Source organism: Miscanthus floridulus, chromosome 7 (assembly GCF_019320115.1).
Source record: "Miscanthus floridulus cultivar M001 chromosome 7, ASM1932011v1, whole genome shotgun sequence".
Taxonomy (NCBI): domain Eukaryota; kingdom Viridiplantae; phylum Streptophyta; class Magnoliopsida; order Poales; family Poaceae; genus Miscanthus; species Miscanthus floridulus.
Window position 1 is genome coordinate 102,683,678 of NC_089586.1, and position 58,633 is coordinate 102,742,310.

Here is a 58,633-nt window from a genome sequence, read left to right on the forward strand (position 1 = left end):
GATGCCAAAGCGATGGTGGAGCAGGCAGTCGTCCCATGCGCGCACAGCCGTGATGAGTCAACGGGACCAGTGCTGGGCATGACGATGGGTGGCATGTAGAGTGGCCAGAGTACCACACAACGCGACGGTGAGGCAGAGCCGCTAGAGCCTAGACGTAGCGCATCAGCCATGGCGATGTGAACCGCGCGCCAGCGCGTGGTAGCAAGCAACCAAGGCAGCAGCGCCAGAATCAAGCGCGCGACGTGCTAGCACAGGATGGCGGTGAGGACGCGGTTGGTGCTTCGACGCGCGCTGGGGCAAGCCTGCAGCGACACCAAGCCGAGCAGCAGTGGTGACCGCGGTCAGCACGGGCTTTGTCCGAAATAGGTGACGTGCACGGTTTTTAAAGCGGTCGCAAAACTCTACCCGAAGGTCCAAACGCCAAACTACTTCTTCAATACTCTAGTGGGTACATAGAGCTATCGACCTAGGGCACAATGTCACACCACTCCTTAAGCCGGTCTCTCTACAAAGCTTGCCAAATATGGCTTCGTCGACCCATTTTCAAACTTTGCGAAACGACTTAAACTTCGAACGGTTTCACGTCACCTCCAAATTCCTACCTACTTGATATACTAGCTAGCAAACCTCATCCTTGACCACACACATTCCATCGTCGACTACGAAGCATGTACTACAAACTTTATTAAAGTTCGCATAAATGTTCTAGTGCATTTTTATCTGATAAAAATCCGCTTAGAATACTAATGATGTAACGCGACATAAAATATAACATTTGTTTCGTGTTTCCGACGAATGTTTCCAAGTTATGTATGTTACTATATTACACACATCCACAGACAAGTATGATGCTCATGCAGTGTTTTAGCAAAAAACAGTATAATGTAACACCGAGGGTGTTACAAATCTATCCCCCTAAAACAAAATCTTGACCCGAGATTTCATGTGCCTAGTGTGAGAAAGAGGTAGGGAATACATTTTGGCGCAGCAACTAACTATCAGAGCCAGCGAGATGGTGGGGGTAATGCTACAATAGGTAACTCTCTTGTTCCCAGGTGGCTTCATCCTTTGAATGGTTTTGTCACTGCACCTTGTAGAATTTTACCACTCTGTTCCTGGTCACTTTTTCTTTCTCATCCAGGATTTTTATAGGGTGCTCCACATAAGTCAAATCTGGCTGGAGGGGAAGCTCTTCAATTTCCACAACTTCTTTAGGAGCACGCAGACATTTCTTCAATTGTGATACATGAAATACATTATGTACCACAGATAAAATATCAGGAAGCTGGAGACGATAAGCAACGGGGTTACACTGTTGCCACACTTGGTACAGGCCCACATACCGAGGGGCTAGCTTGCCATGGACACCAAAATGATGCACCCCTCTCATAGGAGACACCTTGAGGTACACATAGTCCCCAGCTGCAAACTCCAAAGGCCTCCTTCGCTTGTCTACGTAAGACTTTTGTCGGCTTTGAGCTGCCTTCAAGTGGCTTCGAATAATGTTTACTTTATCTCGAGCCTCTTTTATGAAATCAGGCCCAAAGTACCCATGGTCCCCCACTTCAACCCAGTTTAGTGGCGTGCTACACTTCTGCCTGTATAGAGCCTCAAATGGTGCCATGCGGATGCTCTCTTGGTAGCTGTTATTGTAAGAAAATTCAACTAACTTCAAGCACTTATCCCACTACTCAGGAAAAGAGATGGCATAGGCCCTCAACATATCCTCGAGCACCTAGTTCACCCTTTCAGTTTGACCATCAGTTTGTGGGTGGTATGCTGAGCTTCTAAGAAGATGAGTCCCCAAACAGTGCTGCAGTTGCTCCTAGAAATGAGAGACAAAGATTGACCCTTTATCATAGACGATAGTCAGGGGAACTCCATGAAGGGTCACAATCCGATCGAAATATATCTCATCATACTTCTTGGTTGTATATCTAGTGTCCACCGGGGGAAAATGAGCAGACTTGGTGAGACGGTCCACAATGACCCAAATAGAATCAAAGCCCGTGGAGGTGCGGGGTAAACCCACAATGAAATCCATGGAAATATCGTCCCATTTCCAAACAGGAATGGGCAAGGGCTGCAAATATCATAGGGTACGCATATGATTTGCTTTAACCCTACCACAATGTCGCACTCCGCGACACACCGGGTGATGTCCTGCTTCATGTTAGACCACCAGTACAAGTGGCGCAGATCATGATACATCTTGTTACTGTCAGGATGAATAGACAGTTTTGAATGGTGAGCTTCATTCAAAATCTTTCTTTTCAGCTCTTCATTGGATGGAACCACCAGTCTATCCTTATATCTCACCACTCCATGTTCATCAACACTAAAGTGAGGGCCACGCTCTTCAGTCATCAACTTCCTGATGTGAGGAATCTCTTCGGGGTCTTCCTTTTGCTCCCGAATAATCTGCTCCAGCAATTCTAAGGTCAATGCAATGTGAGCCAACACTTTAGCATGGTCGAGAGACAATGTTGTTTCCTCAACCTGATGTGACTTTTGGCTCAACACATCGGCCACTACATTGGCCTTTCCTAGGTGATAATGGACTTCTAGGTTATAATCCTTTATCAATTCTAACCATCTCCGTTGCCTCATGTTTAGCTCAGACTAGGTGAAAATATACTTGAGGCTCTTGTGATCGGTAAAGATATGCACTTTGTTGCCCAACAGATAGTGCCTCCAAATCTTCAGAGCGTGGACCACAGCAGCTAGCTCTAAGTCATGGGTGGGATAATTCACCTCATGCTTTTTTAGTTGGCACGAAGCATAAGCTATCACACGCCCATCTTGCATAAGCACACACCCCAACCCCGTCTTCAAGGCATCACAGTATACATCAAAGGGCCTATCAATATTTGGTTGGGCCAACATAGGAGCAGTGTCAGGAATGTCTTCAGAGTTTGGAAAGCTTCTTCACAGGCTGGGCCCTAGTCAAACTTAGCTTCTTTTTGGAGCAGCTTGGTCATTGGCTGGGCTATCTTGGAGAAATCAGGAATGAAACGCTAATAGTATCCAGCCAGACCAAGGAATTGATGAATCTGATGCACAGACTTGGGAGACTTCCAATCCAATACATCTTGCACCTTGCTGGGATCTACAGAAATGCCTTCAGGTGTCAACACATGCCCTAAAAACTGCACTCGATCTAACCAAAATTCGCACTTACTGAATTTAGCATACAACTTGTGCTCCGTTAGTCGAGTTAGTACTATCCGAAGGTGTCGGGCATGCTCTTCATCATTCTTGGAATAGATCAAGATGTCATCAATGAAAACTATCACAAACTTATCTAGCTCTGGCATGAAAACTAAATTCATCAGGTACATGAAGAAGACAGGAGCATTGGTAAGACCAAAAGACACACTAGGTACTCATATAGCCCATACCTAGTAGATAAAGCTCTCTTTGGTATATCATGTGGCCTGATCTTGATCTGATAATAGCCTGATCGGAGGTCAATCTTCAAGAACACCTTGGCGCCAGCTAGCTGATCGAACAAAGTGTCTATGCGAGGAAAAGGATACTTGTTCTTAACTGTTATTGCATTAAGAGGGCGGTAATCCACACACATCCGCAAAGTACCATCTTCTTCTTCACGAAAATAGCCGGGCAACCCCATGGTGAAGAACTAGGACGGATGAAACCCTTGTCCATCAACTCTTCCAGCTGCTTCTTCATTTCAGCTAGTTCCCTTGGAGCCATACGGTACGGGCATCTGGAGATAGGGGCAGTACCAGGCTCAAGCTTAGTGGAGAATTCTACCTCTCGATCTGGTGGCAACCTAGGAAGATCTTCGGGAAAAGCATCCGGGAACTCACATACTACCAGAATGAAGGTAAGATCAGGAGAGGCTTCAGCATGGGCAACAACAGGCAAGACTGGATCTGAGGGTACAATAAAAGACATCCTATCCTCAGAATAAGGAAGCCATAACTCCACACTTCTCCTCTTCATATCCAATACTACCCCATACACCCACAACCAGTTCATTCCAAGAATAACATCAATGCCTTGCCCAGGCATGACCATGAACTGTAAGCGGTAAGTGTGGGTGGCTAATACCAAACTTACTGTATCCGTGTGGGTATTGATGAACAATTATGAACCCACAGTACGGATCTTATAGGCATACGGTATAGCCATAAGTGGTAAGTTGTGCCACTCTACAAACCCCATGCTCATAAAGGAATGTGATGCACCAGAATCGAACAACACCAAAGCTGGATGGGAGTCGATGGTAAACATACCAGCCATCACCGGTTCCTGCTACAAAATCTGCTCAGCATCTATGAAATGCACCTGGCTAGATCTGCTGGGCACTTTCTTCTTGATTATGGTCCTCTTGACAAGCCTAGAGTTTGCTGATGGTTGAGCGGACTGAGCTGGCTGGTTCTAGGAACAAGCTCGGGCATAGTTGTTATCTTTGCCACACTTGAAGCAAGCACCTGGCTTGTTCCCAAACCCTTGACGAGGTGGGACCTGCTGTCCCTGAGACTGCTAGGGCTGCACCTGCTACGGGGGTGCATGGTATTGTGTGGAGGAAGTTTGCGAAGTCTATGGGGGCTGCCGGAACGAAGGCTGTAACAGAACCGACCAATTATATGAGATTAAGTAAGAAAATCATCCGCCAGAGCAGATGATTTAGCAAACTTAAGCCCGTATAACCCGGTAGTCCGTGAAATCACGAAGGATTTCAAACCAACTTACATCCTAGCCCAGATCGTAATAAGTTTAGCGGTCACCATCACATATTACATAAAAGTTCGCACCACTCCTTAAGCTGGTCGCTCTACAAAGCGTGTCAAACATGGCTTCGTCGACCCGTTTTCAAACTTTGCGAAACGACTTAAACTTCGAACGGTTTCGCGTCACCTCCCAATTCCTACCTACTTGATATACTAGCTAGCTAACCTCGTCCTTGACCGCACACATTCCATAATCGACTACGAAGCGTGTGCTACAAACTTTATTAAAGTTCGCATAAATGTTCCACCGCATTTTTATCTGATAAAAATTTGCTTAGAATACTAATGATGTAACGTGACATAAAATATAACATTTGTTTCATGTTTTCAACAAACATTTCCAAGTTATGTACGTTACTATATTACACACATCCACATACAAGTATGATGCTCATGCAGTGTTTTAGCAAAAACAGTGCAATGTAACACCGAGGGTGTTACAGGAACTCCCGACCGTCGGAACTCCCGACCGTCGGAACTCCCGACTCACGTCGGAACTCCTGACCCTCAGTATATTTGAAAACCATGTAACTGAGTTAAAGTATGTGAGGTGTCGGAACTCCTGACTCATGCTGGAACTTCTGACCATCGGAACTCCCGACTCTCGAGGCATTTGAAAACTAGTCGTTGGCCTCTGGTCGTCCATACCGGACATGTCCGGTATGAGTACCGGACACGTCCGGTATGACCACCACAGTGAACTCTCTGAGTCAGTTAAAGCGCGAGACATCGGAACTCCTGACCATTGCCGGAACTCTCGACCGTCGAAACTCCCGACTTATGTTGGAACTCCCGACGAACCAACCCAAGAACAACAATTTTACCATTGTTGGGCAAATACCGGACACGTCCGGTATGAATTCCGGACACGTCTGGTATTGCAAGACCAGCAAGAAACATTATCTATCAACATGATGCATCCCTCTTAATAGCACGGCATACCTATTAACCTCAAGATAAAAGGAAAAACAAATTTATACCGTTTGAGTTGACCTCTTTTGAATTAATGCCATCTCTTTCAATCTTTATCAAGTAAGGGTGCCAATATGTTGATATTGATCTTGTCACTTGAGCATAGCCATCTTGAGCACATGACTTGATTCCATTCATCAAATATGAATAACTCCAAATGCATCAAGTCACTTCAAACACTTTGTCCAATATAGATTTGATCCTCCACATCAATATGACCATCGTAGCTTGATTAGTACCTCAACTAAATGCAAGTACTTCCTTCTTCACCCTAGCTAGGTTCTTCGGCCGCCAAGCCGTCGCTTGCCCTTCACCCTTGCTTAGTACCTCGAAGCCTTTCCTTGCTATCTTCACCATCTTAAGCCATCAAGTCACATCTTGTGTTGAATCAACCATTCATTTGTATTGTTATCTTTTTCATTTCAATTTAGCAAGCTTCAAATATGAGACCATTCCATATGCAATCCCTCATGTCTCATTAATTAATTCTTACGAGCTTGCTTTCACACGGTACATGGAAATCCCACAATAAATAAGCCTTTGCATGAATTCCATTTGCATTATTGTCTTGTGCTTGAACTAAATTATTTTATACAACAACGCATCATTTTGGCTTTCATTAAGTATCTGTGAGATAACCTATTACCTGTCCATACTTAGCAAACGGGTTAAACCTTTAATCACGTTGTCATTCAACCATCCAAAACCCACTAAAGGGCTAGATGCACTTTCAATCTCTCCCTTTTTGGTGATTGATGACAACTTGATTAAAGCTTACAAAAGAATATAAATATTTAAACTTTTGGGTTCAATGATTTATGAGAGGCTCCCCCTTAATATGTGTTTATGATTAGAATTCATGAATTGACCTCAAATGTCAATTGCACATACTAAAACATATAGGAGACTCGCCCTAAATCATTGCATCCGTGGAGTGTATGTGTGTGTGACAAAGTAAAACCGTGATGCGTATGTCAAGATATATCTCACAAGAATAAATATAAAGACATCACATCAAATATTTTCATTCTAGCATGCATAGTCCTTATGAAAATAAATATAACACATGTATGTCACACATAGCACTCATTACACATTTTCTCAAGTCCACAAGCCACTAATATAATATAAATAAAGATCATGTCTCAAGAGATACAAAGATAAAACATAAGTAAGTCTTATCTCTCACATGATACAATCTATTTCAAACTCAAGATATACATCAATGAAGCTCACAAACTATAGCCTCCAGTACATATCTTCAGGTGCAAAGAAAAGCAAAAAAAGACAAATATCCTGAAGCTTTAATCAGGCTCTCTCCCCCTTTGTCATCTATCACCACAAAGGTCCAACAATGACATACTAAGGACAAAGGGGCTGCAAGCTATCTCTGATAGCTATCATCACTCATCATCATCTTCATCTCTACCAGCATCCTCATCATCTGAGCGTGTGGCACCGACTGGACGAGAACCACCCGCACCAGACGGGTCATAGAAACTACTCATGAGGTCACTCCACCAGTCTAAAGCATACTCATCTACAGCACTAGGACATGGCTAAGAGTGAGTAGGCACCCGAGCCTATAGTGGTAAAGTGTCAGGGTGCTCTAGAGCCTGCTGCTACTACTGTCGCTGAAGGAACTCAGCAAACTCTATGTCGTACCTGCCCTACTGCTGCTCCTTAGTCTCAGGCTCACTAGCTGCCTCATCCGATAGTGGAGACCTAGGAGGATCAAGCTCAAGTCTAGAAGCAATCTGCTTCAAAGTCCGAGTATCCTTCCTCCTAGCCTCCCTCTCCTTCTGCTGATAGGTCCATATGTCCTTGCACATCCCAAAGATAGCACTGAACATCTTGCGAATAGGAGAAGGAGGACTGTGGTGACGTGGAGAAGAACGTGAAGGAGCATGTGGTAGAGGAGAAGCTCGTCCTGCTGCACCACCACCTATAGGTGCATCTGCCTCTAGTGCTGCTGTTGCTCCTCCTGGTCCTGCTGGAGGTACCCCAACCTTAGTCAAATCTGCAACAATCTTCAGGGCCTTATGTACCTTGTCATACTCAAAGGTATGCCCTATGACCTGCTCAATCATGTGCATGATGTAGGGAGCAAAACCATAGCCCTTGAGGGGCCTCTCGCCGACACTCCTAATCTCACACCATATAAAATCAAAGACACTAAAAGGTCATGCATAAGGTGCCATCCTATGGAGCAGGTTCCTAGAGTAATCTGCAATGTTTCCCTTATCTCCACCCTTGCAATCAATAGTCTTCCTGAACATCCTGTCCAGGTATCTGTAAGTAGGGTGAAGACCTAGAACCTTCTCCACTACTTCTCTCTCACTCCCTGGTGGGTACATGTAGGCAAGCTGCTCTAGAGGCAACACCTGCTCTGTGTGGATCCTATCTTTCTAAAGATCATCATTTGAGAAGCCAAGTAGAGCTGCAAAAGCATCATAATCAACACTGTACCACTGGCCCTCAAGCATCCAGTGCATACGCCTCTCATCCTCCTCAACATACAGGGTGGCATAGAACTGAGCTACCACCTCTGTGTTCCAGTCATGCTGGAACTTCGTAATCTCATACACACTTGTATGCTCACAAATGGCAATAGCATGATCAATGGAGGCCTTCTGCAAATCTCTGATGTACTACTAGTCAATCCACTGAGACCTGGCAATCACTAGGTTCCTAGCGAGGATCACACTGGTGTAGAAGTCCATATGAAAGGCTGTCTAAAATTGATGATCAAATTGAATCCTTGACAAGCCCCTTGGATCAATTCTTCTTTCATCTCTGGCCCTTCTGGTCATGCCTTTCCCTCGATAGTCAACTCTAGAAACATAAGAGGGTACACTAGGTGGATGTGGCTCAAGTAAACCATAGTGCATACCCTAACCTGGCTGGTGCTGAGCTAGAGGTACTGCCTGCTCCTCCTCAATCTCTTGCTCATCATCTAAGCTGCCACCAACTGAACCTTTAGCAGTGCTCTTCCTCTTTCTTGTACTGGGCTCGACTCTATACTCCTCTGTATCTATGTCAGAGGAAGAACTATTTTCTCCCTCTTTATATTGTGGAGCACCTCTAGTAGCCCTAGAGAGTCCTCTGCTGCTCCCCTGCTCCTGCTGACTATATCTAGGATGCATTTCCTATTTTGCCTTCTTGTATTTCTCCAAAGTTAGATCATGCATATGCTTGGACCTAGGCTCCTGTCTTCCACTCATAGTTGTTGTCCTATATCCAAATATTTGCAAGGAATTTTAGATACATGCCCAAACGAGAGCTTATTTTAGTTGATATATAGAAATAAGAATAATTGTCCCATGCTTTGTAATCACCTCAACCAAACTAGGTCAAAAGGTTCAGAAAACACAATAGACAATTAAACTTAGTCCTAAGAATCAACCACTGAGAAGATTGAAATAAGGGAGCAAAATTTGCTCTGCTGTCCCGTCCGGTATGAGCGGACAGCAACCCTAGCCGGGGTCCTTGGCTCAATCTTCAACCAATCCAATCTAAATTCTGGGCATTGCTTCTAGACAGGTAATGTAGCATCTCTACCAAAGGAATTTCAAAATCATGCCCTAACCGCTTAGATCAGATGAGGTCCGGGATTAGGGTACCTTGTGAGAGTGAATGAAGATACGATTGGAAATCCAAGTCCTGGAGTCTTCGATCTTGATGCAAATCTCCTCCGATCCAATCTTCCTCGCTTCCTTTTCATGGTGGAAACTTGAAATCGCCAATGAAGATCGAGGAGAGGTGGCTGGGTTGGCTGGAAGATGAATAACCTAACTTGGTCGAAAGGGTACCGGCTGTTTTTATAATCCCGCTCATATCGGACATGTTCGGTAGGCATACCGGACACATCCAGTATTTGCGGGCTGGCGGATCTTTTTCCAAATTTCATTCACTTAATTCCAATCCCCTTCTCTATCATTTCTTGATCCAAAAACATGTATGTCCTTGATCCAAATAAGGTGTAAATACTTTTCTTATCCAAATACCATGAGTATCACTTCTCTTTTCCAATTATTTGGCATATATAGATTTTGGTTACTTGAGAGAGATATTGTGAGACATAGTAGATTGTGGACATAAGAAAGTCATGTCATGTATAATTAGCCAATCAAACAATCAAGGGGAGCTATAATTATCACATGACAAGGCTAGGTCACAAAGACCAAGATTCAAATAGTTTTTCAAATTCACACCACCTACACATGCTAGTTATGGGTTTTGAAAAACATCTCTCCTATGTCACACAAATGCACATTCTAATATATAAAGGGTCTTAGATGCACTTGCAATGCATGTATGTAAAGACATACCTTTGCCTTGAGCCCACAAGAATACCAGTAAGAAGATACATAGCATGATAATCTTTATGTTGACCTTAATTGCCAAATAATCATGCTAGATACATTTTCATTCGAAGGACTACAAAGAATGCTAGATAAATTTGTTAGTCCATAAAGGTGCAAAATAGAAACTGAGCTCCCCCTAAATAAGTGCTTTAAGTAATTTGAATGACTTTCAACAAGCACTTTATTCTATTAAGAACATGGGAGTCAATTTTCTATTTTGAACCATAACCAAATAATTTGCCATATTTAAATTTGAGTTCAAGAGATGCTCATAATCCAGTTAGATTTGATAAACCACAAGCTTCTGAGTAAATTGAGGATATATGAAAATATATGGATCAAAGACTCAGTTGTAATCCTATTAGTGTTCTGGTTCATGCAATACCGGACACGCCCAATAGGTATACCGGACACATCCAGAATACGCAAAACAGAAACACTTGCTTTCTGTCCCTGTCCATACCGGACACGTCTGATAGTAATACCAGACACGTTCGATAGGTGCAGGATAGAAGCAAATAACTCATTGCTTATGATTCTTTATTTTAGCGATAGTATTTATTTTATGCCCTGCATCTTAACAAATAAATTGCTCCACTAGAGAGCCATTAAAAGCATCATATGGCAAAATAAAATACTTTTTAATTAGCCACTTTCAATATTTCACAAATATGCCTATTTGTGAACTATTGAACACAAAACGAGCAAGGTGGCTATCCTATAAGGTTTAGGTACTTGTTACCAATGGTGAGGATGAAATATATGATATATTCATTGAATTATCTTTGGGTCAACCATATAAGAGATTATGACAAGAATTGGTTGATAGACCGAGTGAATATTATCAAATTGCTTGCTCAACCACCCCGAAGCCTTCATCTCATCACCAAGTACCTACATCATTAACCTAAGCACACTTTGGTACCCAACTCTTGTTGGGTCCTTTTCGGTTAGTCAACAAGTGCTTAGGCACCCAAATGGCTTTAGCATTAGTTTGTGGTGAACACATCACCTTGCTAGTGCTAACTCCATTTGTGGTCTTCCTAAGCTTATCATTATAAACAAATGTGTTTGGCTTAGGAGCATTACCATTTGGGCATTCATAGCTTAGATGCCCCTTTCTTCTACAAGCATAGCATATGCGGCCTTTATTTGCTCTATGCTTGTTTTGCTTGTATGGACATCTATCAACCTTGTGGCCCATCTCATTGCATCCATAGCATCTTCTTGTTGCAACTTGGGCTTCCTTTCTTGCCTCTTTGTACATTGGGCATTTCTTGGTAGGATGCCCCAATTTCTTGCTCATGAGACAAGCGCTTTGTCCATCACTTTTCTTTTGGTTGGCCAACTTGTTTGAGGCCTTTTGTTCGGCCACTTCACACTTTTCGGACCAACTCTTATGTGGACACATTGCCCACTCATGTCCATATAATCCACAACCATAGCATAACCTTTTTCCATGTTTCTTGCTCTTGGTTGTGTTGGCCTTACTTGAAATGTGATTCTTTTGTTGGGCTTTGGAGGAAGCAAGGTTTGAACCCTTCTCAAGCTTCTTCACCATGTTATCATGGTTATCTTGAGAAGGTTGTGCATTCTCCCTACCCTTCAACCGAATCACATCTTTCTTTAACCTTTTCGCCTCTTCTTTGAGCTCTATGTTTTCTATAAGATTTAGCTCAATCGAAGATTGGCTTGCTTGAGGAGCACACTCATTAATACAAGAAATATTTAATTGAGATGGTGTACTAGTGAGTGAATGCGTGAGAGGTTGAGAAAATTTTACCGATGTGATCACAACCTCATGAGCTACCTCAAGCATGATGCTTGATTCTACTACTTCATCATGAGAGCACTTTAGATGAACATAGTTTGCTTGTAGCACATTATACTTGCTTGATAGTTCATCTAGCCTTGCCTTGAGCTCAAAGTTTTCCTTCTCTAGTTGTGAAACACTAGAAGAGGAGTTAGTAACTAAAGTATGTTCAATTGACAATTTTTCATACCTTTCACTTAGAGCCTTTAGTTGTTCCATCTTGGAGATGAGAAACAATTCTTGCTTTTGAAGTGATTGCTCTTGCTTCTCAATCTCTTCTTCAAGCTCATCATTCTTTTCAACTATCTTCATGATGATGAACTTGTCTTTGCGGTTGAGATGATCAAGGTTGTAGTTGTCTTCAACTTCAACATCACTCTCATCTTGATCATCTACTTGTGCTTTCTCCTTTTCTTGATCTTTTTTTTACTCTTTTTCTTGCTTTTCTTGCTCATGAGACACAAGTGATGAGTATCATGAGATACTAAGGTTGACTCATCACTTGGTCGCCATCGGGCTTGAGCATCATTGCAAACAGCTGCTTGTTGTTCTGCTGCCTCGACCATACAGGACACGTTTGGTATGTGCTGGCAGACAGCAAGTCATGCGCTGCTTGCACTTCTTGCTCCAGCTCGGTGCTCTTGAGGTCTTGTGAGGCCTCTTCGCTGCATGAAGACACAATAGACATACTTTCCATTGACTCGATCTCAAGTGCATCATCACATTTGGATTTTCCGTATAAATCAAAAAGTCTAGTCCAAATGAGATGAGCACTCTCCGGAGGTGGTTGTCCATTGAAGATTGCCTCATCTTGAACCTCTACACTTAATGTACTCAAAATGACATTAATAGCTTGAGCATTGAGTTGCACACATATCTCTTCCTCTTTTGACAAATTTTTATAGTTGCTCCAATCAACTATAGGAAGAGTTATGCTTGCATCCACAATATGCTCAACAAGAGGACTAATATCTCTAAAAGCATTGAGTACATGAATTGACTAAGGTAGAAAGTTTGAACCATCATTTTAGAGAAGCACTGGCTCCAACTCGATAGGCGTCGACATTCTTTTCTCATGGTGGTGAAGCTTTAGGTGAGAACCTTGCTCTGATACCAATTGAAAGGACCTAGGATGCTGCCTAGAGGGGGTGAATAGGCGTTTCTAAAAATTAACACCTTTAAATGCGGAAACAATTAGAAAAGGGAGTTTCCAAAATGGAAACTCCAAATTAAGAGTAATACCACCCCTCACAAATTAGCCACAGAGTAAACAAGGTATAAAAAATATATCTAGAAGCTACAACCCTGCAACACAAAGATAGAACAGAGATCAAATAGTATTCAGCACAGAGCTCTATTATCGGACGTGTCCGGTATACACGATTTCTATAGATTAGCCCCGAACTTGCTCCTTTCGATTTCTATCTTCAAACCAAACTGCAGGCACCTACTAGAGATGACAATATACACAGAGAACCTACACAAGAGCTGGAGCAGCACAAATATCAAATGAAATATGAATTGAGACATGATATTTGTTTTACCAAAGTTTGGACTCGTTCGAGTCCTACTCTCCGTTGAGGGGACTGTGGGCAACCCAGCGAAGGTCAGCCCTAGAGGGTACCACGAAGATCACTCTAGCTGAAGTCTTTTCCAACTCCTTTTCCTCCTTCCACTAGTTGATTCCGAGGCGGCGGAATCGACCGTTACAAACTTTTCGAGGCACACCATAATCTCTCGGGTGCTCTCTGGCGACGCCTAACCTTCTAGGACCGAAGAGTCCAAGAGTAACAAATGCGAATCACGAGATTGACAATATACACAAGTGCTCAAGTGGTTGGATTGCTCTCTTTTTGAATTTCACTCAACCCATAATTTGATTTCGCAAATTTGATCAAACACTCACTAAGAGAGGGTTGAGAGAGTTGGCAAAGCTCAAAAATATGCTAGAGGATCAACAGAATTAGCAGCCTCCAAAGGTAGAGGCTTGGGGGTATTTATAGCCCCCTTGGAAAAACTAGCCGTTGCCATACCGGACACATCTGGTATGCATACCGGCGGTATGACTTATACTGCCCCAACGGTAACTAAGTTTTAGTGACAATGTGAGGTGTCGAAACTCCCGATGAATGCCGGAACTCCCAACCGTCGGAACTCTCGACCCTCAGTATATTTGAAAACCATGTAACTGAGTTAAAGTATGTGAGGTGTCGGAACTCCTGACTCATGCCAAAACTTCTGACCGTCGGAACTTCCGACTTACGTCAAAACTCCCGACTCTCAAGGTATTCCGGTATGAGTACCGGACACGTCTGCTATGACCACCACAGTAAACTCTCCAAGTCAGTTAAAGCACAAGACGTCGGAACTCCCAATCGTCGGAACTCCCGACGAACCAACCCAAGAACAACAATTTTACCATTGCTGGACGAATACCGGACACGTCCGGTATCGCCAGACCAGCAAGAAATTAGTTAGCTCTTTTGTCTCTCAAATACTCAAAACTCACATGGGTTGGCTTAAGCACTTATGAAACATTATCTATCAACATGATGCATCCCTCTTAATAGCACAACATACCTATTAAACTCAAGATAAAAGGAAAAACAAATTTATACCGTTTGAGTTGACCTCTTTTGAATTAATGTTGTCTCTTTCAATCTTCATCAAGTAAGGGTGCCAATATGTTGATATTGATCTTGTCACTTGAGCATAGCCATCTTGAGCACATGACTTGATTCCATTCATCAAATATGAATAACTCCAAATGCATCAAGTCACTTCAAATACTTTGTCCAATATAGATTTGATCCTCCACATCAATATAACCATCGTAGCTTGATTAGTACCTCAACTAAATGCAAGTACTTCCTTCTTCACCCTAGCTAGGTTCTTCGACCGCCAAGCCCTCGCTTGCCCTTCACCCTTGCTTAGTACCTCGAAGCCTTTCCTTGCTATCTTCACCATCTCAAGCCATCAAGTCACATCTTGTGTTGAATCAACTATTCATTTGTATTGTTATCTTTTTCATTTCAATTTAGCAAGCTTCAAATATGAGACCATTCCATATGCAATCCCTCATGTCTCATTAATTAATTCTTACGAGCTTGCTTTCACACAGTACATGAAAATCCCACAATAAATAAGCCTTTGCATGAATTCCATTTGCATTGTTGTCTTGTGCTTGAACTAGATTATTTTATACAACAACGCATCATTTTGGCTTTCATTAAGTACCTATGAGATAACCTATTACCTGTCCATACTTAGCAAACGGGTTAGACCTTTAATCACATTGTCATTCAACCATCCAAAACCCACTAAAGGGCTAGATGCACTTTCAAGTGGAGGTTGCCTGTATCATCCAACGCTCGTCCGCCATCAACGACGCTGAAGCAGGTCTGCGCAATGCCATCACGGCGTTGGCGGTAGAGTCCACGCCCACCGTCGACATCGTAGATGCCACTCGCGCCTTAGCGGGCATCAACGGCATCCAAGATGGCTCCTTTACGGTGGTTTTGTTCTTCCCTAAGAACTTCTTGGTTACGTGTCGGAGCAGAGAGGTCCGTGACACCATGCTTGTTGTGTCCACAGTTCCAGCAGCAGGAACCAGCCTGGTGCTCCGCCCCTTGACTCGCCTGGCTCACGCTGAGGCTGCTTCCATGAATTTCAGGGCGACGTTGGAGCTCAAAGGCATTCCGCCTCATGCCTGGGGGGAAGACACCGTAGCAAAGATCCTCGCCCCTAGCTGTTGGGTGCACCAGGTTGACCCATCGTCGGCGTCCAAGGCAGACCTCTCCGTGTTCAAGCTTACTACTTGGACAAGCGACCCGAGGGCCATCCCAAAGGTTGTCTGGCTGCATGTCGCCGAGAACAAGAGCTTCATGACCGCCGGCGAGCAGCTGCTCTTCGATAGGTTGTAGCCATCCCTACGTCGCAAGAACGTCCTCACATACGGGGTAACTATCCACATTTGCAGCATTGCCGACTTCGTTCCTGCTGACCTCTCGCCGCCACCACCTCCGCCAACCACCGACAACGGCGACAGTGACCAGGACGGCAATCCAGATCGCCACCACTTCCAGCGCGGAATCAGGTCCTCGGCTCTAGGGATTCTAGTGCCAGAGGGGCGTCGTCGACTGGCTGAGGTTGGGACCCGCAAGAGCGACGGCGGCGGCGTTGGTGCCATGAAGGCACCGCATGTTGCAAGAAGGTGCCAAGGGGACGACGTCACCCAGCAACTCCACGCCGCCTGCCAACATTCTGAGTACGCCTGCGCAAAGCAAAAGCAAAAGTCAAAGCCGCAGCAGGATGCAGGCGAATCCTGCTTTTGCGACCAAACCGTTCCCAGGCGGGAGAAGGACCTGCCGGAGCCTTCCATGATGGCTGAACTAGGGGCCCTGCTCCCATTCGAATTTGGCCACATGCTAAACGATGGCTAGTGCACTAGAGTCGAGTCGGCCTCGGATCCAATGATCCTCGAGGCAGGACTCCTCAGTGACCCCACGACGCCAACAGCCATGCAAGTTGACAAGCCCAGCGAGCGCCGAAGAGGCAGGCACCGCTGAAGTGACCAACCCTCACGCCGTCCCTACAGACAACGCAGGTGGTGACCATGTGGCGGCCAATGTGGTTGCAACCTGTGAGCCCCTAAGCCACACAGCAACTACCAGGACCGGGGCGCCTGTCACCCCGCCGAACACCAAACCGCCGGCAGTTTCGCCATCGGCAACACAACCCATGTTAACATCAGATGATACCTCTGCTCCGGACGCCACCGCCACAAATGTGTGCGCCACGACGAGCGAAGCCACCCTGTCGCCGAATGAAGCCGCTCGACGGCTGGCATGCTTCACTGATGAGGTGATACAAAACACCAGATCACCACTGCTCAACACTCCGCCAGCCCAGCAAGCCCCGACGAAAAAGAGGGCCATGCCGTTACGTAGCAGCTGGATCGCCTCGCAACAGCTGGTGTATGTTCCAACATCCAAGCGTGGGGAAGTGCTTCTCATGAGGAAAATGGGGATTCTGTAGAACACGGCGCCACCATCACCAGGGGCCAAGCGGGCCTATGATGCCATTCTATCAGGGAACCTCACAACTTCACAAGTAGCTGCCCTAGATGAACTATTCCCAGCAACAAAAACATGAGCTGGTCGAGTAGTCCGCCGCGCCACGGTCCTGGCCAACTAGGCCTTGATCACCGTCTGCAGGACGTCGTATACATCAATGGATAACATCTCCATTTTATCGTGGAACGCCCGGGGTCTGAACTCCAGAGCGCGCCAAGACAACGTGCGGACGCCCGTGGCTGACATTAGGCCGGTGATCGTGACGCTAGGAGCAGGATAGAACACGGCGACAAACCGCGTCCGCAGATAGTTCTTAACGCCTATGTAATCCCCTTTAAGCTTCTGTTGCCGAGCCGGCGTATTTATAATTTAAACTCTCTTCCTTCTTAATACAAAAGATTCGCAATGCTCTTGCGTATTCGAGAAGAAAAAAAATCAGAACCACTAGATGTTTATCCAATGGATAGGGTGAGAGGGCTTAAGCGTAAAAAAAAGATCGGCGGGTGGGAGGCTTAAGCGCAAAAAAATCCAACCTCTCACCCCATCTATTGGATCAGCATCTAGTAGTCCTGATTAGTAGTTTTCAAGTTTACACATGTCGTTGGTTTGCATCCGATACGTTACTGGAATCTTAACTGGTCGGTGGCTAGCCAATTTAATGCAGATGCTAACCCAAGTCATTATAAACGAACGTGCGCCATCTTTCAATCTTTCATGCATCACCTTTCGTTATTCATTGCATTGCCCAACTAAAAGATTTTTGGTATCACGTCAATTCGCAGAGGGGTTAACACTGAAGCGTCACTGCTGGCGACATGGTTCCTTGTGGGGAATTGGAGTCCGAGTCGGATGCACGAGGGCGCAGCTGCCCACACGGATGCTGCTGCTAACGTTTTCGAGTCGCTCGCCACCACCTAACGCCCAACTGGCCACTGCCAAGACAGAAGCGAAGAACATGAGCTCTGGTGAGCATCGGTTATGAAAACTTGCATATTGTGAACAATTGGCAGCCATTGTATATGTACCCAATTGTATCTAATAACTGGAAGAAGAGTATCAAACAATATTATATGCACCCAATCGTCTTGGTTTGGTTCTCACTGCCTCAGCACTTGCTAGCCCATCTCGTGCTTCCCAAAGAAAGATGCCTGCATGATCAACAGGCACAAGCAGTCAGTACGTAGTAAGTAGTCAATAGTAGACTCTGAAATCCTTCACGCAGCATTCCAGATGTACTGATTCTTCAGTTACGAGCAGCATAGATGAATCTAACGACCAACGACAATATCAGCACCAATAGGAGCAGGACATGAAGTGTTGCAGTAATATGTCCATCCAGAACTTATATGAACAATGTTGTGTGTTCAACAAGAATATGATTGGCCAGGAAATATTACTACATTTGAACATCTGTTTGTTCTGTGGTAGTTCGGATAAGTATGGAGCATAGATGACTAAACAAGTGAAACTTGCAAAGATTCTTTGGCAATATCGTCTTAGTATACCTTATCATGATTACAAACCCCACATGTCCTGTAATAAAAACAGACGAATGCGATGCAGGGTTCAGTGTTTCCTCTTGTCACGTTGCAAACAAACCCACGCGACAAGAAGCAACAGCTTGCACTATACCAGCATATGGGTGCGGGGTTTACTAGGGAGGGCTCATGACTGCAACTGAAAGTCAAGGCTAGGCTGTACGACAAATTGGTGCAAGTGCAACTTGGCAGATCAGAAAAGAACTCAATGTGCAGTTCATCCCTCCTTTGCTCTGACACCTAAATGTGCATATGAAGGATATTCCCTTCTGATGTGCTTATATTAATACAAAGATTATATAAGACCCTAACAGCTTTAACATGGTGTTAAAACATGCCATCCTCGGTGAATGATTCATGAAAAGATACACAAATGTAAACATATGAAGACACCATGAACAGTTGGACACTTTGCAACTAAATAAAGAATAAAATGCAAACGGTGACCAGTTAGAGTGTTTACAGTAGGAAATTTTCATAGCTTAAAAGGAAAAAATGTAGATTTAAGAAAACAGGTGTGAAAGAAATGAACCGCCACTTGATTACCAACAATTTAAAAGAACATCAACAAGTGTCGTATACATTTGTATGAACCAAGCCAGAGAACCAATTTCTGACCTTAAGGAAAACAACACAAACTCATGAACACTACTTCAGCGAGATCAGCTGTAAACTTATAATCACCTGTATGTGCAACTGCCAGACTGGAAACTACATGAACCCCAGAGGGCTTTATTCCAATGTAGGGCCATTCCACCAATGGATCTACTATGTGAATATCGGGACCTTTGGGTGCACTTATGGAGACCACCACCTAATACAGCAGTGCTCTGTTCACATGTCACATGGAAGAACTGTAAAGATACTGTTCTTTATGACCATGACAAGTTCCTGTGCTAACCAACATAGCCTTCATTATTTACTTAGTATAAGACTCTAGATCACAGGTTGAACTTACATTGGACCACCAGTATCCAGTATACATATTATTTGCACTACTATGAATTCTTGCTACTCTGGACCACATAAAGCATAGAATTCTGTGCTGACTTGCATTTTTTAACCAAATTCTACATGCTACAACTGGTTCAGTTCTTGATAAATAGTTCTTCAGGCTAACACAGATAAATGTAGCCCAGCGGCAAGAATACAATTATACAAAGGAAGGTCAAAAGGAGAAGTAGAACTGTTGCCAAGGAAGCATTGAAGAATCTATGTTATTACATCTTAAGTGTGCACCAACAATACTACAAGTATATCTTATTACATCTTGAAACATGCTACTATTTGTTGATCCTACAATCATGTTCAAGCACGTATATATGGCTTGCACTTGATCCAGATCTGAACAAGCCAATATTAAAATATTTATAGAATCAGAAATGGTAGTTGATTCTAGAGACAACTTTCCCAGCCATCTGTGGAAGAATTCATCCCACACATAAGTTAGGCTTACCAAAAAAATGAGAACGGAACAATAACTCGGTTGGTAGTTCAGGCCCTAACCCAGGATGGAACCTAATAGGTTCAGAGGTGTCATCAGGTCATGTTTGTACCTCCCTAAATGGTTCGATATTTCCCTCTCATAAGACAGGATGTATTCTCCCATGATCAAGTTTTTTATTTAAGGTTTACCAAATGTTGTGTCAGGTCAGACATTTCGGGTAAACTTTGCTGTGCTCCTCTTTGAAGTGACGAGTACAGTAATACTATTTTTTTGTGATGTGTTCTATAGTCAATACCTTTCTCAGCAGAATAATACACTACATGAGCACGGCACATGAATCAGTGATGTTGTTCTTTGTGGTATTTTAGCTGGTGAATGGTGATATAAACGTTTTACCTTGAAATAGTGCTCGGTTTAAGTCAAAGCACTAGTTTTCTTAAAGCTCTATGAACCAGATTATAACTAGCAGAAGTCCCTACCAAGCACTTGAAAACAAGCATCCCCAGGGCAGTGAAATTGACAATTACATTTGATCATTATGTAAACATACAAGTGTTTTCCCTAGAAGGGAGACGTGTGAGTGTTGGGCTTATAGTACCAAAAGCCTTGTGTATTATCAATGAAAAACAGCATGCAAATATCTTTGCTGCTTCAAAAGATTGTAGTGGTGGTGGTAGGTTGTCCTACTTAACTTTGGATAGTTTTCTCAAGATTAATTTGTGTATGCATGTGCAAGTTCCACTAAGGATCCTCTATGAAGGATAGATCTGGGCACAGATCTGGGCACAGATCTATTCTATCCATGTGATTTATCAGAATCCATGTCTTCATGATCCATTGGAAGTGTTACATGTAATGCCTAGATCAGATGTAATGATCTATATTATGTTTGAGATTTGTTACAACCAAGGCAATAGTGTGCTAATGAAGTAGGACCCACTATGTGTAGCTTAGCGGATAATGGCACAATTTCTAGTAAAGTTGATGATTCTGAGAATATATTTTTTGTACCCACAATTTAGTAAGTGATACTACAGAATTATATGCTTGATTACGAAACTAGAACTTGAGTAGAGCCATAGAAGTAATAGTTACTCCTTACTAATAGCTTAAACAAGTGCTGGATGTAACCAGCTAAACTGCCAGTGATGATAATTTCATAGCTGGCTATACTTTCAATTGATGTATTAACAGTAGGCGGCAAATATTAGGAACCTCACTTAATGCCTCTGCTACCAGAGGCATAAATACTTGTTCCAGAATACTAGTACCATGCTAGAGCATTGAAACAATGTACCAAACAAGTCGTATGTGTTTGGAGGCAAATTGATGGATCTGGACAAAGAGGCACTTAAACAACAATACCTAATAACTACGACAACATTGAAGCACTGCTGTCGTTTTCTTTATCATTTGTAGTGAAATTATCTGGTGGCATATTGCTTATATGTATGGATTACGCTTGAGACCCATTTGTCTAAGATATGGTGAGTTGCCATCCTATTCATCAAGCAGGCAGCAAGTATTTTCAAATTACTTTTTACTGTAATGTACTCCACATCAAGTAAAAGTGCATAAGAGGCAATTAAAACTGACTTTAAAAGGACTGGCATAGGAAAACATTGGCACTACAAGCAACCAGTGCAAATTAGATCTCAGTTTCAGACATAAAAGATACTACTTGTGAGGTCATACTGCAATCCAGGCAATTATCTCCAATACAATGATGAGCAGTGGCGGATGCACGATGCGGGATAAGGGGGGCCTAAAACAATGGAGATGTTGATTTGCATGAAGATTTAATGGTGAAATCAAGCTTTTGCTACAGTGATTAGTGGTGAAATCAAGCCATTAGGGGGGGCTGGAGCCCCCCCTTTGGATCCGCCCCTGATGATGAGCAGCTGTCCTAAAGAAGGAAAACAAAATCAGGCAAAACTTCCACAATGAAACAAGTGCTGTGTATGTCACTCAATACCTGCATAAGTCAATTTTAAATGTCACGAAACAATATTCACGCAAGCAAACTTTAATGGGGTGTTTGGTTTGAGGAATGAGGTGCACCTTCGTACTGACATTTTTGTCTGATTTTGGAATGAAATCAGTTGATCCATCACCATGTTTCCCTCACAAAGTTTCATGGTTAGCTTAATAATGAGGAATGGTTTCATCCCATTAAAATTCATGGGATGAGATGACCCCATGATGGACCATTCCATTCTAGATGAGGTGATTCCTCAAACTAAACACCCCATAGACTATACATGTGTTGTCTGCAACATACACAGATATTCAAATAAGATGCTCAAGTGCTCAAAATATTAAATTATCTAAAATTTACTGACAATAGAATGCTAAAGCGTATCCAAATAGGCATTAAACAGTGGTGACATAAGCAGCATTTTTGTCACAATTCAACGGGCCTAGGTACCATTCCCTCACTGAGTTAATCGATGATTTCAGCAAATGATTTGAGCTATACACATAACAACCATTGCACAATATTTGTGCGGCATTTTCTTGAAATATATACATGGGCCTGCTATCCCCAAAATACAGAAACCAAGATTTTGCACAACCGAAAGAAGTGATTAAGTGAAGCGACAGAAAAAGAAACGCCACGGACCTTGGGAACAAGAAGGGTGACTAGCTACCAGGCGATGCGCGGTACTGGTCGAAGCGGCGGAGCACCTCGGGGTCGTGCATGGACAACACGAAGCGCGAGAGCGCCTCGAGGTACAGCGCCGCCTGGTACCCCCCGGCGGCGGCGACGAGGTCCGAGAGTACGCCCCGACGGAGCCGGTTGGCCTCGAGTGCAACGCCCTTGAGATCCTCCAAGAAAGCCTCCACGTCGGCGGCGCCGGTAGCCTCGGTGGCCACGAAGGCTTCCTGGGCCCGGCGGAGGCGGTCGGAGACGGCAGGGACGGCGGCGCGGATCCGGCGGTCGACGCGGTCGACGGCGGCGAGGAGTCGCGGCGAGGGCGAGAGCGTGCGGAGGAGCGAGGTAAGGAGGGAGGGGTGGACGTCGCCAAGCCACAGGAAGGGGAGCTCGAGCGGGGACCGCCAGTCCCCCGCGGCGATGACCCGCGCCGGGTCCTGGCGTGCGGCGGCGTCGAGCGCGGACCAGTGCGCCTGGAAGTGAGCCTCGACGGCCGCGGCGACGGAGGAGAGCGGGTCGTCCCAGGAGCCGGACGAGGAGGAGGAGGAGAGCGCGCGGCGGAGCAGCGGGAGGAGCGGGGAGCGGAGGGTGGCGAGCCAAGCGGCGAAGAAGTCCCAGATCGGCCGCCTGGCGCCCGGGGTCCCGCGGCCCGGCGGCTGGGGCCGCGGCATGCCTGCGGTTGCGGCGGGGAGGCCGCCGCGGCGGTGATTGCTGTCGGCGGTTGGGGGCTTTTTGGAATTCGACCGTTAGGGGAAGCGAGCTTTGTCAAAATGCCAATTGGGGCTTTGCCAGATCGCTATTACGAAAGATGGCGACCATGTCAAAATGTCAGAGCTTTCGAACTTTTTTTCTTCCTCTTCTGCATCTGCCCCTTTTCTTTTTGTTTCACAGGATGCTGGTCGGACGGAACGGAGGCGTCGCAAAACGGAACGAGCGCTCTTCTTCAACTAGCGTTCATCTTCTCCGAGCACGGCGAGCTCCCCACACCCACCCGCCTCCCCATGCCCCCACGCCGAGCACCCCCACGCCCAACGTCACCCGCCTGCCCCGCACGCCATGGCCGGCCCCTGCTCACCTTGGTGGCGCCGCTCGCGTGCGGGCACGCCATGGACGTCCTGGACAGGATGTTGAACTCCGTGCGGCGGGCATCGCCCTCCAGGGCGGTCGGGCCCGTGGCGCCCGTCCACGCGGCAAGGATGTTGACGCCCGGCGCGATGAAGTCCGGCTTGAGAATTTCCGGGACGAGCCTGTTGGGTCCACGCACCGAGAAGGAGGCCACCACAGGTGCCAGCTTGACGCCGACGACCGTGCCCCCGAAGCTAATTGTCGCCGTCGGGTTGGAGGCGTTTGCAGCATACGCTTTGACCGCGTCGCCCTCCTTCTCGCCCACCGCGCAAGCAGGGAGGACGTGGGCGTCAACCATCGCCGCGCCACCAGCTTCCTTGACGACCATTCCCTTGGCCACAAGTAGGCTGCTGCCGCGGTCGCAGACGACGATCTTGCCTTTCACCGGTGAAGGGTCGATGGAGTTCTCCATGCACAGCCAAGCGGAGAGCCCGCCAGTCCTCCCGGGGTAGTACAGAGGCAGAGATGAATTGGCCAGAGGCTTCCCGGAGTACAGGGACACACCTGACAAGCGTCTGCCGTCGCCCAGCACGATTTCAGCGGGGAAATTACGGTCGATGGTGCCGGCGGCAACGGTGGCTAGCCACGGGGCGAGGTTGGTCACTGACATGGAGGTCGGCCCTTCGTTTCCGGCAGAGGTGGCCACGAACACTCCCCGGGAGACTGCACCGTACGCGCCGATCGTGATCGGGTCGAGGTAGAACGGAGCCGTGACACCGCCGTCGCCGCCGATTGAAACAGAGATGACGTCGACGCCATCGGCGACGGCGTGGTCGAAGCCCGCGAGGATGTCGGAGTCCATGCCGCCGGCGCTCTTCCAGCAGACCCTGTCCTTTGGCGCGACGTCCTTGGCGACCCCGGACGCGTAGCCCTCCATGCTGGCGTCGTACGCGACGCTGCCCGCGGCGGTCAGGGCGGTGTGCGTGCCGTGGCCGTCCGCGTCACGGGGCGACATGAACTCGACGGAGCCGTTGGACGCGACGGCCGCGGCGCCGAAGTGCGCACCGTGGCCTTGCGAGAAGAACCGCGCATCGACCAGCTTCCTGTTGCAGGACGAGGCCGAGAACCCCGGCCCGCCGCGCCAGCGCGTGGGGACGGGCGGCAGGTTCCTGTCTGACAGGCTGCGCCGCTCGGGGCAGACGCTGGTGTCGGGCAAACAGAACGAGCGCTCTTCTTCAACTAGCGCTCATCTTCTCCGAGCACGGTGAGCTCCCCACACCCACCCGCCTCCCCATGCCCCCACGCCGAGCACCCCCACGCTCAGCGTCACCCCGCCTGCCCCGCACGCCATGGCCGGCCCCTGCTCACCTTGGCGGCGTGACTGCAACGCCTCTCCGTCGCCGTCCCCCACGCCGGCCATGGAGTACAGCACGACAGCGACGCACCCAAGGCCGGCCATGGAGAACAGCAGGTACTCAGTACCCCCAAGGCCAACCATGGAAGGCAGGGCGCGCGCACGCCTGGAGAGGACGACACGCAGAGGGGAGGAAGCGTGCGGAGAGAGGCGCGTCATGGGAGAGCTAGCCGTGGGAGAGGTGGGCCACCGTGGGAGAGGTGGGCCACCGTGGTAGAGCGCGCCCGCTGGCTCCTCACTCGACGCTCGGAGAAGCAGCAGCAGCCTGCTCGATGCGCCCCTCTGTTCCGTCCGTGCGAGCTCCGATGAAAGGGATAGGGGCAAAAGAGAAAGAAAATGGCTCCAAACTCATCGGATGGCATCCTAGCGAGTGGGTCGTGTTTTATAATGGCAAGCTGGTGAAGCGTCGTTGTGGGCTCATCGGATGGCATCTTAGCGAGTGGGTCGTGTTTTATAATGGCAAGCTGGTGAAGCGTCGTTGTGGGAATGGCAAATCACCGAAACCCACTTTTCATGATGGTCGAATTCAAAAAGCTCGCCGCTTGGAAGTCGGTGTTGGTTCTGTGGAGTTGGAGGGAAGGATGGGAGACAGCGGTGGGCTGAGACTGAGAGCCATCTAACTCGTGCAAGAAATTCTTGGCCCGGTCCAACTTTTTGGGCCTCGTGTGTGTCTTTCTCGTCGTTCTGTTTCTTCTGCCAAACAGAGTGAGGTGAATCCCCTCAGAAAAAAAAAGAGCGAGGTGAAAAAAAAAGAGTGAGGTGAAAACAGAAAACCTTACTTGGCACTTGCCCTAGACATCCAGGTGACAAGGTAGCAAACTGTGCCTCGTTAGTTTCACGACCAAATATGCAGTGCGCTGTGTTTATGAGGTAATTAGATTGCTAGGGTTTATTCTACAGTACTTCCTCTACTTTAAATTATAAGATGTTTTAGTATTTTTAAATACATAGATTTTGCTATGCATTTAGATATAAACTTATATCTACATACATACTCCCTCTGTCCACAAATGAATACAATTCTCGCTTTTCGAGAAGTCAAGCAAATTGAACTTTGACTGAATTTGCATTAAAAAATATTATTATTAATGATACAAAATAAGTACCATTAGATTAATTATAGAATATATATTTATAATAGATTTATTTAAATACATATATGTTAATATTATTTACTATAAATTTAGTCAAACTTTGGCGGTTCCCATAATTGCATTATTTTGCGGACAGAGGGAGTAGTAAAAATAATAGATCTAGAAAATTCAAAACATCTTATAATTTGAAATGGAGTAGTAAATTATAGTGGTGGACCATAAACTACCTTGTTATCCTCATCCAAGTTCTCAAACTACGAAACTACTAATTGGGTGGGAGGTTTAACATGGTATAGACCGCCCACCTATGGCAATGTTTTTTTTTCTTCTAACATTGGACTAGATTTTAGAAAATTTAATCGTATGACCTATCTAAGAAAAATGTTTGGATATTTTTTTATAAGTTGAACCATGAGCTATCAATGCAATCTAATTTATTATTTTCGTGACTAATCGAGGGCACATGTGTCTTTTGTATTATCTCTTAATCTGTCCTAAAATTTATAGAATAATATATATTATATTACAGGACGGAGAGAGCCGTGGTTAACCATTCTGAATTTACATGTTTCTCCGGTGCTGTTTGGTTCGGATGGCGGGTGTGGCAATGGAAACGTAATCAGTTGCCGGCGCTAGCTGTTACAGGCAACTGTTAACGCTATTTGTTTGGTTCGCGACTTGAAAGCTACCTGTTCTTCTCGACCACAGAGAAAGAGGATGCGGCTTGTTCTTCTTGGTTGGTGTGGGGGCAGATGCCTGGGCGAGCTTGGTCTCCGGCCGGGGTCGTCACCAGGGCCGCGACGAGCATCTTGGGCGGGCGTAGGGGGGCGCGGTCTCTGGCGCCTCGGCACGGTTACCACCTGGTCCATCCAAACACAAACCAACGTGACCTATTCACACCGTGAATCATTGACGGGCTCAAATGGTCGAACCAAACAGCTCCTTAGATTTAATATAATCAAATATGGTAATGAATCAATAATTGAGCCAGCTACTGGTACTGGTTTTACATGTACTACTTGAGTCCGAAAAAAGTAACTAACTGTTGTCTTCATAACAAATTTAGAATCTATTTGACATAGCTCCTGCGTAAGCACTAAAGCTTTTGCTAAGATGAACAGAGAATAGGTGGAACCGTGGCCGCGTAAACAATGCCAAACAAACCCAGTAAACCACTCCCAAAGATAACGAAAAAATGGATACGCGCAGGGCAGGCATGCAACAACCCAACCACAAAAATGTGGTGAGCCAACGCCTGGCGCCTGTGCGGGCTCAGGCTGCTTTCGGCTTCGCTTCCGGAACGATCCGCCGCAACTCGGCCTCGCGTCTGACGACAACGATGGCCTCCTCTTCCCGCTTTGCGGCTCTGGCGTGTTAGCCACCTGCTGCCGGCTCACCTGTAGTGCACGCCTTAGCCCGTGCTCGCTCTCCCCCAGATGCTTCACCTGCGCCAATCCGTGCGACCCCATCACTCATGCTTGTATAGGAGTACAGAGTACGCGATCGATAGCGCAGCATGTTTTCACGCACTGGTCAGGATCAAGAGTCTATGGTCCTGTCGACCTAATGTGTTTTACCTTGCAGAAGAGTGAACAGTAGTCGTGGCCGGAGAGGAGCGGTCGCGCGCATGCGGCGCAGGGGTTCTCTGCGCTCGCTGACCGCTTCCTCGCCGTGCGCTCGTTCAGGAACACCACCTCGTGGTCGCTCACCGTGTGCGACTGCATGCAACGCTGCAAATCACCAACCCGTTCGGGCTTATAAACCATGCCTTATCAGCTAACGAACAGTGTTTTTCTCTCACACCAAACCAGCCAACAATACTTTCAGCTATGGCTTATAAGCCGAACAAACCCAAACGAACGGGGCGCAAGACACGGATGGAAACGAAGCGCCTCTCAACCGCCTCAGCGACTGTTGGTGTCCGCCTCGGTGACCGGTAGCCTACCTGGATGCCGGTGCAATCAAAGAGCCTCAGGTCGTCGACGCGCACGACAAAGCAGGACGCGTACTTCCATATATCTTGGTGGGTTCCATTACACACCGTCAAATAAATAAAGAGAAGAGTTTGCGCGCGATCGGTTTTTTGGAAGCAGGTGGCCACCCGGCATGCATGCCGATTGTCGGACCGCGGCGCGGAAAGAAACGGTGCCGGCGGCGCGGGTACGGTGGTACCTGGAGGACGTCATGTGCGTGTTCGTGAGGGAGGCAATGGCGGCACAACGCCGCGGCGCAGTCGACGCAGAAGTGGTTCTTGTCGTTCTTGCGCTCCCCCGGGTGCACGGCGCATGGGTCGAAGAACTCCTCCGATAGCAGGCCGCGCAGCCACTGAGGGGCGCCGCGCATGGCCGCCGTCTGCATCGACGATAGGCTCCGATGATTTCAACTCGAAAGACCGAAAAGCCCGGGGTTCCACACCATTCTGTGGTGCTAATTCTCAACATGCGAGGTGCCATGCGAGGTGCAATACCGAGATGGCATATGCCTATCAGCCTATGCCGTTTCATAATTAATTAATTACACCCTACTCCAAATCGAAACTTGCCTTTCTAGACAATACGGCTTCCTGTTTTATATTGTTTGTCGTAGACTCGTAGTCTTGTCCAACTTAACATTACCATGATCCTAAGTAGGACACTTATGTTTGACATGCTCGAATTGCAGAATTACGATTCTATCATACTTTGAAAATGCATGTATTTTATTTTATATAAACAGTAAATATCTGCTAAAAGTGGAATATTTATGCCCTTGGTTTTGATAAATTTATCAATTTCTAAAGTTGAGAGTCCACTTAGTCATGCCAAACTCAGTTGACGTTAATGTTTCACATTATTTAATCATATAAATCATTTTGAAGAGTCAGATGTATTCAAACTTACGTTACTTGACATGTCATTCGATGCAGAAATACGTCAAATTAGATTGATATAACATAATTTCATAAATATTACACAATTTTATACGAGGAAAAATTAAATCCTTTGTGATCCTACCAACTCTTGAGGATCGTATATGTTTGCCACACCTCGGAGGTAGGATGATGACGATATCTTGCTCTATTACTATAATTGGATTGGATTCGATGCTCCACACAAGTCTCTCCACATTATATGTCGCATATAAGACACAATAAATCTTGAAAATTATTGCAAGACACAACTTGCTATCTATTCATTAACTTTAATTATCATTTACAATAATAGCTATTGGATCTGTCCATTACACTCTGAGTTGGCGAACTCAACGAGGGAGATCTCATCGACGGGGAACAGCCAAATGCAGTGCAGAGGGCTCAAAGAGGTGGATCGAGTTTACGGGTGAGCTAGTGCGGGAGAGAGAGAGAGAGAGAGAGAGAGAGAGAGAGAGAGAGCATGTGTGTGTTTGTGGCTTCCTTACCCAAACTCAAAGGCCGAAGTGTTAAGGCCAACGATGATAAGGCGACGATGGCTAAAAACAGTGGCCGTGCATGGAGGATGTGGCTAGGGTTTAGGATGCTTATTGGGAACTATGGCGCAAACTCGTCAAAAACCATGTCTATATATAGAGACTTCCTTTTATTCTGAAACTTCCAACAATTATGGTTGAATATCATGTTCTGCATGCATGCAAAGTTTCATGTTCAAAACTATGTCTTATTTTAAAATACACAATGAAAAAGAGAAGTTACAAGGGAAAGAAGTAAGAACACTTACAACAAACTTCGATGCTGTCGTGTACGTAGTTCTATTGTTTTTTTAAGGAAAAATATTGACTTTTAAACCAATGAAGAAATTAAACTAGTGTGGAAAACGAAAGCACCATATCCGGTTGCAAAATTGTTTAACAAAACCTCGAAGGGAGCACACTACGCTCCACACACTAGTAGAGAACAGACCTTTGATCCTCGGCCAAAATGGGCTCTAGTCCCGGAATTTTGTGCGCCCGGGACTAGAGATACCTTTAGTCCCGGTTGGTGGCTCCAACCGGGACTAAAGGTCCCTACCCAACGGCTACTGCGCCAGACAGAGGTGGCAGGTACCTTTAGTCCCGGTTGGAGCCACCAACCGGGACTAAAGGTATACTTTTACTCCCGGTTGGTGGCTCCAACCGGGAGTAAAGGTCTACTCCCGGGCCGTGGCTACGCCCAGGGTTGGAAAGTTACCTTTAGTCCCGGTTGGAGCCACCAACCGGGACTAAAGGTCCCCCTTTATATCCCGGCCGTCTCCTTCCTCCCCGAGCCCGAGCTCAGCACATTTTGAAGCTCACTGCAGTAGTGTTCTTGCTTCCTCCCTCCCTCCATTGTTCCTCCATCCATTCTTCGATTCCTCCATCGATTTCTTCGATTTCTCCGTCGATTCTTCAGTTGTAAAGGTTACCAATCTCATACTCTCATTTTTCACCATTGTCTTATCTCATTTTGTTCACTATATATATATGGTTCTTTATTGTGGTTTTTTTTCATTTGTAAGCAATTTGAGCTCAAAATCACTTTAAGCTTGCATATTTACATGAAAGAAGGTTAAAGTAGCTAGTTGAACTTGCGGACCGTGTTCATCTCGGCGACCATGTTCTCTGCCGAGCGGTAACGGACGTCAAGGAGGAGCTTTGATTCTACGAGAGAGAGCGGCAACGGTCGTGGAAGACCGTGTTCCCTTCCTCGTAGAATCGGAGCTCTTCCGTGGCAAGTACGGTGCCGTCCGGTGGAGAAATGCTCGCCGAGATGATCACGTAAGCAAGTTCAACTAGTACGGATGGTTATTTATTCACATGTCCCGATATCGTCGCAGTAGTCTGTCAATCACCGTACTTTTTATTTTAACTTTTTATGAAATGAAAAACTTAGAAAATAGTTAGAAAATTATAGAAAATCCATACTAGTTGAACTTGCGGACCGTGTTCAGCTCGGCGAGCATGTTCTCTGTCGAGCGGTAACGGACATCAAGGAGGAGCTTTGATTCTACGAGGGAGAGCGACAACGGTCGTGGAAGACCGTGTTCCCTTCCTCGTAGAATCGGAGCTCTTCCTTGACCAAGTACGGTGCCGTCCGGTGGAGAAATGCTCACCGAGATGATCACGTAAGCAAGTTCAACTAGTACGGATGGTTATTTATTCACATGTCCCGATATCGTCGCAGTAGTCTGTCAATCACCGTACTTTTTATTTTAACTTTTTATGAAATGAAAAACTTAGAAAATAGTTAGAAAATTATAGAAAATCCGTACTAGTTGAACTTGCGGACCGTGTTCAGCTCGGCGAGCATGTTCTCTGTCGAGCGGTAACGGACATCAAGGAGGAGCTTTGATTCTACGAGGGAGAGCGACAACGGTCGTGGAAGACCGTGTTCCCTTCCTCGTAGAATCGGAGCTCTTCCTTGACCAAGTACGGTGCCGTCCGGTGGAGAAATGCTCGCCGAGATGATCACGTAAGCAAGGTCAACTAGTACGGATGGTTATTTATTAAAACATGTTTTTGAGCTATAGTGTATTAAAAAATGAGTATAGAGATATAGATAATTTTATAGTTTCTTAATTTTATTTGTTTATAAAATAAGAAATTTATAGTGTATTAAAAATGAGTATAGAGAGAAGATGGCAACTGCTTCATTGTTTAGAGATATAGATAATTTTATAGTTTCTTAATTTTATTTGTTTATAAAATGAGAAATTTATAGTGTATTAAAAAATGAGTTTAGAGAGTAGATGGCAACTGCTTCCGGGTCCTCGGCCTCTCATGGGTTTCCAAAGCGACTTAGGCCGGGCCTCCCTCTCATTCCATGCGGCAAGTGTCGTGATGAGACGAAGATTGTGATGGAGTACCGAGTGAAGAAGGAGGGTCCCAACAAGGATCGTATCTTCTACAAGTGTCCGGATCGCAATGTGAGTTATTTTATCGTATTTAATGATTATGGTTAGTTTATACCTATTTTCATGATGGTTGTGATTAAAGTTCTAATTTTTTGTTTTAATTTCAGTGGGATGGCAGGTGGACGATGTTCAGGCTTCTACTGGGAGGAAGAGTATGTTGAACTCGTGCAAAAATATCTTGCACAACAGGCAGATACGGCGGCTAATGAGGCAGTGATCCAGCCGAAGAAGCCCAAAGATGTTGCACAATCAGGGGATCTGTCTGTTTTAGTTGAGATTGGTCGTGAAATCCTTAGTGCTCCTGAAATGTATTTTAGCTTTAGTTCTTTTAGTTGTAGTTGGGATTGTCTACATTGTAGCGATGCTTTCATAAATTTGTACCTTTTGTGGTGGCACACATGTTGTATAAATAATTAATTATGATCTAGGTTTTAATATGGTATTTATGTCATGTAATGCAGATGAGCCGGCATTGGATGTACAATGCTGATCGCCGCTCCCAAGAGTTCATTGACGGCGTGCATTCTTTGTTACGTGCGGCCGAGGCAAACAAACGCGACGGTTTCATGTGCTGCCCATGTGCCATATGTAAGAATACGGTGGAATATCCTTGCTCAAGGACTCTTCATTCACACTTGTTCAAGTCGGGTTTCATGCCAAACTATATTTGTTGGACGAAGCACGGAGAAACCGGCGTTGTAATGGAAGAAGGTGAAGAAGAACAATGGGACGACAATGATATTATTCCCGATGGTGCGTGCTTCAATGATACTGCAATGGGAGAAGCTGAAGAAGAGGTAGCCACAGAAGATGAGCCTGCTGATGATCTTTGTCAGGTCATTCGTGACGCACAAAGAGAATGTGAAAGTGAAAAGGAGAAGATCAAGTTCGAGCGGATGCTAGAAGATCACAACAAATTGTTGTACCCAACTTGTGATGCAGGGCAGAAAAAGTTGAGGAACCACACTAGAATTGCTGCAATGGAAGGCAAAGAATGGTGTATCTGACAAGGGATTTGGAGAGTTACTAAAAATCCAAAAGAAGATGCTTCCGAAGGACAATGAATTGCCCGCCACTACCTACGAAGCAAAACAAGTTGTCTGTCCTATGGGGCTAGAAATCGAGAAGATACATGCATGTCCTAATGACTGCATGCTGTACCATGGCAAAGAGTATGAGAAATTGGATGCATGCCCGGTATGCCATGCATCGCGGTATAAGATCAGACGAGATGACCCTGGTGATGTTGAGGGCGAACGTCCGCGGAAGAAAATCCCTGCCAAGGTTATGTGGTATGCTCCTATAATACCACGCTTGAAACGTCTGTTCAGAAACAAAGAACATGCAAAATTGTTGCGATGGCACAAAGAAGACCGTAAGGTAGACAATATGTTGAGACACCCTGCTGATGGGTCCCAGTGGAGAGCAATCGACAGAGAATTCCCGGAGTTTGCAAATGACGCAAGAAACTTAAGGTTTGCTTTAAGTACAGATGGTATCAATCCTTTTGGAGAGCAGAACAGTAGTCATAGCACTTGGCCTGTTACTCTAAGTATCTACAACCTTCCTCCTTGGTTATGCATGAAGCGAAAGTTCATTATGATGCCTGTGCTCATCCAAGGCCCGAAGCAACCTGGCAATGACATCGATGTGTACCTGAGACCACTTATTGACGAACTTCTCATTTTGTGGAATAAAGAAGGTGTACGTGTGTGGGATGAGTACAAACAGGAACACTTTGATCTGCGAGCATTGTTGTTCGTAACAATCAATGATTGGCCTGCTCTAAGTAATCTTTCAGGACAGTCAAACAAGGGATATAATGCATGCACACACTGCTTCGGTGATATTAGAGGTGTATTCTTAAAAAATGTCGAAAGGTCGTGTACCTTGGCCATCGTCGATTTCTTCCTGCAAATCACCCCGTAAGAAAGAAAGGCAAGCATTTTAAAGGGAAGGCAGACCACCTGACCAAGCCTCGCAACCGAACCGGTGAGGATGTACTCGATATGGTCAATGATGTGAAAGTCATCTTTGGAAAAGGACATGGCAGCCAACCTGTTCCGAACGACGCTAACGGTCACGCACCCATGTGGAAGAAGAAGTCCATATTTTGGGACCTACCCTATTGGCAAGTCCTAGAGGTCCGCAGCTCGATCGACGTGATGCACCTGACTGAAGAATCTTTGTGTGAACCTGCTAGGCTTCATGGGTGTGTATGGAAAGCCTAAGGACACATTTGAAGCACGACAGGACCTGCGTTGTTTGAGAGAAAGAGACAACCTGCATCCAGAGAAGACAGATGATGGACGCCATTACTTAAGTCCTGCCAGCTACACTCTAAGCAAAGAGGAGAAGGAAATCATGTTTGAATGCTTAAACAACATCAAGGTACCATCTGGATTCTCCTCGAATATAAAGGGTATTATAAATGTGCCAGAGAAGAAATTCTGTAACTTAAAGTCCCATGACTGTCACGTTCTCATGACGCAATTACTTCCAGTTGCATTAAGAGGAATTCTACCTCCAAATGTACGTCTAGCCACCGTGAAGCTATGTGCATTCCTCAATGCAATTTCTCAGAAGGCAATTGATCCAACTGATCTAGCTAAACTACAGAATGATGTGGTTCAATGTCTCGTCAGCTTTGAGTTGGTGTTCCCTCCTTCCTTCTTTGATATCATGACACACCTCCTAGTTCACCTAGTCAAGGAGATTTTCATTCTCGGTCCTGTGTTCCTACACAACATGTTCCCCTTAGAGAGATTCATGGGAGTCCTGAAGAAATATGTTCACAACCGTGCTCGCCCAGAAGGAAGCATCGCCAAGGGCTATGGAACAGAAGAGGTCATTGAGTTCTGTGTTGACTTTATTCCCTGACCTTGACTCGATTGGTGTTCCTGAATCGAGACATGAGGGGAGACTAAGCGGAAAGGGGACACTAGGGAGGAAAACATATATTGGTACGGAGGATGATTATTTCAATAAAGCGCACTACACAGTTCTACAGAACTCCTCTTTGGTAGATCCGTATATTGAAACACACAAGGATCTCTTACGATCCGAGTTTCCAGAGGAAGACTGAAGCTTGGATTACGCGTAAGCACATGGAAACTTTCGGCGGTTGGTTGCGAAAAAAATGTCAAGGTGATGAGAGCATCCATGAGCAACTGTATTTATTGGCTATGCAACCATCATGGCATATCGTAACATACAAAGGGTACGAGATAAATGGGAACATATTCTACACTAGTAGCCCAAGATAAAAGGAGTACCAACCAAAACAGTGGTGTCCGCATAGATGCCACAGACCCGAATGGGAATAAGCAGACATATTATGGCCGCATAGATGAAATATGGGAACTAGAATATGCACCTACTTTGAAGATCCCATTGTTCAAGTGCCAATGGGTCAAGGTGACCGGAGGCGGGGTAACAGTAGACAACGAGTATGGAATGACAACAGTAGACCTTAGTAATATTGGGTACAAAGACGAACCATTCGTCCTTGCCAAGGATGTGAATCAGGTGTTCTATGTCAATGATATGTCTACCAAACCAAAAAGAGGGAAAAACGATAATGACTCAACCAAAGAGTCAAAGCGCCACATAGTTCTTTCAGGGAAAAGAGTCATCGTGGGAATCGAGGACAAGTCGGACATGTCAGAAGATTATGAAAAGTATGACCGAATTCCGCCCTTCAAAGTGAACAAAGACCCTAGCATCTTGGTAAATGATGAGGACACTCCATGGTTACGACGCGATCATAACCAAGGGACATACATAAAGAAGAAGTTCACTGCTGTGCCCACTTGATGATATAGTGATTTAATGTAGTGTGTGTTTGAGATATTATGTAATAATTGTGAATTCAGATGTTTATTATGTCGTGTTTCAAATTAAATCAATGTTTGATTTGGTGGGATTTCTCTCTCGAAAAGTAAAATTAGGATATTGAGTGATGAAAAATTAAAATATTAACGTTAAAATGATGTGAAAACAAATTTCCTGTCCAAAACCAATAGTTTTAATAATTTTAATTAAACACTATATTTTTGCATTAACGAAATAATAAATATTAGTTACATTATGTTTTACAATTATAACAAAAAATAAAAAAGTTAGGTTATAGATTTTTCCTATGTGCAATAAAGAAAAAGAAAATCCATATTTTTAACAAAATAATTTTATGCCTTTTATTTAATTTACTATGTATTTAACAAGAAAATCCATATTTCTATTAAAAAGTCTGCTCAAAACAGGCGGGAAACGAAACTGCAGGCCACCTTTACTCCCGGGTGGGAAGCCCACCCGGGAGTAAAGGTGGGCTGCAGTTTCGTGGCCCGCCAAAAAAAACCCTTTACTCCCGGTGCGTGTTACCAACCGGGAGTAAAGGTATACCTTTACTCCCGGTTGGTAACACGCACCGGGAGTAAAGGGACCTTTACTCCCGGTTGGTAACGCGCACCGGGAGTAAAGGACCCTTTACTCCCGGCTGGTGGCTGGCACCGGGAGTAAATCTCCCTGGTATATAACCGCCAGCGCCTGGCGCAGATCGATCCGCTCCTCTTCTTCCTCGTCGAACACCGCCGCCCTCTTCTTCCTCGCGCCGCCGTCCGTTCGCCTTCCGTGACACCGCCGCCCTCTTCTTCCTCGTGCGGCCTCCACCGCGCGCGCCCGTGGCCCTCCTCCGCGCGCCCGTGGCCCTCCACCGCGCCCTCCTCCGCGCGCGTCCGAGGCCCTCCACTGCCGAGGTGATCAGTTCGTCTCTCTGTACATTCTCAGACGGTGGAAAACTTCAAAAAATGTTATATTTTGCTGTGATACCGAATATAGATGTTCTAAAGTAAATTACAAATGTCCTAGATTTTATATACGCAAATATCATATAAAAATGAAGGAAAACTTCAACGTTTCTTCATTTGTGAACTTTGAATACAGATATAATATATTAATGTTGCTAAAGTAATATGAGCATTACATATTTTTTCGGAAGACTATCTTCAAACTTTATATCATAGCATCAGAGACGAAGTACTGTGCCTGTAGAAGAAGAAAATAAATTCTTATCATTTCAGAAATAGTAATGGTTATATTAGCAATAAGACACATATACTTACATTTCATAATGACTTATACTTACATTATCAGCATAGAATTTTCTCATATGATGAATGACTACATGGTTCACATGGTACATAGGATCACAACACGCACCGACACCGCCCCGGCCCGCCTCACGTCGTCGTCGTCAGCACGCCGGCCCGCCTCACGTCGTCGTCGTCAGCACACCGGCCCCCGCGCCGACACGTATATATACGTCATTTGTATTCATATGCATGTATATATACGTCGCGGAGCACCGCCGCCCTCGTTCGCCCATGCGTTTCTATGTATACGGCGGAGCACCGCCGCCCTCGTTCACCCATGTGTACAAACATATATACGGCGGAGTGGAGCACCGCCACTCTTGTCACACCGCCCTCTCTCGCGGCCTAGTCGATCAACATTCGTATTATCGTTATCGTTAACACTAAACAATCACACCAGGGCGAACCGCGCTGTTGATGTCACCGACGTGGTTCGCCCTAGTCACCGACGCAATTCGCCCTCGGCCGTTTATGTATAGCCCTAATTCGCCCTAGTGTGGCGAATTGCGTCCGTGACCGAGGGGCAAGATTTAATAATGCATATTGTTCGTAGATTTTACGCATGTAAGCAAAGATTTGACGTACTATATATTGGTTTTGTTTTTTGAAGCTAGATGGCCGACCCGAGAAACATGGATGAGGAGGAGTTGATGATGAATTTGATCAACACTGGCACTCAAGTTGCCGGCGATGATGGTGCTAACAATAACGTGCAAGAGGATGCAGATGACGGGAGTCAGTACTTAGCTCTTGAACAAAATGAGCAACAACATATTGGCCAAGTATATATTTTTTATTATTAGCTATATATATTATCATATGTCTTATGTGTGCTCATGACATTAAAAATAATGTTTATGTTTTGTAGCCCTCTGGATCGACATCAACAACTACAACGAAGAGTAAAAATGTTCGAGGTCCCAAAAAGCCATTGGAGGGCCGCTTCATCATCTCGGAGTTCAATGTGGATACAGGCGAACCGGGGGGGCCAAATAAAACGAAATTCGTGCACCACTGTGGTTATCTTGTACGGGACCGGCTCCCGATCAGTACCCGCGAATGGAAGAAGAAGACCAATGCTCCTCATATCAGTTTTGTCTCCGATCGTGACAAGACGTTAATTTGGAATGATGTCTTGGAACATTTCACGCTCCAAACAGATGGTTATGGTGATATAATAGATGGTGATGAATTGAAGGAGCGAGTTAGGGATTGGGCAATGAAGAAGATGGCCACCCAGTTTCAGACTTGGAAGAAACACTTATACACGACGTATGTCAAGAAGAACATAGCACCAGATTTTACTGTCCCAGGCCCGATCTCAAAGCAGAGGCCCTATTGGGATGAGTTTGTACAGTACAAGACGTCGGAAGAGGGTGTGAGTCGGGTGATAAAGAACCAACGTAATGCCCAACAGAAGACATACCACCATAACTTGGGATCAGGTGGCTACCCGACTGCCATGAAGAAGTGGAACAAAATGGAAGCAGACCTTCTTGCCAAGGGTATCACACCAGAATCACTCGAGTGGGGAGAGCGTGCAAAGAATTGGTTTTTCGCTCATGGGGGAACACTGGACCAGGAGACAGGGAAGTGCGTTTATGGCGCAAGACTGCAAGAAGCAGCAGAAAGATTGTTTTATGCTCAGAGAGCTACTGCTAGTGGTGCGTTCAGGCCCAACAGAGAGAAGGATGAACTCACATACGCCATCAGGACTATTGAACATGGTGGCCGAACTAGAGGCAAAGGAAGTGTCTCGTGGGAGCATGGATTCCCTCAGGACAGACCTTCCTACAGAAGCCGCCAGAGAAAGAAGGAAGAAGAGGCACAGCGGCTCCAGAGGTTGGAGGAAGCGGTGCGTGAAGCACAGGAGCGGGAAAAAAACCTTGAAGCGAGAATGCAGGAGGAAATCAGAAGGCAAGTGCAAATAGCAGTGAGTGCAAGCAAGCAGACATCAGAGCCAGGAATCAACATTAGCCAATCTGTTCAGTTGAAAAGCAGCTGCGCTTCCACAGAGATACCAAATCAAGGGGACACAGGACTGCGCTTCCCTGTGGATGACGTCACTGAACCTTTTACATCGTGTGAGCTACACATTCCGAAGGGGAATTCCACAATCAAGGTGGCTATCGGTCTTGTTAATCCTATCGACCGAACCAAGACACCAAGGATTCATGGGAATATAATCCAAGAAGGATATGCTACCATCTCAGGTAGATAAAGCTGAAAAAGGTTTTAGTGATTTGCCTCTTGACATTCCTAGAGGTGATGGCGAGAAGACTCTAGGAGAAGCAGAGAAGACATTCATTCTATGGCGCAAGCGCTACATCATCATTCCCGGGATGTCGCCTCCACCTCCTCCTGAACTACCTCACCATAGGTGCGGATGAAAAACACTACATCATTAATTTATATTGGCTTAAATAATTAACAATCTGCTCATAATAATATGTCATTCCTTTTTTTGTAGCAGATCCTCCCCCAACCTAAATCCAATTGTTCAATCGCCAGATCATCATAGTGCTCTGTACGATGACAATGTGTTGGAAGGCGAGGCTGCATCCACACCATCTCCAAGGAGGTCTCCAACGCCGCAGCCGCCACCTCCAAGGAGGTCTCCAACGCCGCTGCCACCACCTCCAAGGAGGTCTCCAACGCCTCCCCCGCCCCCGCCTACCAAGAAGCCAAGTACCAAGAGGCCAGCCCCGCAAACGAAGAACCAGTCCCCGCCGGCAAAGAAAGCCACCGTGAAACCAAGGGCTATTCCCAAAATAATATCTGAACAGAAGGAAGAAGTAACTGATGCATATAAAAAAGATATGTCCAGATTCTATGACAAACTTAAAAAGAATCAAGAAGCAAGGAGAAACCCAGAGAAACCGTACTTCTTCGTAGCTCTAGATATTCTAAGAAAAAAGGTGGCTTCTTACCAGCAACAACAGCGAGAATCTCGTAAGCCGTCCAAATCAACGTTAACGGACTATGACCGCACTCTCACCAAGTCAATTGAGGCGGCACAGAAAAAGAAGCGGGCAGGGAAAGGAGTTGCACAACTCGGACAACAATCGCACCAATCAGTCCCCCCGCTAGTTGTTGGTAATGAATATGGTTCGAATTTAGGATTAATGCATCAGGCAAACATACCTCCGGATGTCGATTTGGATCACCTTGGTGAATTTATTGATGAGACTGGTCTCGACCTTTACCAGATGTTTGGTGATGGAAACATTGAGAGTGCGGCGGAGGTTGATATTTGGAAGAAAAAATTTGTACTAGGCCAGAGTCTATACAACCCTCAAGCCTTATCTGATCTGGGGACGCAAATGTACCTGCTAAACAAGTGGTACATGCAGGCGTCTACCGGTGGAGACTTCTGCGTTGGTGTCAGAATTAGAGACGAACATTGGTTCCGTGGCGATGATGTTATGTATGTTGACTTTGCAGAATTTCATCAACTATGCCACCTGACCTCTCTGGACAAAGTTATCATTAGCTGCTATTGCCTGTAAGTAATAATTCTTTCGATCTATTATTAAACTCATCATATGTGTGTATATGCATATAAATTATCCTAACAAGTACTATATATATGCAGATTTACAATGACAGAGCTCAGAAAGGAAGGCTGCAATGAAATTGGTTTTGTTGATCCCCATATAGTATTCAAAGACCCAGTTACTCCAAAGACTAATTGGAAGTCTGAGTCAGAGAGTAACATCATGAACTTCTTAGTGAACCAACGCCACAAGAAGGATATACTCTTTCCCTACAACTTCAAGTGAGTGTTAATAATGTCGATCATCCTTAATGGCTCATATGTTGATTCTAGTTAATTAATGAGTGTTATGCGTTATATCCTATAAACACATGCAGCAATCACTGGATATTGATGGACATCGATCTGGTGAAAAGTCACTTGATAATCTATGACTCGATGAGAAAACCACAACAAGACTACCAAGATATGATAGATATTATCCAGAGGTAATTTCGGTATCTCTAGCAACTATATATACACACAAACATGATGATTAACTATATCTGATGACTGTGGCAAATTTTTTATTGGGCAGTGTTTGGAAAACCTTTATTGAGAAGCAACACATGGAAAAATACAAAGCGCCACTGGAATGTAATCCATTTGAAAGTAAGTCCCCTGAATCGCATCATCTTTATTAATTAAACATATAGCTTTCACCAGATCACCAGATTGGATGACAAATCTTTTTCTCGTAAAGTGGTGTCTGAGGCAGGAACAGGGGAACAACTACATGTGGTTACTATGTTTGCAAGTTTATCAAGGTGGTCTCCCAAAGAACTCTTACAGAGAGACTCAAAGTACGTTAAAAATAAACTATATATTCATTTAATTATTATTATTGATTGTGTTACTATGTCTTTATATATATATATATATCTTTTTTGTACATATATTAATTTATTTTCCTTTAATTCAAACCTGTAGGCTCGATGGTTGGAGGAAAAGGTCATACGCCAAGACCAAATCAAAGCAATTCAAGAGTCTATAGCCGGATTTTTTAATGAGCAGGTCATCGATTCTAAGGGCGAGTTCTACTTCGACCCAACACTGCCATTGAAGCCAAGCTAGAGGATGATAGGAAACTTGTTATATCACAACAACTGTAATGTAATCTTTTGTAATATATGCACATGAAATAATATAATGTAAAATACACATATGCATGCATGCATGTAAATATATATATGATGCATGCATGCATATATATATATATATATATATATATATATATATATATATATATATATATATATATATATATATATATATATATATTTCTATGCTTGAATTGTGTAATTTAATATGTTCATTGTGCTTGAACCGAAACATACTATACGCGCGTATAAATGTATAATTAGCAGCGTACAATACGACTTCAAAAACCTATTTTGAAAAGAAAACAAAAAAAAATGAAAAGAAAAAAAAAACTTTAGTCCTGGTTCGTATTACCAACCGGGACTAAAGGGTGCCGGCCATCGTGGCATGTCAGGAGGCACCTTTAGTCCCGGTTGGTGTTACCCACCGGGACTAAAGGACCACCCTTTAGTCCCGGATGCTTGCTCCCGGGTGGAAAACTGGCACTACTACAAAATTCAATTTGCGCAGCGTCGTCCTGAAGGTCTCCGTGGCGGGCTCCTATTTTTGTCCGTCACGGTAAATCCCACGATTTACTGCGGCGGGCACTTTTTATTTTTCGCAGCGGGCATTTTTGCCCGCCACGGTAAAACGATTTACCGTGGCGGGCATATTAAGATGCCCGCCACAGAAAATACCCTATTAACCGTGGCGGCCGTCTTAAGGTGCCCGCCACGGTAAATCGATTTTCCGTGGCGGACACATTATAAGGCCCGCCACGGAAAAGGCCACGGCCCAATAGGCACACCAGCGAGGCCCGTATCCAATTCTGATTTATCGAGCTTATATATACGGGGGTTTTAGGGTTTTCACTCCACCTCTCTCTCTCTCCACCACTCCTCCCTCAACCGGCAGCCACTCTCTCCCTCTCCTCCGATCCTCTCCTCCCTCAACCGGCGGTAGCCACCACTCCTCTCGATCCTCTCGCACAAGGCACGGCGTCCCTCTTCCTCCCTTCCTCTCCTCCTCGTCCTCCCTCAACCGGTGGCCCTCCTCATCCCTCTCCTCCTCCCTCAACAGGCGGTGGACGGCGGCTCGAGGCACGCGGTGGCGCGGCGTAGCGGCCGCGGATCTAGGCGAGGGCGCCGGTGTGGACGGACGTGGATCCAGGCGTGGATCGAGGGCGCCGGCCACGGATCCAGGCGTGAGCCCCTCCTTCCCCTTCTCCACCAGGCAGATCCAGGCGACGGCGGCCCTGGCGGAGGCCCCGGCTGCGGATCCGGTGGTGGCGCGGCCGGGGAGGCCGGATCCGCCACGAGCCCCTCCTTCCCCTTCTCCGCTGGGCAGATCCAGGCGACGGCGGCCCTGCCGGAGGTCTCGACGGCGGATCCGGCGGTGGCGCGGCCGGGGAGGCCGGATCCACCGCAAGCTCCTTCTTCCCCTTCTCCACCGGGCAGATCCAGGTGCCGGCGGGCAGATCCAGGCGGGGCGGCCCCGGTGGAGGCCCCGGCGGCGGATCCGGCGGTGGCGTGGCCTGGGAGGCCTGATCTGCCGCGAGCGCCTCCTTCCTCTTCTACATCGGGCGGATCCAGGCGGGGGCGGTCCGGGCGGAGGCGCCGACAGCGGATCTGACGGTGGCGCGACCGGGCTGGAGCTGCGGCGGATCGACGTCGACGGCGAGATCTAGGTCCAGTGCGGCCCAGATCCAAGCCCGTGTGGGCTTTTCTTCTTTTTTTTTGTTTTTTCCAAATGATTTACCGTGGCGGGCTTCCTTAGGTGCCCACCGCGGTAAATCGATTAACCGCGGCGGGCAAAGCAGCCCGCCGCAGGAAGGCCACGATTTACCGTGACTTTCCGGCAGTGGCGGACCGGTTTGCCCGCCGCGGGAAACCAAAAACGGCCGCCGCGGATAAACATTTTGTAGTAGTGCGGGACTAGAGAGGGTTCCCCACCGGGAGTAAAGCTCTGTTGTCTACCAGTGACAGTTACAAGATCCCTGGTTAATGAATGGGAGCTCTAGCTGCTTCATTTTCACAGAAATGGTTAACTCTGCAAGCAAGCCTCACTCACACACACCGTTGAGAGGATGATCAGTAAAGATCCATCAGGAGTGGAGAACACATGCATAGAGTGACGATGCACGAATCACGATTAACCATCAGATGGAATCGGGCTCTGTATGGCCTAATTTATTGGGCTTCATGGGCCTGGATGGCACCGGGGCGTCACATTTTTTAGGCCCATCTGCACTGACTTCCTGATTGGCTGCATTTGACAACACAAACGCAAACTCATCTAGCTTGCTTCTTACCACATTGTATGTTCTGCCGATACTGTATATTGATGTTCCGTATTCAGGCCGTCAGGCCTGCTCCGGTGTCCGGTCAATATAAGTTCTCCAGGCCTTCGTGTCTCGTCAGAAGAATACGTACATCACGGTTCCTTCCTCTGCATACTGCAGCCATATATTTGCATTTGTGCAGACAAGGGCATGTAATTTTAAGGCCAAGCAACTAGGTTATCGTGCGATCAGGTTATCAGCAGTCGGCGGTAGGTAAACCTGACGATTAGCAAGCCATGGCTGAAAGTACTGTTGGCTGATTTGGGGTGAGAGAAAAATACTGTTCGTTGGCTGAAAAAATACGGCTTATAAGTCAAACAAGCCCAAACGAACAGGGCGTAGATGCGTAGGAATTTACCTTCTGTGACCATTTTGAATCTTCTAACTTCCTTCCCACATACTTATTAGTAGAAAACAAAAGGCTCCGTATCTGAACATTATGTGCATTTACCTCTACTGAAACTATGTAATGCTTTTTCTGTTCATCTGAATTCTCTCCTGAGCAGTAAGCTAGATGAGCCCACACCAATTCTCGTCAGACTGTGACCTGCTGTACCGAATCTCACAGCGACTAATCAATTTTAGACTCTATATATTTGCAAAGCGAGTGAAAGCAGTTGTTGAGCCATAAAAATTCAGGACACGATCTGCACCGCTGTGTGGGCTGTACTCCGAAACAGGTCGCCATGATGGGTTCTCCAAACCCTTTGTCCATCCAGGACCAGGCCGAGGCCGGGGACGAGCGAGCTAGCTGCTTGTTGCGACAGTAGCAGTACACGGAGACATTCCTGTGGTATCTGATAAGGACTGTGGTCAGTGGCCGCCCAACTCAGGCAATCATGCTTGCTCCGGTCTCAAAGCAGAGGTCCTGAGTTTTGCCCTGCTTTACAAGCCTTGATCTCTTTCTGTTCCTCCGATGCCAAGCAAGAGCTCATGGCCTGTCGCAACCAGCACTTATTCGTCAATGCAATTGAATGGAGAACTAAACCAGCATTCCATCGGTTTACTTGCAGAGCTCACTCATCAGTTAGGTTTAGCGGTTGTTTGTTCATCGGCTTCGGCTTTACCATTGGCTTTTCCTGTCAGTAGACAAGACAGTGGAAGTAGATCACAATTATAGCCGCCCAATAAATGAGGTCGCTGCAGGTTTGCTGGGGGGGCACTTGACAGGGAGAGACTATTCAATTTGGGGAAATCATTTGCGTGTCAGTAGCCAGCTACGAGTAATCAGTTCAACCTGCCATGCAGCAGGGGAAACAGGTTGACCATGTGATGGACCGATGCGATGAACTCATGGCCGCTCATGTGCTCAGGCCCCGTTTAGATGCAAAAATTTATGGGTTTTGACGATCGTAGCACTTTCGTTTGCATTTGGTAATTAGTGTCTAATTATGGATTAATTAGGTTCGAAAGTTTCGTCTCGCGATTTCTCGCCCAACTGTGCAATTATTTTTTTTCGTCTACATTTAGTACTCCATGCATGTGCCCCAAGATTCGATGTGATGGATACCGCGTAAAAAATTTTGGAAACCCTCGGTGTTTTTCTCGGTCAGAAACGCTAGGATAGGCCGTCCGGCCAGGTAAAGAACAGTGCCGGCAGTTGCTGTAGACCTGTAGCTTAGACCAAACTGAAGGGCATTCATGGTTCATGTGCTCGACCATTGATGCCTTGTGTACTCTCTGTTATCTTAAGGATTAAACAAACCGGGGCTTCTTCCACTGCAGGTGCAGTCATGTTGCCTCGACCCTGTCAGTTTAATCTGCCTATGATTCTGTGTTTTCCTCTGATTAATATATGCATGCAAGAAGATGGCATCATGTTGCAAGTAGTAAAATATTTGCTGATGTGCATTCCATCATGCACTAGTGGTGAAAGAAGGGGACCGGAGAAGTAGGACACACTGTTCTAGCTCTACTGCGTACATCTACCACTGCACAGTACAAAAAAGCTATGCTATGCATATTCCCCTATTACATTTAAGCAGGAACTGACATTTCAAATGACTGCTGCATTCTACGGTCCCCAGCTAGCTCAAGAAACAAAGAGGTGCACAATTGCACAAAGCAGGCCCCGGCCAGCACTGTCGAGACTTGAGAACAGAAGGAGATGGCAATGGTTCAAACTGGAGTGAGTCATGGCCCCTTGAGTTTGGTTCAGGTTGCCTGCCTTTTGAGGTCTTTAGAAGTCCGAGCTTTCCAAGCGCTTTTGAGGTCTTTAGAATTTACAGTATTTTTCTTTCACAACAAAACAGCTTCAGCCGGCTTATCAGCCGGCTTTAATACCAGCCGAACAGGTGTGCTTTATACGTGGATTCCCTTTGCTTGTGCAGATTCAGTTGGACTAGAAAGCGAGAACAAACTATCTGAAAGGGAATTGTTTGAGGACTACCGGCCGGCGATTGAAAGGCCCTGTTTAGATCCCACCTAAAAACAAAAAATTTTCAAGATTCTCCGTCACATCAAATCTTGCGGCACATGCATGGAGCATTAAATGTAGGTAAAAAGAATAACTAATTGCACAGTTTGCCTGTAATTGGCGAGATGAATCTTTTAAGCCTAGATAGTCCATAATTGAACTTTTTTTGCCAAATACAAACGAAAGTGCTACAGTAGCCAAAAGCCAAAAAATTTCGGAACTAAACGCGCCCGAAGAATGGATGGATTCAAACTTTGGACAGGCCTGAAAAGTCCGTGTACGGTCTGAATGCTTGCTGGTGCTCTCGTAAGTTTAACGTCTGATTATTCAGTTGTGGTAATCTGAAGAATACTTCATTTTCTTTTCTCTCTTTTCTTGCAGGATTCTGAGGCTGTGAGCGAATGGGCTGCTGCTTAAACTCAATCCAAACGACGAACCTTGTACTCCAGTCAAGCTAAACATTTTCGGGGACTTAAAAAGCGCTTGCTCATCATCGCAAGCCCAGTACAAAGAAAGCTACGCCGGCGATGATGCGCGGCAGCAGAACGTGAGGATCGTCAAAATCTTGCTTCCAGCCTTCCAGGTATGCTATTGCTATCGTCCATCTGAACTTCATCCGTATCCAGAATCCTGCTACGAGATGGAGCGATGCAAATGGAAGGACGCTGCGCTGCCGTAGTGGGCATTGCATGCAAGCTGCTGCTCCATGCATATGCATGCTGTGGCTCGCATGATGCAGGTGAACACAAGGCGACGCCTGAAATGAAGGCGAGCGGTGACAAATCCAAACCCGAACGCTTCCTTCCTCTAAACGCGGCTGTCTATTCCTTTTGTCCCTGGCTGCTCCGGCGGGGGCGGAGGCGGTCAGGCGGAAGGCCTCAAAAGCCTCCCGCCCGCATGGAACGCGACAACTCCAGGGAATAAACAACCAGCGGCGCCGCACAGGCACAACAGTGCACTCGCTCACACAGTCGCACTGCACGGTGCGCGCGCCCGCGCAAGAACGAACGCAATCCGGACATGCGCAGGGACTGCACGCGCACAGTGTCTGCAATTGCGACTCTTCGAGGGAGGCACGGGCACTCCGGCAGTCACCAGCGAGACGAGTAATGGCGAAGGCTACCGATCGCGAGGGCTGATTTGATTGGACGCAAGTACTGAGATTATCACACCTACACTACAGTAGTATGCTATATGCAGTGGACTGGTTTAGCAGGCAAGTGAGAAAAGAATTAGCAGCAGGGTTAATGGACAACGCGATGTTTTTTCCTCTCTTTTTACAGCTTGTAGATGATGAGGAAGCAGGGGAGCACGGCGCGCCGGTCGAACACCACCAGCTCGCCGCCCCTGCCGACCCGGACGGAGTCCAAGTGCTCGTCCTTGGCGGCTGCCGCCTCCGCCTCCGCCACGCGGCCGGCGATGACCCTGCACAGGAACATGGCGCGGCGGCCGGCCGCGGGCCCACGCGCTGCGCTGGCGTGCGCGCCCCCGCTGCCGTCGAACGTCCGGATGCGCGGGGGGCCGTCCTCCTCGCCGCCCGTCGTCGCGGCACCCGCCGAGGAGGGCGAGGAGCGGTACGTCGGCGGCGCCGGGGAGAAGCGCATCATCTCGTTGCCGTCGGCGGCGCTGCGCGAGGCCCCGCCGGCCCGGGCGCGCACCGCGGCGCGGTAGTCCTCGAAGCGCGCCACGGCGCGCGCCGGGTTGTGCACGCGGAACAGCATCTCCACCACACCCGGGAACGCGCCGCTGCTGGTGGTGTTGGTGGTGGTGGGCGGTCCCGGGGGAGGCGGAGGTTGTGGAACCGGAGACGACCACGAGGAGAGGAAGATGATCTCCACCACCTGCCGCGACGAGTGCCCCGCCGGGAGCTCGGTGAGCGCCGGGACCGGGCCGAGAGGCCCCGGAGGCGGCGACGGCGGCACAGACACCGGCTTCGGCTTGGCCGTCTTCTTCTTCGCCGGTTCGGGACTCGGCTTGGGCTTGGACTTGGGCTTCGGCCTGCTGGTGAGCTTGGACGAGACGACGTGGTTGAGGGTGTCACCGGAGCTCCCGCAGCCAGCGCGCGGGAGGAGCGGGTGGAGCTTCTTGATGGGCGCCGTCGTCGCGACTCTGGCGGCCACGTCGTCGGCCGCCATGGACTTGCAGTGGAGGGACCAGACCCAGCTCCCCGCCGCCGCCGTCGGGCGGCGGCGGCGGAGCAGTGGAGGCTTCTCCGGCATGAGGCGCCCCGGCGGCCGGCTGGCCGGAGATGCAGCGGTCGTTGTGGCTGACGGCTGTGCGGTGCTGTCCTGCTGGGTGGTGTAGGAGTAGCAAGCTACCGTGGTGGCTAGGACACCACGTTCGTATATATGGTTAAGCAAACAGAGCGGTTACTATGCTAGTGCTGCCTTAGCTGATTGTGGACTGTGCCTCAGTGCCTGCTTATCCTGGCAACTGGCTAGGTACCCCATGCAGCTGTCAGTGTTAGAGCTCGCCTGATAAGAGTAAAATTTACTAGTATTTACATCCAGTACATTTCATTGCATTGGTACTAGCTAGCCTAAAATACTATCAAATGTTTAGAACCGAACCGGCATTATTGGCACAGAATGATGCATGATCGCCATCGGTCGTCATATGCTACCCCTCGTGACATTCCGTTCCATTGGCATTCTATATACGCCAACCCGCGGAGGTCACGCCATGCACGCAGGCACCAGCTGAAAAACGGCCGAGGACGAGGAGGAACGATCGAGGACATGGAAGTGGCATGTGAAGCGGGCGTCCTATCGCGCGCGCAACCGTTGTGTGCATGTCATCGTTCTCGGCCACGCAACACGTACCAGCTGATGCCTGACGGTTTGATGGCACTCGGCCACCGGCAAGCTCGCACTATCCTCGGACGGGTCTACACCTATATATCAAGGCAATGCGCATTCTTGTCGGTGCTTTGGAACCAGGGGTCCCTCAACCAACGAGTGAATTTGTGCTGCGTGCCCCTAATCCCGGATGGTGGTGCAAAGAGACACAAGGTTTATACTGGTTCAGGCAATCGAGGCCCTACGTCCAGTCCGAGAGATCGATCTTGTATTCCTTGCACCGGAGTACTCGTAGTAGGGGGTTACAAGCTAGGTGAGAGAGGAAACTAGCCCCAGGTCTCGGCGTGTGTGGTGCGGGCTGCTTGAGGCGTTGTTCCCAAGCAGCGTAGGAGTGCGTGGTTCTATCGGTGTGTTCGTCTTTTTTGTCCCCCCCCCCGAAATGGCCCCAGTCCCTCCCTTTTATACTCTAAGGGAGGACCGGGACCGTACATAGGTTGCTACATAGCGCTTCTGTAAATGGGGTGGCGTGTCCGAGCCCTGTAGCCGGCCACTGTTGTGGTATGGTCGATGGAGTGGCCCCGTCCTCGTCGTGCGGAAGTGACATGCTGGTCATACTCGATCTTGTGCGTCATGGGGCTCCAGTACGGCTTGATGCAGGACATGGCGGGCGACGTGCTGGTCGCCGTGTAATGACGTCGTAGGGAGCAGCGGCTCTGCAGATGCCGAGGCCGAGCCATCGTGGGGGGCTCGGTGGTCATGGACCCTCAGGCTGCCGAGCCCGTGAAGCAAACTGTCGAGGCCTTGGGGGGAGTTATTGGCCCTGGATACTGATTCCGAGGCCACAGTAGCCCAGACGTGGCTCCCCATGCTGCGTTGTCCTCGGAGCAGGAGTTGGCAGCACAGTGAGGCATGGGTGTTCAACCATGTGCATGGTGGATAGCATAGTGACGGGTAACCCCTGCCCAGTCCGGGGGACGTGCAGGTCATCGCGTGATGACGTCGTAGGGGGCTGTGGCTCTGTAGGTGCCGAGGCCAAGCCATCGCGGGGGGCTTTGGCGGACATGGGTCCCCAGGCTGTCGAGCCCCTGAAGCAAACTGCCGAGGCCTTGGAGGGAATTATTGCTCCTGGGTACTGATTCCGAGGCCACAGTATCCCAGACGTGGCTCCCCGCGCTGCGTTGTCCTCGGTGCAGGAGTTGGCAGCACAGTGAGGCATGGGCGTCAACCCATGTGCACGGTGGTTAGTACAGTGGCGGGTAACCCCTGCTCAGTCCTGCCTCCTGTCCCATCGGCCATTCTGCTGTATTGTGCCGGGCATGCGGCTGTTGTCAGGGGCAGCAGTTGGCTGAGTTGATGCGACACGACGTTTTGCCAGAGGGACGGGAGAAGGAAGAGGTAGCGGAGTGCTGCCGAGCCCGCCTTGCGCGAGACGGAGGGTCGGTGGCCCGGCCGAGGCCTTTGGCGGGGAATCGGCCGAGGCCCGCGGTGAGGGGGCCTCGGGCGAATCGGAGAATCGGCCGAGGCCCGCGGTGATGGGGCCTCGGGCGAGTCGGAGAATTGGCCGAGGCCCACGGTGATGGGGCCTCGGGCGAGTCGGAGAATCGGCCGAGGCCAGCAGCGTTTAGCTGGTTTCGATCTTTACGAAGTCTAAGCAGTCGTTTTTTGGATCTTGCTTAGGGTACCCCTTCTCACGGTATCCGACAGTAGCCCCCGAGCCTTGGGGGGAGTGGAGGCACTCCCCCTGAGGTTCTGACGAGAATTGGCTCTTGATAGTTCCTGTCGGGATGGTGTTTTGTTTTCGAGGTTTCGGTGGGTGTGCGCGAGCGCACCCGCCGGGTGTAGCCCCCGAGGCCCTGGAGGAGTGATTTCACTTCTTCAGGGGCTTTTTTCTCTTTCGAGTGAGGCGTTTTCATCGTGTTTGCCGGGCCCGTGGGTGCGAGCTCGGATCGCGGGGCCTCGACGATGTTGCGGAAAGAGCCCCTTAGCCTCCGCCTGGAGCGAGAGGGCCGTCAGGGGTTCTCCCGGCTTTTTTTTTGTACGACCCTCGTGCTTCCTTTTCGCTTGGAAGGAGGGGTGGAAGATGCCATGCTACCCTCGGTGGGCGCGAGCGATGGCATTTCCGGTGAGCTGTTATCGGGTAAGTCCGAGTGGAGGCCCGTACCCCGTTCGCTGGGGGTCGGCTAGCGGTCCGGAGACGCGCTCCAAGAATACCGCGCGGGTTTCTCTGGTGGGTGCCGAGGCCGTTCGCTGGGCCTCGGTGGCTCGGTGCCTCCCTACGGTGGGATCCCATTTGGAGACCTCCCTGCCGGTCTCGGACACGACCCCGGGCGCGCCTGTACAGGCTCGCCCGTAGTCGTCCCTGACTCCTTTATCCTGGGGCGGCTGTCGAAACCCCTGGGGGCCCAGCCTTCGAACCCCTGGACCGTAACGGGCTTGGGTCGCTTTGTCTTTAGCCCCGCACGTCCTTTTCGTTCGGACGAGGGGGCTTTTTGCCGAGCCCACTCGTGTGCGAGCTTGAGCCGCTGGGTCTCGGCAAAGTTGCAGGAGGAGCCCCCGAGTCTCTCGCACGGAGCGAGAGAGCGGTCAGAGGTACCCTGGCTTTTGGTTCGCCCCTCGCGCGTGAGGGTCTGTCTGCCGTGCCCCCTCGGGTGCGAGCCTAGGTCGCGGGGTCTCGGCGTCTTTTGCAGAAGGAGCTCCCTAGCCTCTGCACGGAGCAAGAGGGCCATCAGGAGTTCTTCTGGCTTTTTGAACGACCCTCGCGCTTCCTTTTCGCTTGGAAGGAGGGTTTGTTTTGCCGAGCCCCCTCGTGTGTGAGTCTAAGTCGCTGGGCCTCGGCAATGTTTTGCAGAAGGAGCTCCCTAGCCTCTGCACAGAGCAAGAGGGCCGTCAGGAGTTCTTCTGGCTTTTTGAACGACCCTCGCGCTTCCTTTTCGCTCGGAAGGAGGGTTTGTTTTGCCGAGCCCCCTCGTGTGCGAGTCTAAGTCGCTGGGCCTCGGCAATGTTTTGCAGGAAGAGTCCCTTAGCCTCTGCGCGGGGCAAGAGGGCCGTCAGGGATTCTCCTGACTTTTTATTCGACCCTCGCGCTTCCTTTTCGCTCGGAAGGAGGGGTGGAAGATGCCGTGCTACCCTCGGTGGGCGCGAGCGACGGTATTTCCGGTGAGCTGTTATCGGGTAAGTCCGAGTGGAGGCCCGTACCCCGTTCGCTAGGGGTCGGCTAGCGGTCCGGAGACGCGCTCCAAGAGTACCGGAGGGTTTCTCTAGTGGGTGCCGAGGCCGTTCGCTGGGCCTCGGTGGCTCGGTGCCTCCCTACGGTGGGATCCCATTCGGAGACCTCCCTACCGGTCTCGGACACGACATAGGGCGTCCCAAGCGTTTCGCTTGCTTGGGCCTCGGCCTCGTATAGGCTCGCCCGTAGTCGCCCCTGACTCTGTTGCCCTGGGGCGGCTGTCGAAACCCCTAAGGGCCCAGCCTTCGAACCCCTGGACCGTAGCGGGCTCGGTGCCCAGTTCCTTTGCCTGAAAGGAATTGGGGGGGTTATTTCTCCCCCTACGGCTAACAACGGCAGGCGCGTCTTTTGAGGCGACTTTTTCGGGGAGGCGAAACGGCGCCTGCTGCTGCTGCGGTTGGACGCGACGTGGCGTCAGCCGACGGGACGTGTCTGCACGCACGATTTAATGAGGAGGGAGTGGGCGCGTGGGCGGTAAAACCGGATTTGGATAACCGCGCCGGATCTTTTGGGGGAAACTTCCCCGATTTCGTCGCCCGGCGGTTTCGTCTTGTCCCTGCATAAATACGCAAAGGGCCTCGCCCTTCCCCTTCTTACCTCTTCTGCATTCGCTTTTGCTGCCTCCGTGCCGTTGCTGAGAGCATAGAGCGCCGGGGAAGAGAAGGGCGAGGGCGAGAGACCGAAAGAGAGAGGGAGAGAGATTACCGCCGTAGCAGCGTCCTCCGCCGCGCAATGGCTGGTGGTCCCGTCATCCTCCCGGCGGATCCCTGGGAGCGGTCCGACGTCACCGAGGAGAAGCTGCAGTCGCTCGTGGAGGCCGGTCTTCTTCGCCCGATCACCGACCCCGACGAGCCGGAGTGGATTGCTCCGGGGAACGAGTCGGAGCCGAGGCCGCGCGACGGCTACGTGGTGAGCTTCGTCGTCTTCCACGAGCGAGGCTTCGAGTCGTCGGTGGATAACTTCATGCGGGCGCTCCCGCACTACTATGGCGTGGAGCTGCACAATTTCAGCCCCAACTCCATCGCGCAGGCGGCCATCTTCGTCGCCGTCTGTGAGGGGTACCTGGGGATCGCTCCCCACTGGGAGTTGTGGCTCCACTTGTTCCGAGCGACGTTCACCACCAAGCCGGGGGGAACGAAGGGGGCTCGGAAGGCGCAGAGGGCCGGCGGCTGCACCCTTCACGTGCGCCAAGACCGGCAGTCCCTCTACATCCCGGCCCAGCTGTCATCGTCCAACCGTCGTTGGTATGACGGCTGGTTCTACCTCCGCAACGACGGCGGAGGACTTCCCCCTTATACCGGGCGGGTTGTAGAGAGTCAACCAGAGAAATGGGGGTACGGCGTCATCAAGGCCGATCAGCCTAGGCTGGAACCGCTCTTGAGGGCCTTGGGGAAGCTGCGTGACCACGGCCTTTCGGCGGCCGTGGTCGTGGCGGCTTTTCACCGCCGGAGGGTGTTGCCGCTGATGGCCTGGCGGCGGCAGCTGTTCGAGATGACCCCGGGCGATTCGATCGTCGGTGTCAAGATGTCCGCCTTCGCCCTTACCGACGACGAGACCCTGCGTCGGGTGAGAGAAGCGGTGGACGGGAAGCCGAAGATCGACGATTTGATGCCGTTCCCGATGCGCCCGTCGCGGGGGTATGTCTCGCTGGTAAGTTGGATGTTGTCGAGGCTTTCGCGGCCTTCTTGTTTTTCGCCTTTTTTGTCTGTTGTCTTACTTCGTCGTTCTCACAGGGGATAAGAGACGTGCGAGGCTCCCCATCGCTCGTTCCCGAGGACGCCCGGCGGCGATCCGTGAACAGGGCGCGTGCCGAGGAGGAGGAGAAGAAGAAAGATGCCAAGGAGGCGAAGCGCACGAAGAAGATCCTCGCGCGCGAAAAGCTGGACGCCCGTCGCCGGCGTCAGAAGCTCGACGGTCTCCCGTTGGAACCGTCTCCCTCGTCGTCGGTGTCGGATTCTTCGAGCGACGGCGGCGGGCGCGAGGTGGGGACGGCCTGCCTGGAACACCTCCCCGACATCAGGGAGATGGTTCCCGGGGCGCCGGCAAGGAGCCTGACGCCCCTAGGAGGAGGAGGAGGTGTCCCGGGGCCAGTGGCGGCCCGTCCTGGGGCCGAGGCCGACACACCCGAGGCGCGGGTGTCGGAGGAGTGTGCCGTCAGCCCGATGGGTTCGACGGTGGAGGTGGAGCGGGTGACGGTGGGGGCGACCCCATTATCTCCGCGAAGGGTCGAGGAGGTGCCGGGGTCCAACGGAGGCCAGCTGGCACTGGTGGTCACCGAGGCCGCGCTGCTGCCACCACCGCCGCCGTTGCAGAGGAGGCTGGCGGTGTCGAAGCGGCTGCATCCCCGTTCGCGGTAAGCGTCTTCTCTGGTGGAGTCCGTAGTACTTCTTGTTTGCGTTGCATGCTGACCTTGGGAGTGTCTTTTCTTCCAGCCAGACGCTTCTGGTGGAAGATCCTCCCTTGGCGCCCCGTAAGGCGCTCAAGGTGAACGTTAGCTCCTCCGCCCATCAGGCAGCGGAGGCGCAGGCTGGCGTGCGACGCGGCGCGGCGTCGGGCGAGGCCGTTTCGGAGGAGGCGGCTGCCCAGGAAAAGGGGGCCGAGGCGGGCGCGGAGCGAGTGGAGGAGGAGGAGCCCATGCCTCGCGATGTTGTGGGTCTTGGGGCGAAGGAGGCTGGGGCGTCTGCTATTGTCGAGGCCATTGGGGGTGAGGTCGGAGCCCCCAAAGACCTCCGACGTCAGGGCGGTGGACACCGTGGCCATCGAGGTAGAGATGGCGGAGGCCAGAGCCCCCGGGTCCGTCGAGACCGAGGCGATGGAGGTGGAGACGGGGCAAATTTTGGTGCCGCCCCTGGTTCAGACAATCTCGTCTGATGATTCCTCCCGAGGGAAGGAGGCGGCGGACGTCGAGGCGGCCAGTACCGCGGAGCAGCCAGTCCCAGATCCCGCCGAGGGGAGTTCGGCCCTTGCCCCGCTACGGCCCGAGCCCCGTGGGTGGAACTTCCCGCGTGTTTTCTGGCGGGACCAGGCTGATCCCGAGGGGGAGCCTGTGTTCGCCCTTGAAGATATCGTGGAGGGGGGGCGTTGGGATACCCTCGAGGAGTACCGCCAACTGGCAGTGCGGTCGCTGCAGACAGCGATGACTGTTATGGAAGGGGACTTGCCTGGTGTCACTCGGGTAAGTACTTTCGTGTCTCGTGCCGAGTTGTCCTCGCAGTGTTTGACGTGCGTTTTTTTACCTCTTTAGGAGCTCGAGACCCGGTCCCTTGGGAAATCGGTGTTCCTACGAAGGGAGAGGGATATCTGGGACCAGCTCCGGCGGCAGAGGGGCCTGCTTGCCGATGCCCAGGGGCTTTTGTCGGCGCGGAGTACGGAAGTGGAGGACCTCCGCCTTCGTTGTGCTGACCTTCAGGCCGAGCTGGTCACGGCTAAGGGGCAGGCTGCCCCTCTGGTGGCGAAGATCAAGGAACTGGAGGAGGAGCGAGACTCCTTCAGGTCTCGGGCCCAAGACGCAACGGCCTCTGCGAAGGCCACAGCCGGGCAGCTGGGTGCGGAGCAGAGCGAGCATCAGGCGACAAAAGTCGCCCTGGCAGAGGCTACCAAGGCGGCCGAGGCCTCTCGGGTCGAGGTCTTAGCCTGGAAGAACAAGGCCGAGGGTAAGTTCCGCTTGAACCGTGTTCCTTGTCCATTTGTTCTGGTTCGCGTTTGACTCCTGACCCCTCGTTGCGACGTAGATCTGGAGAAAGAGGCTTCCCAGGCGGCTGAGGCCTCCGTCGCAGCGCAAGCGGCGCTGGATGTCGAGGTCCGGGAGCACGAGGCGCTGTGCAGCGCTGTTCGTACCGCCTGCGAGGCCCTAGACGTCGAGGAGGTCCAATCAGCCAGCTCCCTTGGGAGCCGTCTGATTGCGTTGAGCGGCCGCGTCCATGAGAGGCTCCGGGGGGCGTTGCACACGGGTGTCAAGCGTGCCCTGGCCGTCGTCTCCTCGCACTACGCCATCAACCTCGAGGCCGTCAGCGACGGCTACGTGTTGCCAGAAGATGACGAGGAGGCGGATGCGGAGGTCGTGAAGCTGTTGGAGGCGGCCGAGGCACCTGGCACAGCGCTGGCCCGTCTATTTGAAGAAGAGGTGGTCCCTCCCGCGCCGGCCGCCGGTCCTTGAGCTTTGATCTGGGCCAAAAGGGGTCATGTAACCGGATTGGGTTAGTTGTCATACCGTGATGTCTTTGTGGCCGTCGAGGCCTGTAAAGTATTTGCGTATGTGCGTCTTTTAATCGTTTTCTATTCTACTTCCGAGCCTGTGCCCTCTGTCTCGATCTTGGGAACCCGCAAAGAAAACCCTCGGGACCTAAGCCGTCCTTCGGCGAAGGGTGGTGAGGGAGCTGCCGTAGCCCAGAGGCGTAGGCCGTTCTCACGTCTCGACCGGCCCTTTGGCCTCCAGACAAACTTTTGGTCTTTGGGTTTCTTGTGAGGGTCCCGTCGGAGCGCGAGAGAGTTTGGCGTAGAAATTTTTTGAAAGACCATTAACAAACGGTGTTCGGGACTTAGGGGGTTCTCCCTTTTTAGCCCCCGAGGGGGGCTCGGCTTTGCAGAGGCAGAGCCGAGTCTCCCTTATAGCGCTATTGTGACGTCGAGCCCCTATTGATAGACAAGCTCTCTGCATAGAACTTCCTCGGAGCCTACGCTGTCCTTTGGGTGAAGAGGTGGTGAGGGAACTGCCGTAGCCCCGAGGCGTGGGTCGTTCTCACGGCTCGGCCGGCCTTTTCGCCTTTGAGACGATCGTACGGTCCTTGGGTTCTATACAATCGACTTGTCTATAAGGGGGGTTTCTCGAAAAATTATAACAACTAAGAACGCTTCTTTATTGCATTTCGAGAAACAATGTAAACAACGTTTGGAATTTTAAGGGTAGAAACGACGTAGCTGTTCTATGTTTCAAGCGTTGGTGAAGAGGCGAGGTTGCGCTGTGGGTTGCTCCGAGGTGCCTCCGCGCCGGCGAGAGGCGGAACTTTCGGCCTGCTGCACCGCTGCGGTCTCGAGGAGATCGCGGAGCGCTCCGCGGACCCGTCGCCCCTCGGTGGTGGAGGGCTCGGGCATTGCTCGGACCAGCATTGCAGCCGCTGCGACATTCTGGCTAGCGCGATTAAAGATTGGGGGTGGCTCTCCCCCCTCGTCGTCGTTGATGCGGTGATGGACGTCGCGGGCCCTCCCTTGGGCCCCTCCGCCCTCACCGCGCCCTTGCTGCTCCTGCTCGAGAGTGTCCCGAAGCTGTTGCAGAAGGAGTCGGTCTTGTTCGACCTTGGCTCGAAGCTCGCGGAGCTGCTCCAGGTCTGGGCGTCGATGCCCCCCGCGAACGGGATTCTCGTTCCGTGCTGCCGGGGCCTCGAGACGCGGAGGTGTGGCGTCGCCCGCCCCTACCCAGGGCGGGGAATGGTTGCCTATCCTCTCGTCCTCTTCGCCTGCCCTTGGCATCCCGAGCCCGACGTGGAAGCACTCACGAGATGGATCGTAAGTCCCTTCATCGTCGGAGTCGGAGTAGCCGAGGCAGTAGTCGCTTGCGGCCAAGAATTGGCGCAAAGCCCCAGGGTTGTGGAGTTCGGAGAAATCCACCCTGGGCCATGCCTCGTCCTCGTCCGAGGAGTCGGAGCGGGTGCTCAGGTCGAGAGCGAAGCGCTGGCGGCGTTCCGAGGGGTGCTCGTGAGTGGCAGCGTAAGCGTAGGCGTAAGAGGCGGCGGCATTTCTCAACCCAAAGGGGTATGGGGACGGTGCCGTCTCCATATTCTGCCCCGCCGGGGTCGGCTCTTCAGGGAGTGGTGGGGGCGGAGCTAGATGACTGGGCGTCGCCGCGAGCCACCGGTGATTTTCCTTCGTCCATGCTCAGGCCAGACAGGTCCCCAGCCAGGGACCCCGTACCAACAGCTGGTCGTAGGGCATCGGCGGGGAGGGGCGTGCCGCCCTGGGCTCGCGTAGCGTCGGGGTGGCCTTGCTCGCGTCGCGCCTGGCGAGCGTGGCGAGAGCGGCCGCCCGGGCGCCGCCTACGCCCGGGCTA

The 58,633-nt window shown here is 49.1% G+C and overlaps 4 protein-coding genes across 7 annotated transcripts; all 4 read right to left on the minus strand.

The window, feature by feature from the left end:
- Window positions 1-17,614: 17,614 nt before the first annotated feature.
- Window positions 17,615-23,398, minus strand: LOC136464039 (protein INAPERTURATE POLLEN 1 homolog). 4 transcript variants are annotated; one of them, XR_010761134.1, is made up of 4 exons: window positions 22,596-23,398; window positions 19,210-19,355; window positions 18,013-18,135; window positions 17,615-17,919 (listed from the first exon to the last, which is right to left on the minus strand). XR_010761134.1 is itself a non-coding variant. In XM_066463006.1 (2 exons), the coding sequence occupies exon 1, from the start codon at window positions 23,297-23,299 to the stop codon at window positions 22,616-22,618; it is 684 nt and encodes a 227-aa protein (XP_066319103.1). In that variant the 5' UTR covers window positions 23,300-23,398; the 3' UTR covers window positions 21,923-21,947; window positions 22,596-22,615. The 4 variants fall into 4 exon arrangements, 1 of the variants encoding a protein (XP_066319103.1); XR_010761135.1 differs by lacking the exon at window positions 19,210-19,355 and having other exon boundaries at window positions 18,064-18,135; window positions 22,596-23,396; XR_010761133.1 differs by lacking the exon at window positions 19,210-19,355 and having other exon boundaries at window positions 22,596-23,395.
- Window positions 23,399-23,571: 173 nt separating this feature from the next.
- Window positions 23,572-25,266, minus strand: LOC136465974 (subtilisin-like protease SBT1.6). Its single transcript, XM_066464502.1, has 2 exons — window positions 25,062-25,266; window positions 23,572-24,932 (listed from the first exon to the last, which is right to left on the minus strand). The coding sequence occupies exons 1-2, from the start codon at window positions 25,264-25,266 to the stop codon at window positions 23,572-23,574; spliced, it is 1,566 nt and encodes a 521-aa protein (XP_066320599.1).
- Window positions 25,267-27,270: 2,004 nt separating this feature from the next.
- On the minus strand, window positions 27,271-28,841 carry LOC136465975 (protein RGF1 INDUCIBLE TRANSCRIPTION FACTOR 1-like). Its single transcript, XM_066464503.1, has 5 exons — window positions 28,374-28,841; window positions 28,147-28,218; window positions 27,779-27,919; window positions 27,405-27,646; window positions 27,271-27,286 (listed from the first exon to the last, which is right to left on the minus strand). The coding sequence occupies exons 1-5, from the start codon at window positions 28,557-28,559 to the stop codon at window positions 27,271-27,273; spliced, it is 657 nt and encodes a 218-aa protein (XP_066320600.1). The 5' UTR covers window positions 28,560-28,841.
- Window positions 28,842-47,787: 18,946 nt separating this feature from the next.
- On the minus strand, window positions 47,788-48,974 carry LOC136464040 (proline-rich receptor-like protein kinase PERK8). Its single transcript, XM_066463007.1, has one exon. It carries the CDS (start codon window positions 48,783-48,785, stop codon window positions 47,844-47,846), a length of 942 nt encoding a protein of 313 aa, XP_066319104.1. The 5' UTR covers window positions 48,786-48,974; the 3' UTR covers window positions 47,788-47,843.
- Between the last annotated feature and the right edge of the window lie 9,659 nt (window positions 48,975-58,633).

Bases quoted from the DNA above. Each gene is read 5' to 3' on its own strand.
- LOC136465975 (XM_066464503.1), bottom strand. From the start codon at position 28,559: ATGCAGACGGCGGCCATGCGCGGCGCCCCTCAGTGGCTGCGCGGCCTG. The intron at 28,219-28,373 runs GTACCACCGTAC...ACCCACCAAGAT, and splicing joins ACGCACATGACGTCCTCCAG to ATATGGAAGTACGCGTCCTG. The intron at 27,647-27,778 runs GTAAAACACATT...GGATTGGCGCAG, and splicing joins ACTGTTCACTCTTCTGCAAG to GTGAAGCATCTGGGGGAGAG.
- LOC136465974 (XM_066464502.1), bottom strand. From the start codon at position 25,266: ATGACGCGCCTCTCTCCGCACGCTTCCTCCCCTCTGCGTGTCGTCCTC. The intron at 24,933-25,061 runs GTGAGCAGGGGC...GATGAGCGCTAG, and splicing joins GTTGCAGTCACGCCGCCAAG to TTGAAGAAGAGCGCTCGTTC.
- LOC136464040 (XM_066463007.1), bottom strand. From the start codon at position 48,785: ATGCCGGAGAAGCCTCCACTGCTCCGCCGCCGCCGCCCGACGGCGGCG.
- LOC136464039 (XM_066463006.1), bottom strand. From the start codon at position 23,299: ATGCCGCGGCCCCAGCCGCCGGGCCGCGGGACCCCGGGCGCCAGGCGG.